This window comes from Platalea leucorodia (genome assembly GCF_965183815.1).
Source record: "Platalea leucorodia genome assembly, chromosome: 5".
NCBI classification, from domain to species: Eukaryota; Metazoa; Chordata; class Aves; order Pelecaniformes; family Threskiornithidae; genus Platalea; species Platalea leucorodia.
This window is the reverse complement of record NC_138827.1, coordinates 3,978,488-4,049,456: the sequence shown is the minus strand read 5'-3', so window position 1 is coordinate 4,049,456 and position 70,969 is coordinate 3,978,488. Positions and strand designations below refer to the sequence as shown.

The 70,969-nt window shown below is 43.6% G+C and overlaps 3 protein-coding genes across 3 annotated transcripts; 1 reads left to right on the top strand and 2 right to left on the bottom strand.

The window, feature by feature from the left end:
• Window positions 1-13,065: 13,065 nt before the first annotated feature.
• On the bottom strand, window positions 13,066-40,129 carry TEKT5 (tektin 5; the record flags this gene model as incomplete). Its single annotated transcript, XM_082313373.1, has 7 exons — window positions 13,066-13,279; window positions 15,202-15,356; window positions 30,360-30,582; window positions 33,834-33,977; window positions 35,673-35,743; window positions 38,226-38,309; window positions 39,569-40,129. The coding sequence occupies 7 exons, from the start codon at window positions 40,127-40,129 to the stop codon at window positions 13,066-13,068; spliced, it is 1,452 nt and encodes a 483-aa protein (XP_082169499.1).
• Window positions 40,130-45,225: 5,096 nt separating this feature from the next.
• NUBP1 (NUBP iron-sulfur cluster assembly factor 1, cytosolic) lies at window positions 45,226-51,829 on the top strand. Its single transcript, XM_082313374.1, has 11 exons — window positions 45,226-45,270; window positions 45,346-45,450; window positions 45,556-45,692; window positions 46,092-46,160; window positions 46,704-46,736; window positions 47,629-47,719; window positions 48,046-48,200; window positions 50,005-50,115; window positions 50,239-50,341; window positions 51,068-51,151; window positions 51,657-51,829. The coding sequence occupies exons 1-11, from the start codon at window positions 45,237-45,239 to the stop codon at window positions 51,707-51,709; spliced, it is 975 nt and encodes a 324-aa protein (XP_082169500.1). The 5' UTR covers window positions 45,226-45,236; the 3' UTR covers window positions 51,710-51,829.
• A 767-nt stretch (window positions 51,830-52,596) lies between these two features.
• TVP23A (trans-golgi network vesicle protein 23 homolog A) lies at window positions 52,597-65,448 on the bottom strand. The gene is made up of 7 exons (XM_082312110.1): window positions 65,420-65,448; window positions 65,266-65,345; window positions 60,600-60,636; window positions 59,534-59,623; window positions 55,850-55,975; window positions 53,562-53,691; window positions 52,597-52,974 (listed from the first exon to the last, which is right to left on the bottom strand). Exons 1-7 carry the CDS (start codon window positions 65,426-65,428, stop codon window positions 52,904-52,906), a joined length of 543 nt encoding a protein of 180 aa, XP_082168236.1. The 5' UTR covers window positions 65,429-65,448; the 3' UTR covers window positions 52,597-52,903.
• Window positions 65,449-70,969: the final 5,521 nt, after the last annotated feature.

Sequence of the window (70,969 nt, the reverse complement as noted above, 5' to 3'; positions counted from 1 at the left end):
TGAGTGTTGTGAAGTATTCCGAAACACGCCCCAAGAGGAATGGTGAGAATAGGTGCTCTTCCCGGTGCGCGATAGGATCGTGGCACGCTTGTTAGCTCATGCTAGAATTGCTCTAGAGAAGGCAAGAAGAGACTGTATCTGCAGCAGGGTCCGGGACCATGTTGTGCGATAAAGCCTTCTCCCTCCCAGTAACAGCTAGCAGAATCTTCCTCTGAGCACAAGTACCAAACCAAGAACCACCTGATGGAAAAGGAGAAACTCTGAGAAAGACCACAAGCTCCATTTCAGGCTTTTTAATGTCTACAATATAGGGCAGGAATGCAGAAAAGCAAGGAGAGCCTAACTCATCAAAACTGATAAAAGCAGATACAAAGGCAGGCTTGGAGCTCTCTTGGGCTGCTCCAGCCTTCATGCTGCTTAGTTGATGGAAAATTGCCAGGGAATGACTGTTCGCTGCAGTCCTTGCAGATTTTTTTTTTTTTCTGGAATTGTTCTAAATCAAACAATCTTAGCTCAGAAACAAAGAAACTGTAAGGATAAAATGTAGAGCGCTTCGAAGAAAGTTCCAGCGTGTACTGGGGAGGGTGCTGGTGGTATGGGGAAGAGGATACATAGCATGATTCTGATGAAGTGACTTCTAGGCAGGTACCCAAACCTCAAGGAAATCATTTGTTCCAGAGGATGCATTCAGGCAACTCGGCGCCGAGTTATTTGACCGGTTGTTACCAGTGTGCCATGGTCGGTTGATTGTACGCGTTTCTTCTGGGCCGGGGAGAAGCCAGCGGGTCCTTGCCCAGCAGCCCAACCAAGGAACTAGCGGGAGCGGGAAACCAGCAGAGGCGAGGGAGGGGGAGTGCGGCATCTGACTGTAAAACTCTTCATGTTAGCCAGCTCCTTACCTAATAATTCTTCTATTGTTCAGGATTTCCTTCAACAGAGTTAATTCCCCATGAGTTACAAAGTGTTATGCCAAAACCTCAGATAGGCTGGATCTACTACATTTGCCTAGTTTAAAAAAAAAAAAAAAGCGTTGCCCTCTCAGGGGAAGAGATCAGGTTACTGGATGCCTTCTGCCTGTGGTAAATCTTGTATCATTCTGTCCTCTTTTCAGTTGCACTCCTATCTGTAGCTGTTCTTTTTTTGGAACCTTGTTCTGAAGCCCTGCATGTCGCTCAGCTCAGAAAAACAAGTCCCTGCCTCATCAGTTGTTTCCCCTTCCCCTCATCTGTGCCTTGAATAAACTGGGGGGGCTCAGCCTGGAGAAGAGGAGGCTGAGGGGAGACCTTATTGCTCTCTACAGCTGCCTGAAAGGGGGCTGTAGCGAGGTGGGGGTCGGTCTCTTCTCCCCAGTAACAAGGGATAGGACGAGAGGGAACGGCCTCAAGCTGCGCCAGGGGAGGTTTAGGTTGGATATTAGGAAAAACTTCTTCCCCAAAAGGGTGGTCAAGCCTTGGCACAGGCTGCCCAGGGAAGTGGTTGAGTCTCCATCCCTGGAGGGATTTAAAGAACGGATAGATGTGGTGCTTAGGGACATGGTTTAGTGGTGGGCTTGGCAGTGCTGGGTTAACGGTTGGACTCGATGATCTTAAGGGGCTTTTCTAACCTTGACAATTCTATGATCCTATGAATGTTCCCCCGTCAGAGCGCCCTGCCTCTGCCTTGCTCAGGGTGTTGAACATCCTTGCCACCAGGCTCGGCGTTGCGTGCTAGGGGACTCTGCGAGACTATGACAGGTCTAAATACAAAGCGATGGCCTTAAGTAGGGAAATCTGGCTGCATACACTCTGTTGTAAATGCTGTCATACCCAGAATAGGTCTTCTGCTGCTCTTGCAATGTGCAAGATAAATGGACATTAACATGCTGGAGCTATCCACTAGTAATAAATCACAGTGCTTAAATGTTTACGTATAGAAATTGTGGAGCTCTCCAATGCATAGCTATAATTTAACTGTGCCTGGGGAGAACCAGGTAGCATTTCTTTTGCGTAAGTGCCTCCAGTTGAGGTACAAAAAATAATGTATCATTTAGGGTTGTCTGCTTGGCAAGTCTGTCAACTTGCCTGCACAAACTGCAGGTGAGGGAAAAACTGATATTTTTCCAGCCCCCCTTGGATGACCTGTTCAGCAGCAAAGCCTCGTGCATCACTTGCAGGTTAACAAAGCAGCCAAGCCTGCGCAGCAGCCTCCCCCGACACTTAGCTTCTCTGCTAGGCCGTGTTGTTCCTGAGCTTTTCTTTGTATAGAGTTGACTTCAGTAAAATGCCATTGTTTGCTTAGGCGCGTATTGTCTGTTCAGTGTTCAGGACACAGGAAACTTCAGCTATGCCAAAAATCTTTAATGAAGTACTCGGAGTACATTTTTAAAAGGCATTCCTCTATCGAGCTGTAAACCTGTACTCTCTCTGCTCAGACTAACAAACACGAGGAGAAATATATGAACTGATATTTTTATTGGGAAAATCAATCCATTCATTATCAATCCAACACACAAAACGAATTCTGTACTAAGTAACTTGTACAGACGAGCTCTTTCTTTTTTCCAGTAGACTTAAAGAATAAGCTCGGCTTTAAGGTTCTGGAAGAGGGAGAAATATTTTATGATTTGTGGTACAGGGCATCCATTAGTAGTTAGTCATAAAACTCTCTGTTTTGAACATGGGTTATACGTCACTTAATTTCCATAGCACCCCTGAGCCCAAGTAGCTTGGGGTGGCACTTCCTAGATACAAAATGGGGCTGGAAAGCTAACTGCTTTTTGCACCTTTTTTGCAACTTGCTCTCTTCGTAGGAGTACGCAGACGCTTAGGAGGCTGCGCTGTGCAAACAGCATTTGGGACACTGGCATCTAACAGCTTTTTCCGTGAGTCTTATTTGATAACCTATTTTCCCGCAAGAAACGGAGGCATGGTGGTGCTGTTTCTTGTGTGGATGGGATGGCAGGAGGGAGGGGCCTGCCAAGGGTTGTGCTCTCCCATATACGAGAAAGTTGAAGCGGGGACGGGGAGCCTGAGCAAGCAGAAAGCAGCGACAGCAGGAAGAGAAGTGCTTGGGAGTTGTAGCTGCCAAGGAGAGGGGGCAGCGTGGGGTGCGTGGGTAGGGAGCAGCAGGGGCACGGACTAGAGCTTGCTAGAGGCAGGTTAGAACAAGCCACCACAATTTCAGCAGCCGGTTCAGCCAAACTAGACTGAACCAGCAAGAGCACAACCCCAGTTCTGCAATGGCTGCATGCATAACTGAGGTTTCTCAGTGGCTCCTCGCTGTTCAGGCATGGCTGTGTGAAACTCTCACAAGACAGTATGAACAGCAGGAGCACGCTCCCCCACCACCAGGCCCTGCAGAGAAAGCAATTTCTTGTTCCTTCCTTCAAAGGACCAGAGGTAGGACGTATAGCAGTCATCACTAATTCCATCTTCGATTGGGACCTGGACAGGCTGGATCATTGGGCCGGGGCCAACTGCATGAGGTTCAACAAGGCTCAGTGCTGGGTCCTGCACTTGGGTCACACCAACCCCATGCAATGCTGCAGGCTGGGGGAGGAGTGGCTGCAGAGCTGCCTGGCAGAAAAGGACCTGGGGGTGTTGGTTGACAGCTGCCTGAACATGAGCCAGCAGTGTGCTCAGGTGGCCAAGAGGGCCAGTGGCATCCTGGCTTGTATCAGGAATAGTGTGGCCAGCAGGAGCAGGGAGGTGATGGTGCCCCTGTACTGGGCACTGGTGAGGCTGCACCTCGAGTGCTGTGTTGCAGTGTTGGGCCCCTCACTCCCAGAAGGACATGGAGGGGCTGGAGCGTGGCCAGAGAAGGGCAACAAAGCTGGGGAAGGGTCTGGAGCACAAGGCTGGGGAGGAGCGGCTGAGGGAGCTGGGGTTGTTTAGTCTGGAGAAGAGGAGGCTGAGGGGAGACCTTATTGCTCTGTACAACTGCCTGAAAGGAGGCTGTAGCGAGGTGGGGGTCGGTCTCTTCTCCCCAGGAACAAGTGATAGGATGAGAGGGAACGGCCTCAAGCTGCGCCAGGGGAGGTTTAGGTTGGATATTAGGAAAAACTTCTTCCCCAAAAGGGCAGTCAGGCACTGGCACAGGCTGCCCAGGGAAGTGGTTGAGTCTCCATCCCTGGAGGTATTTAAAAGATGGGTAGATGTGGTGCTCAAGGACATGGTTTAGTGGTGGACTTGGCAGTGCTGGGTTAACGGTTGGACTCGATGATCTTAAGGGTCTTTTCCAACCTTGATGATTCTATGATTCTATGAAAAGCCATTCCCCGCGAGGTGGGTGCTCGTTTCAGGTACATCACTGGTGCTGACAGTTTAGAAGTAAACAACATTCATAACAAGTCTCCACCAGGGCTCGAGCTGGTGGTCTGCTGCTACTAAAGCAGTTGTTATGAAGTAGCAAACCAAGATAGCTGGTTTCCTGACAACAAAAGTTGTCCCTTTCAGTACTGTCGTGGTTCACTCAAATACGTACTCTGCTACAGGAGGGTGAAGAGAGGCTTGTTATTGAAGCCCATGCAGATCTGATGCATTATGCTAAAGTTCATGAGCGCGTGTCTCCAGACACCGGTAACACCACTGTTCCTGCTTGGAGCCGTTAGCAGTAGTGAAGCACAAATTGCTGTGCTCTTCCAAATGAGGCTTTTCTGGTGTCTCTTCACCAGCCGCTTCTTGTACCTTTGTGTAATTCTGCAACAGTGCTTATGGTAGGCTTTGGTATAGCCGAATTGTAAAAACTTTGATAACCAGTGGGGGAAATGTCAGCCACCGCGGACCCCTGAAGTCCTCCGCCTAGTGCTGCGTGATGCTACGCAATGTCAATGTTGACAGGCTACTGAAAACTAGGGACCTTTAGCTCAGCTCGACAATAGGTATAGATGGCTCATAAGACAGGCAAGCTCCAAAAGCAGCAAAAAGCGCATGCCAAGAAAATGATTTGTGTATGCAAATATGGTTTTTAGCCAGTTAGCCAACATATCCTGCAATGTTGTAAAATGCGTGTAACACATCAAGGATGCTTGTGGGTAGTTCAGTTTGAATTCCACCTGCTGGGTTTGGCCAACCGGCTGTTGTTCAGCCAAGAAAGGACCACAGCCTTTGTGGGTGCTCCCTTAATAAAGGGCGTCTGGCTGAGCTCTGCAGCTGGCCCTTTCTGTTCCTCAAAGGAATGGGATTAAGAACGGACCCTGGAACAAGGAATCTGGGGCCAGTGGAAAACAGCAGCACTGCTAGTGCCCGTTACGGGTTAGGAGCTCTGAGGTCTAGAAAATGCTGATGCTGGAGTGGCCAACAGGACAGACTGCAACAAAAGCATCCAGCAATACTGCACCTGATGGAGGTAACGCAGTAAGCACAGTAGCATGGAGCTCAGTTTTGGCTGTAAAACATGTACAAAATCCTTGGTTAACATTTAATCAGCTCATCCATGGGCTGAAGTCACAGCAGCGTCTGCAGTGCAGAAGTATCACAAACTGCCTGGACACAGGGCTGGATTAGAGCTCCCTTGGGACCGAGCAGCAGCACAGTCCTGCCCTGAGAGATTCAGGAGTGTCAGTGCGTTTAAATCCTTGTGTGTCTCTGCAGTGTATGCAAATGAACACAAGAGATGCAAATAAAACTCCCGAGTCCATTTTCATGTTTTCCTTGTTTTCCTGTATGGTGTGTTTGTAAATGCTTGCTGGTTAAACACAGCCAGTACTGTGTATGAACATTAGGAGATCACGTACACATTTCTGGCATCATGTCAGGCACTGGGAGTGCCAGAGCCGAGGCAGTTATAGGTGGAGCTGTCTGAGATAGCTGCAAGTACAAGTTTCACAGACTTCTGTCAGAACATTGCCTGCAGGGCACAGATGTGATATGAGGGGATGAATACACTCCTCTCTTTGTTGCATGTTTGTAATAACATGACTGTTTTTGTTTCTGAAGCTGAGCTTTTAAAACAATCTTGCTCTTCCTCCTACAGTGCCTCAACTACACCGGAGCATACGAGGTGCCTAGGTGTTTAGCCTGAGCCCTACTATACCAGGTGCCCGTTCAATAAATACTTTTCCTTCTTGCATGCTAAAGCAAAGGACCAAACCAGAATGCACAGGCCACAAGGAGCATTTTGCAGGATGCCTGTGATCTAGGCAGTCGGCAGCGCGCGGGATGGCCCTCGTGACCGTAACGGTGAGGCGCAGTTCAGTGCCTCAGTCTGTGCTGCTCGGTACCCCGCAGCCTCACGTAGCTCCCCGCTCTCGCTGCGCTGGCTCCGCTGGGTTGTGAAGTGACTGCGATGAGCTTTTAGGCTCTGGAGAGGAGGGACCCACTGACACCCATTGTCCCGCCACCTTCCTGACCCCCCTTTGCTTGTTGCCCTCTGGCCTGGAGATTATTTTCACCACTGCCTTTTGTTTGTTTAAAGCCTCGTTTTCTTGTGCTGAATTTTCTTATGAATGTTTGTTTCACAACATTAAGAAATTTCCCACTGGAAGACAACCTCTGCCTTGTTTACTTAGACATATTTCCCTTCAATTTTTTCCACTTTAAAAGTTCCATTCAATATTGGAGGCTTTGGTGATAGTCATACAACAGTAAGTGCCTTAAAAAAACCAAAACCAAACAAAACAAACCCGACAAACAACTGATCAGGAGTCTCATTTGTATAGGATAGGTCTGCCTTATATTAAATACACCAGATCAGCACGGGTATTTTATATAAGCTTGAATTTCTTTGCGTTGGCAACCAATGAGGGACTGCTTTGGTGTTTATAAATACTGAGAGAAAATCCAAACAAACGTTCAAACCACTGTGTTGTCTCCTCTACTTATTTGTCTAATATGGATACAGGAATGTTATCTGTGTTTTTAAAAATAAAAATGTAAGAAAGAGATCAAAGGACATCATAGGAAGACTGGATAAACATTTATGGATTTCAGTTGAAAAATAACTAGAGCTATAAAGCCCAAATAGTTAGGAGGGTCTTTCCTTCACTAAATAATATTTAGACCAGTCTGACCCATATGTTATTCTCCTGACTAAGTTTTAATAGAAGGTTTGTTTTACAGTATGGTTTTCAGCAGGCCTGAGGCCAGATAACAGATCTGAACTGGTAACGCACATGATAAAGAGCCGGTGGTTATTTTATGACTTGAGGAGAGCAAGCATGTTCCTACGTGATGTGGGATCATAATTCAGTGATACTGAAATTTCTACCATTCTTTAGCACTTGAAAGCAATTTGCATTGGAAGAAAGATTTGCTGGTTTACATCCTCTGTAAATTTGAATTCCTTATTGCACAGTAAAGCATTATTTATTTATTTGTTATGGGTTATTTATTTTTCATTGTTGGAATGGGTTGTGCCTTTACTGTAAGAATTTAATCCCTTGGTTTAAAAAGAAGCCTATAGTCTACTTGGGATGGGTTTCCTTCTTTAAAAAAGAATTGGGGGGGGGGGGGAAGAAATGCAGAAAAAAGCTGAAAATTTCATGGTAGTTTGCAAACTACTGCTTTGGTGTTGGAATCTAGGTCCAGAGCCATCTGCTTTTTGCTTTTGTTTGTCACTGGTATATCTGCTTCTACTATGTTGTAATTCTCCTGTTCTTATGAACCCCTTCTATAGAATGCGTTGCCCCATATGCTTTCTCTCACAATGATGAAAGAAAATGAGCCAGAACCATTGTGTGTCGTGACAAGCATGTATCATAGCTGCTTATGGGTTAAAAACTCAATCATCTAACAGAAAATTCTCTTATCGGGCTTCAAGGAGACAGAAATTTGAAATCTCATCTCTGCTGAACATAGTTTAGATGCATGCACTTTGCCATTATTTCCAAAAGCTATCAGGAGTTGTGTTGTATTAGGGAAATGCATGGTCATAATGCTTTAAATTCATGCCTGTGATTTCTAGGGCAGGGGGGGAAATATCCCAGAAAATCCTTTTTGGCCTGTAGATCTGTTGTATTGACCAAAACAGGCTTGGAGGTCAGTTATGCTGAACTGCTGGATCTGTCTCAGAGAAGATACAGCATATACTCTGAAGAAGAACGTGGAGAAGCAAGCCGAAGAACAAGCTCCGGTCACACTGCTCCACCAATAAAAAAGAAAACTGATCTGAAAAGGAGACCGTGAAAGTGGAGGGTTCCCCAGGTTCTTCTACCTTAATGATACTCACCTCTGTTCTCCTGGGGAAAAGGAGAGGATTCGTATCTAAGGAACAGACTTAAATAATGTCTAGGTTTTTTTCTGTAGCACTACCATCAGGAGAGGGTTAACTTCTCCTTATGTTTAATTTCAGAGGTTTCACATGAGATATCCAGGTTGTGGATTTTTTTATTTCCTTCTTTCAAGGAGCATAATTGTGAAGATCAGGCTCTGAAAGAAAACAAGACAAATAATAGTCAGATCAGAACCCTGGGCTTCAGGAGAACAGACTTTGGCCCGTTCAAGGATCTCATGGGATGTGGTCCTGGAGAGAAGAGGGGTCACTGAGATCTTACTAATTTTTCAAAGAATGACCTCCTCTGAGCTGGCGAATGGTTTATTTTCTGCCCATTGTAATGGACCAAAGATGGTAGGAGGCCTTTACAGACAAACAAGGAGATGCTGACAAAGCTCAGGCATGAAAAAGATGCGTACAAGAGGTGGAAGCAGTGTGAGGTCACCCAGGAGGTGAACGGAGACACTATCCAAGCATGAGGGGATGGTCAGGAAAGCCAAAATCTCACAAGGGACATGAAGAGCTACAAGAAGGGCATCTACAAGTGTACCGGCAACAAAAGGAGGACTAGGGAAAATGTGGGCCCACTGGGTGAAAGGCGCAGGGGACTTGGTGACAGCAATATGGAAAATTGCTGTCTTTACTGGCAAGATATGTCCTCAGAAATCCCAGGTCCTTGAGACCAATGGGAGAGTCTGGAGCAAGGAAGACTTATGCTCGATAGAGGAGGATCAGGTGAAAATACAGGAAATTCTATTTAAATTTGAGAAAAAACTTTTTTACTGTGAGGGTTATCAAGCCCTGGAACAGCCTACTCGGAGGGGTTGTGGAGTCTCCATCCTTAGTGATACTCAAAACCTGACTGGACGTGGCACTGAGCAGTGTGCTCTGGTTGACTCTGCTCTGAGCAGGGGCATGGCTGGACGAGGTGATCTCCAGAGGTCCCTTCCAATGTCAACTCTTCTGCGCTTCTGTGGAAGCAGCTGCAGAGTGAAGACCTGAACGTTTGACTCCAACTTCGTATCTTTGAACATTGCAGAGGTCTAAGTCAGTGCATAACCTTACCCAAGACAGTAGTTACTTACCAAACTGTTGGCATGTATTCTTCCTTTGATTTGGGACTTCTTATTACATCAGTGGGCCTGCATGTGCGGTGAGTAGATACAGAACTGGATGTTCCTTGACTTTTGGTAAAAATGGAAATGCCAAAATGTACCACTGCGGGGGGGAAGCAGATATTGAGAGGTGCCTCCCATGCTGTCCCCCTGAATAAAATTAAAATACAGTAATGTTATGAAAAAGTGCAATTGTGTAACTGTATTACCAAACTGTAATGCTATTTAAATGCAAATTCCCAAACTCAGTACTCTTTTGTTTTCATAGTTAATATTCCTTGTCTCCTGTGACGCACACCTTAACATCCTGTGCTGAAAGCACATGCCAGGTCTTACCCAGGTGAGTAGCTATACTGAAAAGACTTGTCATATGAGCACCACCACATATATTGACTGGGGACACCATCGGTGATCTGTACATGACAAATTCTGCTTCCTTGCTGTGATTTAAAAGAAAAAAAGTAATAAACTTCCAGTAGATTTGGGTAAAATAAGCTACCTTCACTATAATGAGTAACCTTGTGGCACTGAACTGGGATTATCGTTAGTGAAGATACTTAGATCCATTGTTTTCTTACTCTGTTTGGAGGTTGAGTCCATAAACTTTTATGAGCTATAGTTTAGATAATGTTAGGAAATAGCTTATCTGGAACTAAAATTATCTCATTGTTTGAAACAGGCAGGGACAGGTTTTGGTCTTTTCTGCATTAGTCTATTTGCTATAAAACAGATCTTATCTTCCAAGTATTATGGAACTGCTCATTAAATTTCTGGTTTTATACATGGAAATGCAGTAGATCTGGCTTCTTGATGTCTGTCGCTCCTTGTGAGTACAATAATTAATGATCTAGCTCATAAGAAGAGAAATCTATGGAAAAAAGCTGAAAGAATGTTTATATTCTGTTTTTTTTTTTTTTTTTTTTAAGAGATTCTCAGGTTTATTTGGGCGAGTATCTTATGATTGTTAGAAATGTGTTTCCATTGACATATTCCCATCACAACTGCCATTAAATGCATTCTGGAGGCTGAGTGTAAATTCATTTATGCAGTAAATCAGTGCTGTAGAACAAGACTACAATCCAGGTTTTCTGCATTATCCACCTACCTTAACTTCTAAGAAGCAAACAGTGACTTATTTCTAGCCTCTTCGGATTTATATAGGTTTATAGCCTAAGTCCATGGAAGTCTCCTTCTCGATAGCCTGAAGAAAACTGTTTGCTTTTAAAAAGAGGATGTAAACTGAAATGTGCTGCATGCATGGATACGACTAATGAAAGACAAGAGCACTTTCTTCACTGAGGTTTTTTCCAACTAGGATAATATACTTAGTATCTTCTGGTCAGTTATAGTTCGGGAAGAAGATGATTTTTGTACTGTGTTGTTATTTTTGCAGTACTCAGTAAAAACTTATTCTTGCTGATGGTAGCTGAATCTCAGGGAATTATTGTAACCGTGCAAAATGGTGCTCTCAAAGAACAGTACAAAGTGTCATCGATGCATGGTTTTAGGCAGTCACTCGTAGTAGGAGTTCACACTGGGTTCAAACACGTTCCGTGGTGTTTGCACTGACGATGTACCGAGTACTGCACCCAAGAGCAGAGCCGAGGGCTCGGGGAGAACATCACTGAACAAAGGCACGGTCAGGGGGGAGCTGGAATTGGTGATGGTCACAACTATTCGGCCCCACCATCTCCATCCCAAAGCCCCCAGAGTTTCAGATTCAGGCTGACTTTTCACTGATGTTGATTGTTTTCAGACAAAGATTTTTTTTCCTTTTTTCCTCTTCTGTCAAGAACTGTTGCAAGAATTCAGCTCTCAAAGTGCCTCCCTTCTGCTATATATTTCTTAATTGAGTTCTTGGCATAAGGGAGGGGAGAAACTATTTCTAGCTCTTAGAGTAGCTGTGTGAACTGGGAAAGCCTCCAACTTCTAGAAATGTATTTAAAGGCTTGAAGAAGATCCAAATTTCCAAATAATTTTTACTCCTTTGCTTGGTCAGCTGTCAGTATTTGATAAATAGGGTGGGACTATCGTCAATATTTAACAGCTCAACGCAAATATTGTTCTTTATACGTTGTAAAAATAGTATATGAAATGCAAATCAGGTGCTTTATTCTGTGGTTTGGTAGTAACAGAAGCGAGTGATAAAATCTCCCTTGCCTCCATACAAAGGCGTAGAGCAGGAGGAAAATGTTACCAGTGGTAACAGTCTTCCCTGCTGGGAAACAAAACAGTGAGATTCCTCACTCCTCCCACCTAAAGTCATGTCCCAAGGGGGGTTCTGTGACAGAAGGTTGTTGTGAAGTGTTTCCGAGTAAGAAACGGCAAGGTATGACTATTAATTCAAACCAGATTACCAGTGAAGTCTTCGGTAACAGAGCTCCTCCTGTCTCTGGTGGCACATCACCAGGACCCCTTGCACTGCTCTGCAGTTGCGTATTACAATATAAACACAAAATATTTCTAGAACTTTCCCTATATTCAGAGAAATTCCTCTTAAAAAGCCACCATTTGGCATCAGCTCGCGGGATGGAGCAGCCTGCCCTGTCCATAGTCATGTGCAACGTGACTACGGCATCATCCTCATTTAGAAAATCAAGATGCAGAAGAGTCAATGTGAGATGGGTTTAATGAGTATCAGAAGAAGGCCTGGAGGTCACTTCCCAGTCGTGTGTTCCAAAATGGTTTCCCATGATTTTAAATCTCTAGAAACATATCATTATGTAAATGGTTTGACACAATAGCCAGGAGATACTACTTTTTTAACTGAAGGTGAGAAACTCGAGTGTCAAACGGCTCAGCCACAACCATGCTCAGTGAAAACTGAGGTTAACTCAGAAGGAAGCATCAGCACCGCTCGGCTCGGCGGGCCTCAGCAAGGTTACTTTTATTGGTAGCTAGATTAAGCCACCACCCACACAAAACAAAGGATAAGGAACAGAGCCAGTTTATTCAGGAGACTTTCAAATCTAGCATTGTTTTGGATTTGGCTTTGGTCCAGCGTAAAATGCGTTTTGTGTGTTCCTAGAACAGCCCTGTAGAGAGGACCCTGAGGTAGGAGGAAGCTGCTCCGTTGTTAGAATTGTAGTTTGTCGGTTACTTTGTAAAGGAGCGTGAGTAAATCCAGGAAAGAAACACAAATAACAGTAAAACATTATTACTCCATTTTGTCCAAAAGAGTCAGACTGCTTTACCATTAGTTAAAACTAGTTCTTCTTCAAATCCTTTACTAGGGTTACTGCGCTGTTCATGTGTTTCAACTGTCAGCCTTCGGCTTCTGTGAATCAAGTCTGTTCAACCTCCTCTAATTCCACACACTAAATCTAGCATTGCTAGACAAGAGGAGAGTATAAGGTTGGAGTAAGCATTTAAACTAGACTTTTCCAGACAAGGACTGAAACAGAGATGGCACATTATCTGAGCAGTTAAATCCTGTATTGTGCTAATTCTGTTGAGAAATACAGCGTTTCAGTCTAACGCTTTCTCTAGCTAGTAACTCACATATGCCTTGCGATATTTGTCTGGTTATTTTAGCGTGGTCTGATTCTGTTGGGATAAGCCTACTAATTCTATTTGAATTAGCAGCTACAGCTGAGAATATGAGGTTGTTCAAAGGAAAGAGGCATGCTATTAATTTTCATTAGTTTATTTCTATAGGACTTTGTTATTTGAGAAAACAGAATAATAATGATTTCCTTCGTGAAATATTTGCAACCTTTGTAATTTTTATATCATGGACTAAGATATCAAAGGTTACTCTTCAAGTGTAGCCAATGAGCCGTGGGGTGCTGGGGAAGACTTTGCGCATGTCCATACACTTCTTGTCAATGAAGAAGGAGTTTGCCTTCACAGAAATTTCATCTTCCAACTTTGATTTGTTGAGGATCAGCATCTGCAGAGTATCACGGGCTTCTTGCAGACGTTGCTTTAAGGTCTGTAAGGTGTCATCTATAGTGTAAACTTCAGTGACAAGCCTGAAAAAAGAGCAGGGGACAGGTTGCTCACATAACTTTAGCAGTCCCTCACCACATTCCTTTTTTGACAGCGGACAGGTCACGCTTTCCAGCAGGATTTGAACAGCTGTCTTGGACTGAATCAATATGAAACCTATTTGCCAAACTAGCTTGCATAGCACCTATAAGAAGTGGTGATTTCTTGCTCGTGTTGACATTCAACAGCAGATTAAGCTACTCTGCTTTGATTTATCTTTCTAATTGCTATCTATCTTCTGCACTTATAGCCTCTCTAGGACTCTCTTGGGCACTTATGTGTGGTCCCGTAGAACATGTTTGGGATGGATGTTACTGGAGAGTGTTGGTGTACTTCATGACAGCTTAAACTTGTGCAGCAGGACGTGCTAAACGGTCTAGATTTGGCGCAGAAGCCTGTTAATCGGTACAAGAATCACTTGCCAGAATAACCACTGAATGCGGAGCTCTGAAATCAAGATTTTCTGTGAGCTGATAATAGCCACGTTTCTTTCAGTGGCTTATTGATGGAGATGTGGCAAATCTTCTTGTATAGTCACCGAGCTGGTAAACTCTCTTTAATACTGCCAACTTTGTGTTTTGTCTAATGTGCTATTAATTGCTCAGTGCACTATAGACTATAAGAGAGATTGATTTTTCCAGATCCCACTTTAACTTGTTTTGGGTTAGTCCCAGTTGTTTCAGCACAGAAAAACTAGACTTTATTAATTTGTTTTCTGTCTAATGCCTTCAGCCACAAAGTTGGCAGCACACACAGAGAACAAGTGCCAACATCAGCACTTCCTTTTAAATAAACAGCAAACTCAGATAACATTTACATGTTACAAAGAAGTGGTTCATTTGATATTTTCTTTCCCTATTCCAGTTGAGCTATTGGGCTGAATTCCTTCTTGCTTTAAACCATGGGAGAGAAATACACCTAAATTAATTAAAAGAAAAAAAAATTCCTTAAAAAGTGAATTAGCAAATATTTTTACTTTCTCAGATAGGATTTTGTCTCTAAGAAAATACATTTTATTTATTTGAGATGTGAGCTCAGCCAAAAACTGCGATAGAAAAAAGTGTCCAAACTTCAAATACCCTGTCAGAATTTCTATTTCTAATTGCAGTTGTGATGAACGTAACATAGGATAAATAGGATATACTCAATAGGGTTCTTTTGTGTTCCAACTGGGTTAGAGGGAGATAAATGGGACTAAAATTCAGAAGACCCTTCTTCAGTCATTAGGGAAGGAAGGCTGGTATCTCCGATATCTTCTTGCACATCGAGAAAGACACAGTACACACTGTACAATGGATCATAGCACAGGGATCCCCAGGCTGATGCCAGCGTGTGCTGGGAAGCCCCCGCAGCTACGTAACGAAAAGGTATGCCAAATGAGCTAGCCTGTGCAAAGATGATACTGGAAGCACCATGTAGTTGAAAATGAGTTGAGGCAGTAAGAGATGCTGCCTCATTCTTATTTGCAATTAACTTTCTAAGGAGCTTGACCATTTGATAGTTTTTTGCATTAAAAGACAGAATTTTGTTGGGGATAACGTGTTTCTAAAATTAGGTATTTCCTAAAGTGAAATCTTGTTTCATACAGAATGGAATTAAAATCAATTCCTAAGTCCCAACTCAGACATGAGACTGAATCCCAAAAGATACTGGCCACCAACAAGCAATTGAAATCTCAACTGTCCTGGGAGAGGGACTCTAAAGGCAACTACACACATTGAACATTAGATGTTTTAGCCCATTATTTCAACATAGCTACTTAGATTTTACTACTTTCTTCCAGAATTTGTATCACCGTCTAATGAATGCAATTCTAATCTCATCAGACTGATTCACCCAGCCGTTAAATTTCCCATTCTTGGGTGGCTGATGAAGGAAGGGACGGCGTAGTCTGGCCTTTACTTACTGAAAGTGTGGTGCATCACGGCAAAGTTCTATATTGGGTCGTTTAGTTCTTCCCTCCAGGCGGGTCTGAGCCACTTTCAGTGGGTACTCCTTTGCCTTGATGGATCTCTCCAGTAACATGATTGTATCTTCTGTCTGGAAGATTTCTTGAAGTATCTGAACAAAGCAGAACATTTCTGTAAGCAAGCCTCACATGCGTACAAAATCAGAACTCACCCCTGCTTTTAAACCCTCCTATTGGAACTGCTTCCATTCTGGCATGTCATTTTGCTTAATTTAGGGGAGGAGATTACTATAAACTCACATCAATCGGATGTATTTGTATAATATGTTGGCTTGATTTTGCCATTCCTTTAAAAGGACGTATGGTAATGGAAGCTCATAGGAGAGCCAGCCGGAGGAGGCCCCTACAATCAGACATCAAATGAAAGCATTTAACGAAGTTGTTGCTGGAAAACAGGCGAACAACTTCCGCCAAGAAAGGCACCATCTCTTTCCTATTACAGAATTAAGAAATTTGTAGGCAAATTGGAATATAAATTTATTACAAGCAGAAGAGAAGCACTGAATTTTTGTGATGGGGGAAATTCCAACTGTCTTTTTGTGATGAAGCAATTTTCATAGAGGTGGTGTTCATAGCTCTGCAGGGACTAATTTCCATGTTGCTTCATTATCTAATTTTTCTCCTAAATAAAAAAAATCTGCCACTTGATCTATGAACACTTTGCAAAGGTAAAGTTCCAATAAACCGCCGTTTTCATTTAAACCTTCATTCAATTCTTATTGCCTCATAAAAATTCAAAAGTATTCAAATATGTCCCCTAAGAAATTGTTCCGTACTCCAAGTGTTTTGGGGACATCTCCTGCAAGAACATATGAACACAAGTCATATTTTCATACTGAAACTAAATTCTCAAAGTTTTGGAAACTCCACTGGGAGCTGTAGAGGGAAGACCAGCTTCCTTTAAAAGCTTATTTTCTGTACATGGAGAAGATATGGAGTGAAGAATCACCCAAAAAGGGAGGCCCATGGAATTAGTATAACAGTTTTTAGTTGCAGTGCATGTTACCGTATAATCATATTATCCCTGAGAATCCTGTAAATGCTTCTTATATGTTTTAATCTGTATGAAAAATAATTAGAGAAATTGCAAGGGAAAAGCTTTGCTCAGTCTTAAAAAAGAAAGAAGGGAGAAAATGTTTATATTCAGGTAACGTTTCCTAGCCAATTGATTATTATGTTCTTTAAAGCTTTTTCTTATAGGCAGCTTTAAAATGGAAGAGAACAAATTGAACTAATGTATTTTCTCAGCCAGTCTACTAAAATCAATACAACTTGAATTTCAACAACCACTAAAAATGGCATAATATGATTTAAATTATGCTGCTATTTAAATCTTGCCTACACACTAAGCTGTACTAGGTTTACTAATGATGTGTGTGTTTTGAAAATTCAATTAGTTCCTGCTGCTGAAAGATTATTTGTAGACAAAACCCAGAGAGTTAAGGATGCCAGGAACCTGCGCCCCAGTCTGAATCCTTAAGGGCTTGTTGACGTTGTGTAGTACAGCAATGATGTGAAAGATCTCCTGGCTAGCACTGTCCAAACCAGTTCAACCCTTACAGCAATGCAATCTTCCAACAGATGAATCATCTCGGACCCTGAAGCAGCAGCATCTGAACATGACTGTACTGATTGGAAGCCAGGTCTCCATACTCTACCGAGCCCTTTGGGTCCAAGGTTGGTTCTTGCAGAGCTAGCTTGAGAGCATCTTCACCCAAAAAGAAGCTTTAATTGCTTACAGACTGCAGGGGAAAAAAAATCTGGTTTGCTACAAAGGGAAAACAGTATGGAAGAAAGTGAAGCTAACGGTAGGAAATTTCTCCATATAATTTTATTCTGTAGTGGTTCCTTCTTAATTAGATAATCACTGTAAACTAATGCTGTGTTTTACAGGGAATATTAATGCAGGTAATCCAGTGTGCTTTGGTAGCTATTTGTTTTGCAGAGGAACTACTTATGATAAGAGTGCGTTGTTAAATACATCAGTTTACATCTTGTCTACAATTTTACCAGTTACACATACTTATTTCTATAGATAAGAACCAAGGGAAAGAGACTTAATGAAGTTAAATATCTTCATTATGCATCAAGCCCACATCCTTCCTTTTCCCTGAAAACACCAAGGGTTTGGGTCCTCTGCTGCTCAGAAGCAGAATTGGAGTAGGTTGTGCTGTTGTCAGAACTTGGCTGTTTATAACCTCCCTAAGAGAATCCAGCTTGTGTTCGTCTGTGGGTGACAAAGGCGAGGTCCAGCTCCTAGGCAGGCGGCTGGCGCTTAAGCAGCTGTATGTTAGGAAGAGTTTTACAAGCCTGGCAGTCCTATCCTTTGCTCCCACTGTTCGCCTTCATTGCTAACCAAAACCATCAACCTGTGGGGACGTACCGAGGCTGTGAGGCAAAGAATACGCAGTGCTTTTTGAGGTCACCCGCTGCTTAGCAGGGTCCTCCTTTCCTGTGTTTATGTTATAGCTCCTGTCCCTACAGCGGTGTTTCCCATGCTACGCCTTACTGCGTGCAAGCGAGCCAAGTTCACTGCGGCATGGTCCCGTTACCTGCGGTGGGGTATTGTGAGGATGGGGGCCTCTTACATGAATTCTACTTACAATCTGGAGCAAGTTGTAAGCAGATTTATTTCTTTTTAATGAAAAGTGTAATTCGAAGTAAAAACAGTGAAACAAAGCAGCACGTATCTCAGCCCAGTAAGAACTGGGCAAAGTTATGTCTCAGTTTCAGAAAGGATTGAGCGGGTTATTTGTCTTCTACTTATGGTGGAACAGAGGACTTGGGCTCTCAGTTCAGATTCTGGGTAGGACCTTTTGGTTCAGACTTTGAGCTTTATTGGTAATAAAACTTTTTCTCTTAGGTGATTTACCTTCGTGGAGCAAATCTATCAGTGAAACAGCACAATTAAAGCAGCCCAGAGCACTTGGTTAGAAAGGAACCATGGCTCTGAAACCAGCTCTCCAGAGCAATGCTGCGGTTCACAAATGCACCCGTGTTATGGTAAGCATGTCTTATAGTCACGGTGCTGATACTTTCTGTCCTGTGATAATATGAATCAAAACAATTTAATTTATCTAGTGAGTGGAGTTAGGTTACAAGCTCTCTTAGACTTAATTCGTTCTAATTGTTCTGATCAGGTTATAGAAGAGGATGAAATTAGTATTTTCTGTGAGAAATTTTTTTCCTGCCCTCTTTTTCTTGGAAAGCAGCGTAGGTATCTCATGTTTGTTCCACACGTGGTAGGAAGGCGGGAAGCCATCAGAGGGGATGCAGCACGTGTACAGAAACACACTGCAGCAGACTCTGGAAGCATTACACAAATTTATAAGAGGACCAGGGAAGAAATTTAGTCGTCTTCAGTATTTCAGATAACAGTGCCACTTCTCTGCCACAAATCTTTATTATATAAGGATTGCCTATAGCAAACCATGGCCATTTCAGTACTATGTGGCAATGGTTCTGTAAGGGTTGGGTGTAATGGTTCTGCTTGCATGAAAAAACAAATATCAGATTTTTTTTTTAAGATGCAGAACAAACAAGCCGATTCTAGTACAGACAACACTGAGCAGATTGCCCATGTATAAACTGTCCTCAGTCTCTTGGAAATGCCATTTTCATTAAGCTCAGCTAGCAGAGAGAACTTTAGAAGAGTGGTTTTCTCAACCCAAACTTCTCTTAAATCCTCTTCTGATTCATTCATATGTGGCCACAGTGCAAGTAGAACCACCAGACCACAAACCCGTGTATTTCAAATTCAGTAGTAATGTTTCAAGTGCATGAATGTTGGTAATCATCAAACCTGAGGTTTGTTTCCGTTCCTGTACAGCACGTATTGCCTGTTCCCTTAGTGACACAGAAGCAGGAGACTGTATGGTCCTCTCTTTTTAGAATAATAAGCCATGTATGCACTTCCCCCATAAATAATGGCATATAACTGACATAGGACAATAGCAGTCTTGTATCTAGAAGTGACTCAAAGTATTTAGAGCTTGCACAGCCTGTGCAATTTGCACAATGTTAATGTTTGAAAAGGGCAAGCTTTTCACACAATGTTAATGTTCAAAAAGGGCAAGCTCTGAAGCATAAATAGAAAATGTTTCTCTTTATTGAGAATCCAGTAGTTCCTTAGTCATGAAAAGAGAGCTTTCATCTAAAAGTCACTGAAAAATCAGTTTTATATCCAACCCTTATAAGACTTTGTGTCAGCACAATGTGCAGTAACTACACTCTCGTGCCACACGACTTCACTAGGTGCTCTGGTGTCCTGCCCATAAAGGGAGAAGTAAGTCTGCAACCACTTTGTGCACAACCAAGGCAACCGATTGTTCTACTGAGCACCCCCCTCATTCATTCGCTAAAGAAAAATAGTGTTTAAACCTGCCCGTGGACTCAAAATTCAAACACGAAACTGTGCATCGTTCTTTAAGCCCTGCTTGGGTGCATGTAAGTGGATGTGGTTTAAGTTCATTGTGTGTTCTCGAATTTTTTCTTACTTTTTTTTTTCTTTTAAAGCACTGTCATTTAAGGCACACAAAGAAAAATGGCCTCGGGGGAACCACCTCCAACACATGGCAGAAGCTTTGTACAAACAGTTTGCGATTACTCATCCTGGCCACACATTGGATAAAATGATTTAGATAATTTGCTATCCATGAACGGATTGGCGGGGAGGATCACCAGATAGCGTTGCACCAGCCGATGTCATTTCTGGATGACCTCCAAAGGCAGGAAGCAAAAACAACAAATGCGGAGCGGCGTGTTGCTAAGAGCGCGCGGTGAGGCGCTGGCTCGGGCAGCTGCCCCGCCGGAAACTTTCCCTTCCAGGACATGAGGAAAGTTTTGTGCTGCAGCATTCTTGAGAGCTTGTAGAAAACTGCGCTCCCACTGTTCTCTCGCTTCACAAAGCCACGGTTTTTATAGGCTGGACGTGGTGAGACCGAGAGAGAGCTGCTGAAGTCACACGTTTCATCATGTAATCAGGGTGGTCTTAGGTACAACATAAGCATTTTTAAAATGCTACGGTCTGACCGCTGTCCTTGTTTCTTTGTTGTTTCTGAGGTTTGCTCAGTGTTTAGCATCCAAATGCAAAAAGCAGCAGCCCGGTAATATGGTGGGAGGAACATTCTTGTGCCTCCACAGTTCGTAAATTTCTTTATATTTAGTATTTTGCCTCTCAGTCAGTTTTTTAAACTTTTTGTCATCCTTGTTTCCATATTTCACCCAAATTATTTTGTAAAAGTTACATTTCTTGAGGTTATCGTACTTAATTGAATAGATAGTATAATTGTGACTGATTTCACAATTAATTTTAGGGTATATAGCCACATTATTTCAAAGTAAAACTATGATATCTTGCAATCTTTGGATTACAAGTATAACCCAGATCTCGAATCTGAAATGAATTTGGACCTGACAGTTTTTACTGCCATGTCACAGACAAATGCTTGATAGAGATTACCGTGTCCCTTGCTCTTGTTTCTTGGGTTTGTTTGTTTCTTTGGAAGCTTAATTGCAGGTCACTGTTTTATGACTTATCAAGTTTTGGTTTGTTTTTAAGCAGATGGTGGTGGGGAATAGTCCAGGAGTCTTTTAAGCAAAAAAGAAAAGCACATTTAAAAGAAAAAAATGACACTCAACAAAATGTGACATCAGCAGGCAATGCCTTCTGATAGCGTAACTGTGCTGAAGCAGAGTTAGAATCATTCCCAGCAGTAACGTTTGTGCATTTGTTGTGTACTCATGTGGGACGGCGGAGTTTCACAGTTAAGAGACGCAGCGGTTTAGTTTGCGCCCAAGATAAATATCTTCCAACCGATGCATTGCACAATTCATCAAGCGTACCGGGAGTGGAGAGTTTGGTCCGGATTTGGGAATATTGCAAGCTTTTCTTTATACAGCTTTACAACAATGGGAATAGGGCTGGCCTAAATACAGTCAACAGACCCGAAAGCTAAAGTATACTGCAAGTTCTACACATACCAAAGGATACCTATAAAATCCCCAACATTTTCTTTATAACTCTTAAACATGACAGTTTCACAGAAAAGAAGAAACTATCAGAATGTAAATACTATACTTTTAAAACAACGAATGCTTTAAATATACATCGGGACACTTAATCTGTGTCCTTACGCAGATTGGTCTACTCAGCGGAGACTGAAACAGAGGACCCAGGGACCCTGGGCCTTTCGTTTCCTCGGTATAACAATTCACAGTCTTACCAAAATCTTCCTTCCACTGAGTTCCAGTATGCATTTTTTACTTTAATTTCTGAAAATAATCTAAACTATTTCACATTTTTATGCAGTCAGTTTCTATTTAACATTTCCACTGCTCCTACAAATATAAAAGATGTTTATTTTAAAACAGCTTTGTTAAAATTAAAGGGGGAGAAAAACATGGGATCATTTAACTTGGCCCGGATTTTCTAAAATATTTTCAAAATAACAGAGGAAGCAATAACTATACACAAGGAAATGCTTAACTCTTTGCATACCTCCTTGCTACACTTTTAAGTATCGAAGAACAAGAATAACCCTCAGAGTTCGGTTGTATTTGTCGTACATTTTACACTGTTACCATGCTTTCAGATGCTGCAGGGCCAGCAATTTTAGAGTGCACCATCGTTTAGCAGAACAAAATTAAGTCCTATGTTATTAATGTATTTTTGCTGAACCTGGTTAAAATAACAATAAAACAGGCAGTTTGGGCCTTGTGTGTGCTCTGTTCTGTCTCAAGTTACCTCATCCAAGAGCAGGGTGTAGATCCCCTTTAACAGAGAGATGTCTCTAGAAAGAGATGGGGCTGGAGAGAAACCGCTATGGCTTATGCAGCTGCTCTATTATATTAATTCTTATCAGGAATGAGATTCTTCCTAGTCATTAATGGAATTTCAGCCTAGTCATGGTAAGCTAAATTCGCCCTGACTATAGAGTCAATGCAATGCATTTGTCTTATGACCCTTTGGAGCCTCAAAGTGCTTCTTTTCTAGACAAGCTACTACATATGCCTCTGTTTCCTGCAAGACAGCCCTTTCTGAGAACAAGGAACAATTTTATAAATATATATATGAGCACTGCTGCCTTGAACTAAATGCTGTTTCCTTTGCCCAGTTTGTATGAGTTGCCTGGGTGCCCACGGGCTGCAGGGGAGGGAGCAGTAATAGTAGCAACCACCTCAGTTTCTCACACGTAAATGTTGTGGCAGAAAAGTTATCTTCTATATCAATGCCAGCAAAGTCTGCCGTCCATTCAATCCAGGCTGCCCTTGCTTAGCAGCTGTGTGGCCCTCAGTGCGAGAAGAGATTTCTGTTATTTTGCAAATAAAGGCATCTGGGTTCACGACAACCTGAATACATCCTGATGCGCAGTGGCTGTCACCTGCTGGTGATAACTCGCCTTCCTCCTTTCGTGGGCCCCCGGCTAACCCATGAAGCGGAGGAGAGAGAAATCTGATTTTGTTTTCGAGTGAGGGCCTCAGCTTTCATCTATAATTTTTCTTGGTTTGTAGGCAAAAGTCTGTTCCTAGCTTAAATAACTATTTCCTCCTTCAAACAGATTTTTCCAGGCAAGTTTGAGCTGCCTACACCAACCAGCACACACCTTCCCAGCCGCTTCTGAGTCACTGTTGATTAATCACCTGAAAACTTTATTCTCAAACACGTTCCAGTATTAAATGATAAGGTTAACTCTATACTCAGCCACCATGAACAGGCATGAAAAACTGTAAATAGCTGAGATTTTAAGGCATAAAAAAGGGAAGGGAAGAAAGCTACCAACAAAAATATGTTAAAATAGTTACGTGAGGATACGTTGGGGGCTGAGATGAAAGCCCTTGTGGGGCAGGTGCCACAGGGAGAGTGCTCCCTCTGCCACACGCGTGCTCCTTCCCGCGGCTCACAGCACCGCTGCACCTCTCCCGCATGCTTCTTGCATCCCGTCGCATTTTAGTATTTCTTTGTGTTCCTGTTCAGAGGAGCAGGCTGTGTCCTTTTCAACAGCCGTAGGAGGGCTGCTTTCAGGAGTTCTCAGATAAGAAGTTTGAAGACTATTTCAGAGGCTGGTAGGCAGTTTGTGGTGGTGTTGCCACACAGGTTTTCCTGGCTTTCTTTCTATATTTTATGCTACTTATAAAATTAAGTAGGTTCATCCCATGTGTTAGAAGAAAGTTGGTTAAATATAAAATGTATTCAATATTTCCTTCTAGCCACCATATAAACATACTCAATAGTGGCTAAAACAGGAAAGGTTTTCTTCTTAAATTTATAAATAAATTTAATAAAAAATATGTGTGAAGGATGGAGACTCTGAGGGGGTAACTTATTTAAGAGATGGAGTAACTTAGTAAAACAAAATTCTGTAGGCTTTTCAGGTATAGAGTAAAAATATACCAGGCAAAAAGGCAAGTGAGGGTTAATTTCCATCATATATTGATGTAATATACTGCCTTTTCACACCCCAGGGGTAAAAAAAAAAACCAACAAACCTGAGCTGTTCCTGAAAGCACACATTCTCAGTGAACTGAGTGGAAATACTCAGAATCATGGCTACTCGTTTATTGGGGTGGGTGGCTATTTTTTCATGGCTTTACTAAACATGTACCTGTTTTTCTAGCATCTGTCTGATCCCTGTGCTCCCAGGTTATGGAATAGCGAGGCTTGCAGGAAGGGTGACGCTGGGCACTCTGCTTCTGGGCATCGAAACACTTCTGAGCCCAGTACAGGTGTTGGAGCTGGCAGAGATAATCTGCTATTTATGTAAGGGGTAAATACTGGACTATGTAAATATGTCACTTGCTGTCTGGTCTGACTGATTCCCAGAGCTAATGTACGTAAACATCCTGCCCTGTTGGCTATTTCCAGGAGACTGAAGCCAAGGTAACTATTTATGTTGATATTAACTGTATGGAAAAGAGATGCAAACATATTAATGAGGGGCTGGCACCATGATTAAAGGTTTTCCTTCTTTTCCTAAAGATTTGTGTACTTTTACACCAGATGTAAAATATATTTAACATAACATCTCTTGGCATCAATTGAGTGTTTCTTGAGGCATGCTGAAGACAACATACCACCCTCTTCTATGTTGAATTGTGTATGCTATATTTTCTGTTCACCAGCCTAAAAATCTGGTCCAAGAGCAGCTCTGAGCCTGACCGGAGTCATACAGTGTGATTAGGCTCTTGCAGAATATTTGCATCCCCAGACAACCACGTGCGCTGTGATCCCAGTGACGATGAAACACAGCGGAGCTCTAATACCGCCTTTGGTTTCTGACCTAACCCTTGCCAGATACCCAGCTGTGGCTTCTGGGCTTCTGCCTCCAGCACCTCATATTTCCAGGGTTCTGCTATCCAAATGCTGGATGAACTTCACATTGTTACGACCAAGATTGATCCCAGAATCAAGCAAGATAAATTAATCATAGACTTGTGCAGTTGGGACAGAAATGGAAATGGGACATTTTCAGTCTTAGGGTCAGAACGAAGCCTTAGGCACTCAGTCGGCCCTGCCTGCAGGTCACTATCTATCCTGTAGAAATTCCTCTTTGTAAGGCAGTGCCTGTAGAGAGAGCAGAGCTTTCAGGGAGAACAGTGACCTTGATTTTGAGTTCCTGCTGCTAAGGAAGCCATCTATCTGTGGTAAGCTGTTGCAGTGATGAATTCCTTTGCTCTGAAAAAGAAGTGCTCATGTTTTCTGTCTACATTTGTCTGGCTTTTGTCTGGCCACTGATTCTTCTTTTGGTTTTTTGTCTGCTCAAGCAAAAAGTCTTCTATTATGATTCTTTTTTCTTCTGTAGAGATACTTGTGGATTCAGCAAGTTCCCTGCCCCTCTCCCAACTGTTATTTGGATAAGCTAAGTAAAGCAGCGTCATCTAGTGCTACCAACATCACCCTTTTCAGCCTGCTAAAGAGAAAGTTGAGGAACTTATTCTATCAATTGCTTGCTTTCCAGCCCTTTAATCATTCTTGCAGCTGCGATGGTTTCAGGCTTTGGAGTTGCAGTAGGAAATGCTTTCTACCACAGCCTTGCTCCCACATACTCCGTTTGATTGCCACTGTAAAGATGGCAAGTTTTCTTAGTCCTCTAGAAGAAAACCAAGCAAAAAGTGGGCAGGGAATAATTTTACATAGAAGCTCTAGAGTGAACTGGACAGGGAAATACATAAAACAGGTTTTTAAGGACAGTATTTCCTTTCTGTATTCAATAGTTTCCTGTTCAAAATTCTACAAAAGCAATTTAATCCTTTTTTACTGTTCCCCTATGCGAATCACTTCCCAGACTTCTGATAGCCTTGGGGTTTGTGAGCCTCGCCAGCCAGCTTCCCCAAAAGAAGGGGCAGGCAGGAAAAGCCAGAGCGCAGACAGTGAAAATCTGAGGTGAACTGGGACCATCTCCTGCCTGCATCAGCGAAGCACCAGTGGGAGCAGCCGGCAGCTGGACTGGGAACGCAGAACAACAGTGCTCGTTGGAGACTTCCCCCGTGCTGACTTGGTTACTTGATCTGAATTTGGAGCCTGTTCAGTTTTGGGATTCAGACCAAACGCCAAGTAGAATCAAGGGTAAAAACACATCTGATCTCCCCCAAGACAAGACATCTGTAAGTGGCTAAACCACCCCTCTAACTAAATGCAAATTGTTGTAGGTTTATAGTAAAAAATGCGACGGGACAGGCAAATATATATTATAAAACGATAGCGTATGAATGTTTTCATCGTGTGTTGTCTGATGACTAGAAATTGAAGACATTTGGTCTTGTTTGGACTGTTTTAGACATGAAAAAGAGGCAACAGCTGTGTGCCAAGCAGCTTGAATGTTAGAATTTGAGAAAGTTATTTAAGGAGCAAAAATCTTTTTTTCAAATGCTTACGAGGAAAAGTTCTTGGGTGCATCTCTTGGCTTCCTTGGATTGGAAGGTGTGTATAGTTAAGGCAAACTAGCTGAAGTCTTTTTCTGAAGACTGCCTTTTGTTCATGTGCTTCTAAATATGATGTGCGAACACTCTATAGTGTGAACCTAGGTTAAATTCTATGACAGAACCTCAATCAGTTACAACAGGAAAATTCCTGGAATCTGTTATTCGACTGTAATTCAGTAACTCAAGGTAAATGGTGCAGGAACATGTTAGAAACTGAGGTACAAGTCCACCAGCAGTACTAGAAGCAGACAAAATGCTTATAAAAACAGATGGACTGCTGTGCAGTTATTGCTCTGAGACTTGTACAGTTTGTAACCTGAAAAGGAGACATTATGTCATTGGTGGAGAAGGTCTTGGCAAAACTCCTGGCATAATGCTTGACAGAAGTAAAAACAGGATACCTTCATCACATAAATACATTCTGGGTATCTTTTGTTCTGTAGAACACATTTGTCTAGACATCAAGGAAGACAATATCCTAGAATAAAACTAAACAGAATAATAACAGACCACTGTTTTTCTGCACGTTTTGTTTATATGAGAAATACAAATTTGGTGGTACTTAGGGGGAGAAGGAAGCACTGGAAGGACTGGTGTAGATCATTCATACAGAGCCGTCGATAACGTAACTGTTATCGGCTACTGTTGAACTAAAATATCAACCCAGCAACCTTCTCCTGAACAGCAGTCCTGTGAAGGGCTGCTGCAGACAACAGCCCAGGAAAGGAGGTATGTGATGCAATACATATACCGCAAATACCTACTAAGGAGAAAATCCTAGCTCTTCTGAAGTAACCGGTATAGCAAACTGCCCGTGGAATTCCCTAGCTTGCCTGGGTGAATTCAGAACTAACTCAGTCTTGGTCATTCCTGTATTTTTATTCCCGTTTATTGTTTTCCAAGCCATAAATGAATAGCACTCTGCTCACGTAATCTCACATGTGATATAATACTGTCATCAAGCAAGGGAAAGAAAGGCAGGAAGAGAAAGGCCCTTTACCACTTGCTGACAGCAATGCAAGAATGTTCCAATAGACCGTTACCAGAGCAATGCCCGTCTTCCTTTTGGCAGCGGATTTCCCTAAACAAGTTCGAAGCAATGACATTCTTGCACAGAAAGTCAGGACTGTAAACGCGTGGCCATAAAGCCATTATACATATAGGCAATATAAACTAAATGTGAAAAAAATCCAGGCCAGGAGAAACATTTTAAGTACACCTATGACAAATGCCAACAATAGCACACAGCGTAATCACCGCCACAATATCAATGACAGGCGCTAGTACGGCGCAGCGATTCCAGAGTTTCAGTCTAATTAGATGATTTACAAAAATCTTATTTCCAGAGGAAAACTAATTTTTTCCAGGGCCAAGAGATGAAATCCACAATGCAAGACAAACTGTTCCACCTGGTGCTCTGGGTTTATAAAGAGCACGCAGTGGACCACAACCGAGGCATTAGGCGATCGTTTATGTACAAGTGATATAAACAGAAGAAAATGTGCCATTTCAACATAGGATCACTTTTAGATCATCGCAATATTCACGCTATTTACTCTTTTATGTATTTTTTGATTCTTTCCTTTTTCAGGGTACTGATTTTAGAAATAAATTGTTGCAGGAGGTTCCCTGGAGGCTTTATTTTGTCTGAAAGAGATTTTGCTCTTTCACAAATCAGAAAAGCATTTTTCATTCCGAAATATGCTCCAGACCTCATTTAAATTAATAGCTTTTCCTGGTTCCAAGATAGCAAATCTATTCTATGCTCATTTTCCTCTCATTTTATGGAGCTCCCCTGCTTAGCTAGGGAAATAATTTGGCAGAGAGAAGGATGTCTCCAAGAGTGGCATTCATTGCTTGAGAAGTCAGTGCAAAAGCAGCCTTTGAAAGGTTGATTGCTTTTTTTTTTTTAAACACAAAAAATGCAGTTGTGGCACCCATTGTCTAATCGCTATTAGATGCAAAGGGAACAGGAACTGTAGTAGCTGCGTTTGCCTATAATCACATCCCAATGGAAGAACACAAGCGTGGTAGAATTTGAGACAGCCATTAGCCGTCTTTAATTAAAGCATACCCTAGCAATATTTTTTTTCTCTGATTATTATAGACCATACTGCAAGCCTGGAGAAAGAAGAAAGGGTACTCTGTTATGCTTACCTATAGATAACTGTTAAATGAGCACTCATTCCTTCCTCACTTCTGCGCTCACTTGCCTTCTCCTTCCTCTTGCCCTTTTGAGGTATGGTCATGAGCAAGAGAATTACCAGGACTTCTGCCATGTAACTTCGCCTGCATCTTAACCAGCAATGGTTTTGCTCAATAAACCTATTGTATTTTCCTTTCCTTCGACAACACAGACTACCCTGAAGTAATTCCTCACCAGCACATGTGGTTTTCTTCTCCTCTAGCATTTTGTTATTCTGATGTAACTACGTTACGATGGAGTTTGTGATGAGTAAAGTATCTCTGCTATGTATGTGCGAACTAGTACCTCAGCAGTAACAGCAGCATTAGTTCATAGACTGCAATCTTCTTTGATACTTTTTTTATCCATGTGTACCATACAAACTAATTATTCTTTATATAAATATGATTAGTCACATTTTTCCAGATATCTCTTATTATTGCTATTTAATGGCATAACAGTATAGGGACATACATTTTTTTCCCATTATATACCAGTTGTCAGCAGTTATGTCATAGTATCAGCTGGACTCCATGACAAAATCCCTGCTCCTACGTTGATACCTCACAACGCACTTTGTGATTCCATATGTGCACCCTGTGCTACCTTATGCTATCAGTTCATTTATAAAAGGGGCACTTAAAAGCATTAGAAAAGGTCAATGGAAAACATGAAGCAAACGTTCATAGATTTAAATTCATGAGAAATGTAAATGGATGGCCAATTCAGGGATAAAGTGCTGCAGTTGGCTAGATCCTATACACAATCTAAAACACACAAAAACCTATATTCAACATCTTTCATGCTTTATAAGCAGGGGAAAAAAAAGAAAATGTAAATTGATGTGCTGTGACTTCACGCATATTTAGCTGGTTAGTTTGCGCTTTCCTGAGTCCCTAAAAATAAACTGAAAATGTCTTAAACTACTTATGGCAAATAGAATGGCAGGAAAAGTCTATTGTTTCCAAATGTGCATTGAAACAAATGAGCGAACATGAGGCTCCTCTAGAAGAGAAGGAGTCTAACGGAGGAACTTGCCGAACTCTGGAGTCGTAGGAAAGTAACACAGCGAGTCTTGCTGGCTTAACAAGGTTTTAGTACAAAGGCAGCGCCTCTTGTTAACTTCAGAATACATGTTTCAAAATTCAACTAATACACTTCCAACACGTCACTTATTTCAGTGAAAACTTACTGAAAAGGCGATACGGATAGAGGTTAATGCAGGTCTGGCTCCTCCTGTGCCATTTCTGCTTTGGATCACATGAAGACAAAGGCAGAACAAGTGTTTGAAAAGTTCACTGTCTGACTCACTCCGAAATATCAGGCTGTGTCTGACCGCAACCAGGCCAAAATTCAGGTTAAAGATGTGGAAATGTATTTATCAAAAGGGAGAGGAAAACTTGGAACTTAGGTGTCAAAGGCAGACTAATGGCATTCTGTACGTAGATACTTTTAAATTTTAGTTAATTTAGGGCTCTTCCCTTGCTGCTGCGAAATGAAAGTGCAAAAACTTAAAGTCTTCTCCTTCCTCTAAAACAGATAAATGTGCTGCTGTTTGTTGGCCTTTTTATTTGCACATTTTTCAAAGTTAGTTCACTGTTTGGGGGGGGGGAAAAAGTAATTCATGTACTATTTCTGTTTCAGGAAATGGCCAGGGAATATCATCTGTAAATGTAAAATAGAAAAAAATACCATCTAAGATACGTTTCCCCGCTTTAAACATGTAAGTTGCAAATGAAAATAATCGGTGTGCGATTATGGACAGATATTGTGTGGTTCCTTGTAAAACCTTGTCATCTTGTCAGTCTGCCTTTGGGCGAGCTCGTCTCCGGCCGCGCGCGAGTCAGACGCGCCAGCTGAGGACAGGCAGTACAGGTCTGTCTTTGGAGGAGGTGCTCATTCAGGAGGGACGTAAACACTGGAGAAGATTTCCATGCCTTTCAGGTACAACAAAGATAATACGCAGCTGCCAGCTTGTAGTGAATCTTACCTTGGCCAGTTGTGCTTGGAGTTTGTTCTTTGCGTCGGCCACTTCAGCGATGCGGTTGTTAAAGGCCAGGTTGGTACTGATGAAATGATTCCACATCTCCTCAGACGTGCCCTCCAGGCCAACCTCCGCATCCTCGCGGAGCTTGACAGAGTTGGCCCTTGCATGTTGAGAGCACCTGATATTGTCTTCACTGAATTTAGCCCATGTTGCAGGAACTGAAACACTAGAAAGAAATTTAAAATAAGGGGAGAATAAAAAAATAAAAGCTTAGGCGAGCTATTTTCGGTTCAGTGATAATTATACCAAATTACACTAAGTGTTTATCCATAGAACTGTGCAAACTGTGTAATCACACATATCAGGCGATTCTGTGGGTTTCATACCAACTTTTTTTTTTTCTTTTTTTCCTCTACAAACCAAAGATTTGGCAACAGGTGAAGATTTTGGGAGAGCTGTTGCTTCGACAGAGTTTCTATGGCTTACTTGAATATTGTAGCTGCTGACTAAAGGTCTTAGTGGCCCTGGCATCAACTCCAAAGTAAGTAGGTTTATGTTTTGCGGTATAAAGAATGACCTTTTCTTGCATACTTTTTGTTTATTGATGCTTAAAAATAGTTTTTCAGGATCAGGTGTGAATGTCAGCAACGCAGTTTCTTCCCATCTTTAACAGATTAGGTGATGGTCTGAGTTGATACCTGCTGTACCTCAGCTGAAATTTGACATGTTTCTCTGTGCCAAGGCTCAGAGTGCTTATGGCCTTAGTGGATTATTAGATTACTTAGCATGATCTCCTGTACATTGCACACCATCAAATTAGATTCAAATACCATCTACTTTTGTGAATCCAAACATTTATCCTGGGGAAACCGAGTTGCGTGTCACCAACCACCGGAGAACAGGAGAGCCCAACGTAGTTTAGGGAAAATGAGCAAGACACCAAAGGAGAAAGGATTATTACACAGCTCTTCAGCCAGCTCTGGTCTGCTGTCAGAGGAGCCCTACCTCATGAGATATGTACGAGCTATACAGTAAAGCGTGTGGCTCTGACATCCTAGTAGCCTTCGTCATCAGAAGGAACGATGGCGGGAAAATGGCTAGGGCACTGACCTAGGAGTAAGGAGAACTGGAATTTTCTCCCAGCCCCAACACTGTCCTTCTGTGTCCTTTGGATAAATATCTCCATCCTCTTACTTCTCCATGTATTACAATGAACACCTCTGCTTTAACTTACACAGCTGTTACAGTTAAATTAGTAATATCTATGAGACAAGCAGAAACGGCTCTGCTATGGAAAAGCCCATGAATGTACGGAGAAAGACTGAATATAGGGCTCCTGCACTGAAAAACGCCACCCGTGACTGTTCCTGCTGCAATGTCCTGTATGTAGACAAACGTGGGGATGCTTGGGTTTGTGTCCAAGCTTCACAGCTGGCCTTCATTTCATAATGAGCGTAATTATGAACATAAATCCCAGACTCGGGTCTTTCCAAACTGGGAGTCTGTGGGGCTCTAAACTTGCAGCCTGAGCCCCTGGCTTGAAAACTGGTGCAGCATAAGCTACTCCCTGGAGTTAAATTCACCACCGTCTTTAATGCATCGCTTAGCCTACGAGGTCACTTCTCCCTTCACCCACAAATATTTAGTGTATTTTATGAAAAGGTACAGATATTTTACTTGCCAAACTGAAACACTGAGGCAAACTTCTGCCTGCATTTAGTCTTCTTTCTCCACAAAAAAAAATTCCTCCTAAGAATTATGCCTGTATGTTAAACTCTGCAGGGACAGGTCACTATTTATTGAGTTTCACCTTTACTTTAGATTTTAATTGAACACTGAGAATAAATATTAAGGGATGCAAAAAGAAAAAGTTAATTTTGTCAGTGCTTGTTTTCACAGAGGCCCTTTTTTCAGTTTTTCATAGGGTGTTCCTCTCTCTCCAAACTCAACTACTGATCTTCCTAAACAATTCGGAATTCTTTAGTGCCACACATTTATTTAGGCAGTTTCAGGTGAACAACATAATACCATAGCAAAGTGCATAAATCAGTGTACTAAACCTGAGCAGACATTACTTACAGCTACTGATCCAGCCAATCTCAGCGTACTTTCTGCAGGGTATTTGGTATTTTTTTTTTTTTTCTCTTTATGGTCCGATGATAGCATTCATATTCTCATCAGAAAATTAAATTTCCAAGTAGGTTTCCATCTTGACTATCTGAAATACCTAGTACTTAAGCTGTTCCTTAACATTGCTTTTTCAGACTGTAATTTATCCGGCTGGCTCTGCTGAGGCAGAAGACACCTGCTCTGCTCCCGAGTGCTGCAGGTATGGCTCAGTCTGCCAAATGGTTTCAGGGACATATTAATGAAAAATGGCATTTCTTTGGATAATGGTTGGTGAGAAACGAAAAGGGCTGTAAAACTTATCCACATGAATCTGCTTTTTACCAGAGCTGACAAGAATAATTTTATTCATTGCTAATCCTAAAAGTAGGTAGTGTTACTAGAGTCAGCAGAATGCCTGCCAAGTTTCCTTCGGATATGCCCTCGTTTCAATAGTGAATGAGGTGATCTTTTAATGAAAAGCAGAACATAAGTAAACAAATAATACTGATTTTTTTTTTTTTTTCTGCTTCCAACAAGACAGAGTCGTTATCATTTGAGATTGTGGAGTACATTCACCAGTCAAATATTGCTATGGTTGAAGACCGATAAGGGAACTAACAAGTCATTAGCACAAAAACACTGCCCTCTATTGCAAGCTGCTTTTCTTCTGCTCTTGCATTTGGATTGGGTGCAGGTCGTGATGAGGCCACTACTAATAAACAGTTTTAAAACTATATACAATTGGGACATTTTAGTTCAGTAATTCTAGTTCAGTTTGTAACACTAAAGCTGAGCCAAATCTTTTTGATCATCCTGTTTAATACATAATCTCTGTATGGGTTGATGGCCCCATTTCCAAATAACCCAAGCTATTTTTACAGAAAATACATATAGTCCTTGGTGTACACTTGCATGCTGTTTACCACGCTGCACTTAACTGCACACCTTTGCTGAATTTTAACTTGAGTGGATGTGGTTTTGAAACCTGAAGGCCACAGAACAGTATAAATCAAAACCAAAGGGAGACAGACCTCTGCAGAAAGGAGTTTGAGAGCAAGGAGTCGGCTGCAACACAGCTGTAAACGATGGTCCCGGCTGAAACACCCAGCTCACGGCACATCAGCGCTGTAGGCGCTGCAGGCTGCCAGCTTCTGCCTGGCCCCCAACAGTGGCAGCTATTGGGAGGCAGGGAATAATTGAGGATGATGGAGGCCCTCACACCAAGGAAAGACAGGGCTATACGGAGAGAGAAGCCACTCCTTTCTACATCACTTCTCAAATATCAGGCTAGGACTTGTGCTATAATCGGGCTCGTAGTTACTGCAGGGAGCAGGGAAAGAGAAGGCTACAACAGCCACTCATACTCACGTCCCATCTGCTTTCTCCACTCCGTGGTAAAAGCTGATGCTGTCTGATGTGTTCCTCAGGTTAAAGCATTTCTCATCAATAAAATGGGCTGAGTTTTTGTCAGAAAGATCCTTCTCCAGGGCATGCTGTGCATCTCTGTTGATGCTGTGAAGGGGAAAGAATTACCCAAATCTGAACCACCTGTAATGCTGTTGTGCTAAATAGCTAATTGCTTTCATTAGCTTCCTACATTGCTTCATGTTATAGTTTGTGGGCATTTACAGTGGCTTGAAAATGCTTGGCGCTGTAATTTAGCTAGAGGGAGCTGCTGCACCGTTCATCCCTTTCAGCACCTGCTGAGTATTCCTCAAAGAACTAAATTTAACTCACTGCATTTAATAACGTTTGTCATTTCGATGACAGACAACCACAAGGGTGAAAAACAGCAGGCAGATGTTACGTGGCATGAAGGAAGGCCTCAGAGCAAAAGGGAGGAGGTTTTCAGTGAAAACTTCCATGCTAGCAAAGCTGTGAGAAAGCAAAGGGCAGACCGGAGTTGTGGTTTCCCATCTCTCCTGATCTGGGGGACAAATTCACTTAGCATAATTCAAATTTTGCGTCACTGGAAAATCTGTTTAAATATTTCTGTGCATCTTGATCATGAGGAGGGAAATACGTTGCTCCATCTCTGCTTTCTTACCCACGAGGAATTTTTGGAGTAACTTAATCTCCTTTGGCTCTTCCAAAGAGCTCTTGGGGGGAAGGCCTGGCAGGCCTTGGGCTAGAATGGGAGTAATATGGATGAAGAAGGAGTCAAAGTCTTGCTTTCCAGTGCTGATGCATGGGAGACAGCAGACATACGGACATTTTTTTTCAAATATTGCTGTTTCCGTGATGTACTTGGCATTACTATCGGTCTGCCTGATGTGGTGACAGAACTGAGCCAAAGGCAACCAGAAATGCCAGCCTAAAGAGCTAGACAGAGTTCATGCCACCAAATATGAACTCAGCTTTTATCTGATCATATAGCCAGTATATTACAGGAGCGGGATGAACTGCAGAAATGCATCTAACCTGACTCATGCGAGTTCTGAGTGCCATTAATAAGAGCAATCGTTTATAAAATCTATTTATGTCTTTTTCTCCTATGATGTATTAATCAAGAACTGTACACTTTTATCTTCCTTGTGAGTACTTGAACTGTTTCTTTTGAAAATCATGTCATGTCATATAAACATGACTTTTAAAATTTGTATCAGTTCTGTGTAGTTAACAGAACACTGTATTCAGAATAGTTCTACCTAATTAAATGATAAGACTTAAATATAATTTGCATTTGCTAGGATATTTGTGTACTCTCAAAGAAATACAATAAATTCCAAAGCCTCCCATAACAAAAACATATATAAATATACATAAAAATAATTTAAGTCCATTCCGTAACTCATACCTTATGATGTGCTTAGATTCCTCTTTCTTTTGTCAACAATAATTTTCCTTTGAATTTCATTTTGTAATTAAAAAAAAAAAAAATTCCCTTTGAATTTCACTCCAATTTGCCACATAGCAACATTGGTACAACTAAGCCATAATTTTGGCTTCCCTAATTTTAATGAAGGCTTTCAGATTAAACATGACTTTAAAAATTGAGTCACAGTCATCTTTAAATGGTAAGTATTGCTCTTCTGCAGTTTAACGTACAAGGTCTATCATTGGTAAGAATTAGAAGTGGTGGGCAATGAGCATCTACCAGGCTAAGTCTCTGTTTTGCCTTTGCTATTTTCAATCTGTCATAGATACTAGCCAACACTGATTTCAGCTTTCCTATCTTTCAAACAGGAATTAAATGTAAAGTCTTACCCCAGCTGCTGACTGATCTTCTGTGCAAGTTTTGTCAATATTTCTTGACAGTCCTTGAATACATCAACTTCCTACAGTGGAAAATATACAGTGTCAGTGCTTTCATCAAACTTCATTTGTTTTAGTGAATTTACCCTTCTTATTCTGCATTCTAGATGTTGCAACCACCTCCCGTATCTCAAACGCAATGTAGGTCAAGAAGGGATGTGTTTTGGTCCCTCTCTTCCTCAGTGCTACAGAGTTGTATCTTTTGACTTGGTTTGGTATGGCTTTTTATTTATATCGAACATGTTAGTAGATTATATTGGATGGAGTTATTCTAATAAACACAGAGTCAAATTTTGCTTGGCTTAAGTATAATGCAGATACTTGAAACATGAACCTTAATCCGTTAAATTACCCTCTCTAACTACTACATTTTTCTAGAACAATAGAAATATTTTGCTAATAGTGGAGTAGGTTGAAAATACATCTGATTTCAGAAACAGGCTCCCTGAGGAAGTATATTGTCATGTACTTCAAAACTGTAAATATTAGTCAAAGAAATTCAAAGCCAGGTTCCACTCAGCTTAAAATAAATAAAAAGTACTCAAACCAACCACAGTGAAAACTATGCAAACACGGTAATTACGGTCCCTCAAACAATGTTGTCGTGTTCCAGCCTCTTTACTTTTTAAGAACTCTGGTTTAGCCCAACATACCCTCTTCCCTAAGTGTGTACAGTTTTGTGAGTTTTGAAACAGGGAATAAAGTGTTTTAAATTATTTGGAAGTCATTAAGAGACCCGAAATTTAAAAATACAGGCTCTGTCTCTGTACTTGTACAGTATGCGTAGGGATGACAGCAACTTTAGAAGTGGCTTTCCTGTTACTACAAAATGAGCCTTTGTTGTCCTTTATTGTCACTATCTGGCTTGCTCCATAGTCAGAGCAGTGCTTGGGACATCAGGCAAATAGCCTTTATTTTTCATTTTGAAAAAATAATTTTTTCATCTGTTCATGTGGAACATTTAGCAGTATGCACCTGGGTAAACCTCAGGTCCAACGAGGCCAAGTGCAAGGTCCTGCACATGGGTCGGGGCAATCTGAGGCACAAACACAGGCTGGGTGGAGAACGGATTGAGAGCAGCCCTGAGGAGAAGGACTTGGGGGTGTTGGTTGATGAGAAGCTCAACATGACCTGGCAAGCCAGTCAACATGACCCAGAAAGCCAACCGTATCCTGGGCCGCATCAAAGGCAGCGTGGGCAGCAGGGCGAGGGAGGGGATTCTCCCCCTCTGCTCCGCTCTGGGGAGACCCCACCTGGAGCCCTGCCTCCAGCTCTGGGGCCCCCAACGTAAGAAGGACATGGGTCTCTTGGAGCAGGTCTAGAGGAGGGCCACGAAGATGATCAGAGGGCTGGAGCACCCCTACCTCATATGGAGGCAGGCTGAGAGAGCTGGAGTTGTTGAGCCTGGAGAAGAGAAGGCTCTGGGGAGGCCTTATAGCAGCCTTCCAGTACCTGAAAGAACCCTACAAGAAAGCTGGAGAGGAACTTTATACAAGGGCACGTAGTGACGGGACAAGGGGAAATGGCTTTAAACTGAAAGAGGGTACATTTAGGTTAGCGATAAGGAGGAAACTCTTCACTCTGAGGGTGGTGAGGCCCTGGCCCAGCTTGCCCAGTGAAGCTGTGGATGCCCCATCCCTGGCAGTGTTCAGGGCCAGGCTGGATGGGGCTTGGAGCAACCTGGTCTGGTGGAAGGTGTCCCTGCCCATGGTAGGGGGTTGGAACCAGATGATCTTTAAGGTCCCTTCCCACCCAAACCATTCTGTGATTCTGTGATTTCATCCTACCCTGAATTCTCCTGCTAGATTAGTTGCTGAAATACTTAAGCTAATATATATTAGCTCCTTGATTCTTTGTTAAAACACTAAAACTCCAAGTTGCAGGCTGCAGGCTCTGAACAAGCATCTTGGTTATCCAAGTGGTCTGCACATCCTTCTGTAATCGGTTAATCCAGAAAAGTGCTTGAAGCCATGCCATTGCCCCATATTGTTCCTTCCTAGTATTTTTGTTCTCATACACGTCCAATACACCTTCTTTCAAATACGTTAGTAAAATGTTACTTGGTTATTTTTTTTTTTATTTACAAGATTTAGCAATCACTACTCTCCTCCTAATTTTTTTGTTCAGTAACGCCATATACATAGCAAGGCAGTAAACCAGCATTTTATATTGTAAGCCCTAAGAACTTCTGAGGTTTTATAGACCATGGCCCAGAAAACAATCTTGAGAAATGTTTCTATCTTGTTTTATAGGATCAGGGAAGATAGAACTGGACAAGACCTCACAAGGATGCTAGGCTATTCCTTTTGTTCCAGGAAGGATGAATAGAACATTAACCATGCCCAATATATACGGTTTTACCAAATTTCTTCCTCTTCCCCACCCCCCAGTCTTCCAAATGAATGAAAGGAAGAAATTATTTCAATGTTTTTACCCTCATAAATATTTAGTTGGATTTCGGTTATTTCCACAGTTTGAAAAATAAACTAGTAAGTCTGATCTTACCTTTATCAGGTTCTTTTCCACATTGTCATGAACTAAGTCTATGCCCTTCCGCTTCTCACGGTGGTACAAGCATTCTAGGGCTATCTGCAAGCAAACCAAGGAACATTTGCAATCGGCTCAGTGCTGCATTGTGGAGTGAAACCTTGAACCTTGCTGAAGGGGCCACTGCGCTGACGTGTCAAGCAATGACCACCTACTGAGGGTGGAACAGAACAGGAGGGGGCTTCATTGCGCTCAACTTATCTGTCTTATCTACTTACCCAGTAATATATACTTTTAAGGATTAGCTGCCACCATAGCTGCCATTTGATCAGCTACTTATTAATGTGCAGCAAGGCCTTCATCTCAACATGCCCGAGCTTTGTTGTAAATTGTGCGGATTAAAACACCTGTGGTGTTCTACACTCCTCCGTAGCAAAATCCTTTGATCTCACCTCCCCTCACCCTCCCCTACCCAATGCCAAAGTTTGGAAGCTTCATACCTATGCAAGAGAATGACTACTTAACTACAGTCATTGAATAAGGAATTCAGTTAGCCTCCCCAGCAGGTTAACGTCACTCTTAACATCTCACCCACTTGTTTAGAACCATACTAACAAATGCAACAGCATTCGCTGGCACAAAGCCTTTCAGCAGAAAATGTTCCCTAAACAGCAAGCATCCTCAGCCTGCCCCTCTGAATCAGTACAGATACAGACAACTAAAAAAGTCATTACCAAATACTGAATTTTGATTTTTTATTTGTACTTGCCTAGAAACATTTCTGAGAGACATAGCTTCCATCAGTAATACTCCAGATGTTTATGAGAGAACTTGGACTCTAGTTTTTGCATGTTTTGAGTTTTTCCTAGCATCATTCATTGACTCTTATGTGACTGTGGCTTTTTCTGTTGCATTTAATTTGCCTTTAAGATTCTGGAGAACTTCAAAATGTAACACAAATGGTATGCCATCCTAAGTGAAAACATTATTTCCACCAAGCAATAGCAGAAAATTCAGAGCTAGAGAAGAATATCGGGATATTGCAGCTTAGAGGGCCATCTTCTGCCCTCTTGTACTGTACTGAGGTGACCGGCCACTGTCTGAGGAGCCTCAGCCTCCTGGAGCCTCAAGCAGAAAGGAAGGAAAAGAGGGCATAGAAGTGTCTTGATAGGTTCCTTTGTGGACTTTTATATATAAAGCCCACGGTGGCCAGGTTTCCTTCTTACTGAAGGTAACGTTTCACCGAAATCTGTCTTGATGATAACAGTAGAAGTACTAGCATAGTACTCAACAGTGATAAAGCCATTTTCTTTACCCATTCCACAGTACAGTCATGAAAAAACTAGCTATGTCAAACCTACCTTCAGTGGTTCTTGCATTTCATCTGCAGCACATTCGAGCCGCTTCTTTGCTGTTTCCAAGGCTTGGGTCTCTTTCAGCAGGCACTCTAGCTCATAGATGAGCTCCGATCTCCAGAAATCAATGTTAGAGATCCTCTCTCCCAGGTTTCTTCTACTGTCTTCTTGCATCTGATAAGTCAGTTGATCCTTATCTTGCATCAGTCTCATCGCATCGGCGTTCAGTCTACCAGCACAGTGTCTGGAGGCTTCAGAGCCTTTCAATTGAACGACGTTTGCATGGTGCCAGTCACGAGTGCTGTAGCGGGCATGCAGGCTAGAGCGTGATACAGGCAGAATAGTGGGCGGCCGCCCAGTGGGATTAAATTGCTTGTCGGAGCTGGGAGGGACCGAAACCACTCTGTGAAGCAGACTGGGCCTCCAGGAGCTGAGGTGGCGGTAGCCTGGTAGGTAGTAGGACTGGTAGGTGTCCTTGGTGGTGCTGGTGGGAGCTAGATCCGGGAACAGGCAGCTCTTCTTTGTGCCGCAGTAGCTGGCTAGCTGCGTGGTTCCCAGAAACTCCATCCTGCGCTGGGCTCAGGCAGCCGCCCCCGGGCCGTCCAGCCGCCCCCGGGCCGTCCAGCCGCCGCAGCCGCTCTGAGCAGCCCCAGGGCCTCTGCCACCCTTCCCGGGCTGCGCAGTCCCTTGTGACACAGCGGAGGTGTCACAGAGCTCCCAGGGCCGTTCCACCGCCGGCGTTCCGGGGCCTCCGTTCGTACCTCCTGTACGAACGTGCCTCCCAGGCCACGTTGTTTTTCCCACAAAGAAGCAGCGCTTTCCCCCACGGAGCCGCGCCGTGCGTGTTGGGACCCGGAGGTCTAGACACGATGCGAGACACTTTGGTTATGGTGCAGAGGGGTTTGCCGAAGGGTCGCTCTGGATGGGTCTGTAGGTTTCCCTTCAGTGAGCTTACCTTGAGCGAAATGAAATAAAAGCTTTACTTCAGAGCGGCTCATGCGTATCAGTGGCTGCAGGGAAGGGCAGCAGTGGAGACAAGCCTTCTGAGCCGAAACACAGGCTCTGGGAGTCACCTCTAACGATCGTCTAGTGATCTCTGCAGATGGTTTGGTCCAAATGGACAAAAAAAAAAAAAAGTATAACTATCTTGGGCTTTGCTCTTCCCCTCAACTGTATTCATCTTCCATAAAAAGTATAAAAGAAGGGAGAGACCTTCCTCTGATGATGATTTTTCTCCAGTTTAAAATGTTGAGCAACTTCTCAGATAACTTACTTTTCTAATTTTTTCCTTTCAGCCTTCTGGCCTCTGGCAAAAAACTGTTTCTGAAATCCAGTGCTCTAAAATTGCATCGTGACCCATCTTCTGTGCCAAGAATTTTGAACCTAAATAATTATTTGTAATTAGGCACTGTATTTCACTATCCTAAGAGTCCTTAAACCAGCACAGATTTCTTTTAGGTCGAATGCAAGACAATTGCCATCATTTCTTCTCCAGGTATATAACTATGAAACAGCTTGTTAACCTTTTTTTCAACCTGGGGAAATAAAATATATAGGTATATACTTGCATTACATTACAGCATACCTTGTCTCAGAAAGCTGGCATGACATTACACCCCAGCTAAAAAAAGTAGAGGTAATTTTAGATAAATGGTGATTGTAAGTTAAATTTTCTTCTCACAGTGTTTAAAATATCTACAAACGTAGGTGCTAACTGTGGGGAGGTGAGGTACGGGCAGTGGAGCCACACACAGCGGACAGGCACCAGACTGGGGTGTATAAACAGGGTAAGATCGATACTGCAAACGCTCACGCACACAAAAACCTTCCCTCCTGCAGTAACTGATGGAACTAATTCTCAGCAGCTGCCCAGGAGGGTAAAGTTATTCCTGAGCATGAGAGATGGCCAGAGCGCTGGCAGAGTTCACCACTGAGTTCAGCGCGACTCAAGCACCCTATAAAGCCTGGTTTTTGCCCAGATACCCCTGCACGAAGAGCCCTCGCTGGCTCGGAGGAAGGGGGGTGCTGAGGAAGAGATTTAGGCGTTGTTTTGGTGCTTTTTGTGGGGAACGCTCTGTATCACCTCGGGGACAGGAGATGATCTGTTGGCCCCTAAAGAAAAATATTGGAACACATACCTCAGTTTAAAATGTGGAAAGTCCTGCTGACATCAGTGAATCTAATCCATATGTTGGAAAGGAAGCACAGACCTAACGTGCTGTACTGAGCTGTGGTCTAGAACAGAGCCAAGTTTTTCATAGGGAAGGTACAGTATATGTTTCTCAGATACATCTTACTGGCCAGTTCCTCCCACCCCAGACATTTGCATTTGCTTAAACATTTGGATCCACTTCCACATAACATTTGTTTCATTAGTTTCCCATAGAAGGTAGTTACAGAGCAGTAAGTAAAAAAGCCAACCGTGTCCTGGGCTGCATCAAAGGCAGTGTGGCCAGCGGGGTGAGGGAGGGGATTCTCCCCCTCTGCTCCGCTCTGGGGAGACCCCACCTGGAGCCCTGCCTCCAGCTCTGGGGCCCCCAACGTAAGGAAGACATGGACCTGTTGGAGCAGATTCAGAGGAGGGCCACGAAGATGATGAGAGGGCTGGAGCACCCCTCCTGTGAGGACAGGCTGAGAGAGCTGGGGTTGTTCAGCCTGGAGAAGAGAAGGCTCTGGGGAGACCTTATAGCAGCCTTCCAGTACCTGAAAGAACCCTACAAGAAAGCTGGAGAGGGACTTTATACAAGGGCACGTAGTGACAGGACAAGGGGAAATGGCTTTAAACTGAAAGAGGGTACATTTAGGTTAGCGATAAGGAGGAAACTCTTCACTCTGGGGGTGGTGAGGCCCTGGCACAGGTTGCCCAGCGAAGCTGTGGATGCCCCATCCCTGGCAGTGTTCAAGGCCAGGCTGGATGGGGCTTGGAGTAACCTGGTCTGCTGGAAGGTGTCCCTGCCCATGGCAGGGGGTTGGAACCAGGTGATCTTTAAGGTTCCTTCCCACCCAAACCATTCTACGATTCTAAAACATTCTTTTTAAAATACTGAATTGGAACTATTCAGCATTGCTTTCAACGCAGATCTTTCCTGAACAGGATTCTGTGTTGCGATTAGCTATGGGAAGATGTGTTTGTTACAAGATGTTCTCACTAGAAAATAAAATAGAACTGCCAGAAACAGTTCATCCAGATGGGGCTTGGGGCAACCTGGTCTGGTGGAAGGTGTCCCTGCCCATGGCAGGGGGTTGGAACCAGACAAGGTCCCTTCCAACCCAAACCGTTCTACGATTCTGCCAAGTACAGAAGTTGTACAAGTATCAAGTGCTGATGAGCATTTAGCTGAGGTAAATATACTTCAAATGGAAAATGGGCAATAGCCTGTTTATTAATGACTGAAAAACACTCCTCAAATACCTTAACTAAATGTATTTTAAGATTTTTTTTCTAGCTTATTTTTGTAGGTGGACAATTACTCAAGAGTTTTTGTGGGTATTTTTTTTCCCCAGAGTGTTCTTTCTAAACAGCTTGTGGTTGTTGAAGTGGGGAGTGTTCATAAAAAGATAGCTTTGCGGTATTTTTCTCTCAAAAAGGCACATTTAACACTAGGATGTGCTGGTACTTTTCCAAATATTACCAGATACTCCTTTCTATATGTTGCGTTTCCAAGGTGAGACCGCCTTAAATATTAATTTAAACACTTGTATGTTAAAACAATCAAGTTTTGGGACTAATCAGTTAGAAATGGCAATACCTGGGACCCCTGACTGTGCTCAAATCAGAAAAATACTCTTTTTACAGCACTCTCAACCAAGGCAATAGGAGTCTGCAAGCAGGACAAGTGCTGGTTCCTTCACAGCTCCTTCAAAACCACCGCCCCAACCTGCCTTTCCCTCAAGCTCGAGTTACCATCAGTGGTTTTTAAACTAGAATAGATGGGCCCTGTCCCTGGAGACGGTCAGTCTGGCTCACGGGAGGTAACCACGACAAGAGGGACTGTTGTTTCGAGGCTCTGATATGCATCTCCAGGAGAAAAACTGTGAACTTTAAAGGCCGTGACTGTATTGTGTGCGTTTTTCCAAAGCAGAGTGGTTACACGATGTAATGCCTTTCTCTGAGCACCTAAGTTTTACTCCTGTAGCAGCCGTTCGGGTGGCTGTTGCTGCATCTGCAGTGGTTGGGAGTCTGCACCGTTTTAATCATCGAATCACAGAATCGTTTGGGTTGTAACCTAACATCAATAACAGTATTGCGAGAACTTTATACGCAGGTAACGGGAAAATGAAGGGAAGGTGAAAAGATTGTCAAAGCTCTTGGAAAAACACTTTCCTCTTCATAAGACCAAATACGGCTCTGTGATTGAGTGCTCATTTCTATGTAGGCTGGAGGCATTTTGAGGCAGGAATTGCCTGTTGCTGAACGTTGGTAAGGTGTCCCCTGCTGGGGATTCTCAGTTGGGCTCTTTAGGCGATCCAGGATTACAATCGCGGTTTACACAGGCAGCTTTAGACAGGCGTACTCTCAGTTCGTGCTGGGGTGACGAGCAGTGCAAGGAATAATCACCAACATTTACAATCTGTAATTCAGTTCTCCGGCTGTGACGTTACGTGTGGAAGAGAGGACACGGCCATGCTCGGGAACAGCCGTGGGAGAGGCAGAAAGGGGGCAGAGACTGGGGTGAGGTGGCCGTAATGAGCTCCAGATGACATCGCAGGCTGGCGCGCGCTTCCTCGGTTTGGAAAATTAATTTACTATTAATTTATTTCATTAATTTTTACGTACCAAATAGAGTGGCTATCTGATTGCTTAGAAGTTGGTTGGCCAAGAATAATCTTTCAAATGACTGTACCCATTAATAAAAATTGTCTACCAGCAAGGTACAGAAATCAATACATTCAAAATTGCTATGAAATATAGCAATGGCAGGATTTTACTGAAATGACACCTAGTCTCCTAGGTGTAAAACTTCTGAAACACAAAAGCAAAGTGTGTTAATCTGTAGTAGCCTCCCCGCCAGCGGTACCACACCGTGCTATGGAGTAAGCCGACGCAACCACGGGAGTATGTCTCCTTCTCGCGGCTGACCCGGGCGGGCGGCGCGGGACCCGCTCGGGTCGGCTCCCGGGATGCGCAGCATCTTGATGAACATCAAGATTTTGGTGTTGAAGTGGTTTTGTGGCACCATCGTCAGCGGCTTCCATCGGATGCAGCTCCAGTGGAGAAATTCCAGTGTAGTTTTAAAACCGTGCTGCTGCCAACGAGGAATCTCGCCCAGCTCCTCCACCAGCAACCTGTGCGGGCGGCCGGCCGTGGGCGCGCTCGCTGGCTGGGGAAGGCGGCGCGGGAGAGCCCCGCACGCCGAAGGGGCCCAGCTGCCCCCGCGCTCCCCGCTCCCTCCAGGGAAGGACGCATCCCGCGGCTGTCAGCAGGCAGCGAGCGGAGCGGCTCCCCCGCGGCCCCGCTCCCGCGCCGGGGCCGAGCAGCGGCCGCGCACCGCGCCCCGGCCCCGCACCGCCCCGCACCGCACCGCGCCCCGGCCCCGCACCGCACCGCACCGCGCCCCGGCCCCGCCGCGGAGCGGAGCACAGCGCCCCCTGGCGGCAGCGGGCGGCGGCGGCGGCGCATGCGCGCCCCGCAGGAGCCCGCCCTCCCGCGCCCCGCCCCTCCGGCGGCGCGGCCATGGCGGAGGCGGCGGAGGGGCCGCGGCCCGAGGGTGAGGGGAGCGGCGGGGCGGGCGGGCCGCGGCCGCCGCCCGCAGTCGCGCTCCAGCTCTCGTTGTCTGTTGCAGATTGCCCGGGGACCGGCAGCGCCCAAGCGGGCAGGGCCGCCGCCTGCCAGGGATGCCCCAACCAGAGGCTCTGCGCCGCCGGCGCCGCCGCCGCTCCGGACCCGGGTGAGGGAGGCCCTGAGGGGGCGAGCGCTGAGGCGCGGGGGGACGGGACGGGACGGGACGAGACGAGGCCGGGGCGGGGCTGACGGCGGCCGTGTCGCCCCGCAGCTGAGGCGGCGGAGCTGCGGGAGCGGCTGCGCTCGGTGAAGCACACGGTCCTGGTGCTCTCCGGGAAGGGCGGCGTGGGGAAGAGCACCTTCAGCGCCATCCTGGCCCACGGGCTGGCGGCGGACGAGGCCAAGCAGGTGGGGTCCGCTGCGCTGTGCGGGCCGGCCGCGGCTGGGGGTCCCCGGGAGGCGGCTGGGGGTCCCCGGGAGGCGGCTGGGGGTCCCCGGGAGGCGGCTGGGGGTCCCCGGGAGGCGGCTGGGGGGCCCCGGGAGGCGGCTGGGGGGCCCGGGAGGCGGCTGGGGCGCCCGGAGCCGCGGGCGGGAGGAGCCGGCAGGGGCGATCGCTGCGGGCCGGTTCCCCGGGCCCCTGCCCTGCCGCACACCCCCCAGGCAGGGGTCTGACCGCGTTCCCCTTCTCGTTAAGGGTTTGAACTCGTTCCCTGTATTAAGCGTGTTCTCATTGCGTGATTTAGACTTTGGAAACAGCCCTCTGCGAGCTTGTCTCCAGTGGGCTGGGCTGGGCGGTTTGTATTCCAGGTTGCCCTGCTGGACATCGATATCTGTGGGCCATCGATCCCTAAAATGATGGGTCTAGAAGGAGAACAGGTAAGTGAATGCTCAAACACGTTGTTTAAAGGGTTTCTGCTCAACTTTCCGTTAACATTTTAGGGTTTTGTAGACTTCAGGCTTCTAAAAGGACTGCTCATTGGGAAACGTGTGGCAGTGGGTAGGGAAATAAAGGTGGAGAAGTTCAGCATAATTTAGTTTGTAAAAGAGTTGTCTGCTTTCAGGATGACCAGTTCTGCAAAACATTTGCTGTGTATCAGCCGCCTATTCGTGGCTACTTAAGATTTAAGTAACATTAGCACGATGCTCTTTATCAGCCCTAGAATATTTTATATAAAATATTTATATTTTATATAAATGTATAAAGTCACGGGTAAATTTCTTGCAAAAGTATTGAATAGTTATCATTCACTTACTAATGGAGACCTGGCCCTTCTGCAGTTTTTAACTCACTGCTCCAATAACGCAGCGCGGTACCTCTAGGCAGGGTATCTGTTTACCCGGGTTTGACTTAATGTTCGTGTTTCATGTAACGTCGGTATTTATTTCTAACGTAACTTTGCGCATGGCTTCGATTGGCAGGTTCATCAGAGTGGATCTGGATGGTCTCCAGTGGTCAGTTGGCGCAGCTGTTTCAGAAACTTTGTTGGGTTTGTTTGGGTTGGGCACCGTCTTGTGAAATAGGGAGGGAGGAGCAGGGGGTACTTCTGTTAATTCTTTTTCTAACGATGTAAATATCCGGATTCTATAGAATCTATAGATAACCTATAATATATAACCCTATAACCCTAACCCTAGATTAGATTCTATATCTATAACTAACCCTATATATCTATATTTAACCCTAATCCTATTCGGATTCTATAGAATCTGGATATTTATATATTCTATAGAATCTGCACATAGACTATATAGATCAGAGTGTTAAGTTTCTTTTGTTAATCAGAATAATACTACATTTCTAAAATAGCGTCATTATTTTAAGTCTCTCTTGTTTACTGACTTTCCTACTGTACTATGGGCAATAATGCAAGTTACTTGATTTCATTATTTTTGGTTATGGTGCAGCTGTACAGTATGTCACCTTTTCAATGACAGACAAACAGTATCTCACACCCAAGAAAAACCTCATTAATATTTAAAAAATGCAGGGAGAGTTTTGCAGGAGTGTTGGTTGTCTGTAGTGTGTACGCTGTTAAAAAGAGAGCTTGATGCTGAGGGGGAAAGCTGCTCTTATCCTTACGCTGTCTCCAGTGATTCCACAAACCACTGTAAATCTTACTACAACTGGATTTTTTTCGGTCTGTGAATGTAGTTGGGGAGCGTTGCACAAAAATTGTAGTTTTCAAATGCCTTTTGATAAAAAGAGAAGCATAAGGTTCCCTGCCTTTATTTTCTTAATGTCTTCCTCCTGCCCCAAACTGCTTTTTCTGGTTTTAGAGTTGGTTTCTCTACTCCTTCTGTACTCTTCTATATTCTCTACTGAGTTTCTCTACTTCTCTTTTAGTATGTTGAAGAAAACTTAGGTGTCATGTCCGTGGGGTTCTTGCTTAGTAGTCCCGATGATGCTGTCATCTGGAGAGGACCCAAAAAAAATGGTACGTATCAGGTGTTTTCAACAACCATTTATGTGCTTGAAAGATTTCGTATGTTTAATTAATAATGTAAATACAATGTAGTAAGCTATAGGGAAAAATGCGTGAATGGTTACTTATTTTCTTTAGTCATTTGATGAAGTTAGGTCAAATGCTGTGTTGGGGCTTTTTTTTTTTTTAAGCCTTGGCAACATAAGCATTTCTGCACTGAAGTTGGCAAGTCAGAAGAACCTGCATACCTAGGCTATAAAATTTGAAGTAGACCCTAAACGCTGAAATACAGGGAGATATTTTTTTTCTCTCTTCCACGTACTTATCCTTTCTTTTAGGGCTGATCAAACAATTTCTTCGTGACGTGGACTGGGGTGAAATCGACTACCTGATTGTAGATACACCGCCAGGAACATCAGATGAACACTTATCTATTGTGCAGTATCTCAGTGCAACGCACATAGATGGGGCCGTTATCATCACTACCCCTCAGGTACGGGAGCTTCGTTTCTGTGGATGGAAGCATCGTGGCAGTTCACACCAATCCTTGGTTTAGAGTCTCTGTTTGACTTCAGAGAAATGATGGGACAGAATCTAAGGGCGCTGACTTTCTTGGCTTATGAGTTAGCTGGGTGTCTCAGTGGAGTAGGAATCACAGAATGCTTTGGGATGGAAGGGACCTTTAAAGGCCATCTAGTCCATGCCCCTGCAAAGATCAGGGTGCTCAGAGCCCCGGCCAGCCTGGCCTTGAAGGTTGCCAGGGATGGGGCATCTCCCACCGCTCTGGGCAACCCCTGCCAGTGCCTCACCACCCTCAGCGTAAACAATTTCTTCCTTCTATCCAGTCTGAATCTCCCCTCTTTCACTTTCAAACCCTCCCCCCTTGTCCTGTCGCTGCAGGCCCTGCTAAAAAGCCCATCCCCCCCTTTCTTGTCGGCCCCCTTTAAGCACGGCAAGGCCGCAGTGAGGTCTCCCCGCAGCCTCCTCCTCCCCAGGCTGAACCCCCCCAGCTCTCAGCCTGCCCTCACAGCAGAGCTGGGCCACCCTCGGAGCATTTCGGTGGCCTCCCCTGGCCCCGCTCCCACAGCTCCATGTCCTTCCCGTGCTGAGGACCCCCGAGCTGGACGCGGGGCTCCAGGGGGGTCTCCCCAGAGCGGGGCAGAGGGGCAGAATCCCCTCCCTCGCCCCGCTGCCCACGCTGCGGGGGATGCAGCCCAGGAGATGCTTGGCTTTCTGGGCTGCCAGCGCACATTGCCGGCTCATGGCCAGCTTTCCATCCCCCAGCACCCCCAAGTCCTTCTCCTCAGGGCTGCTCTCCATCCCTTCATCCCCCAGCCTGCGCTGAGACCGGGGATTGCCTCAACCCAGGTGCAGGACCCTGCACTTGTCTGATCTGAGTGGGTCACTAAACCACTGAGCAGTTCACCATCAAAAGCTGTGTGGCGAAGGGAAATGCAGTCTTTCACTTCCTTCTTCGAGATTAGAGTTCACATCGTTACGAATTTGCAATTTACTCACCAACGGCTTAACGTTCACAAGTTTAGTTTTTAAGTGCTAAGACGTGCGCTGTGTGACACCAGGTAGAGTAGCCTGTGGCCTCCAGTAGGCAACTTCGTGATGTGCATTCTCAAAAGAAAAACCAGCGCCTGGAGAGCTGAAACTCACCGTTCATCAAATTCAAATGTAGGTTTTAAAGCCTGGTTTGGAAAGGAACGGGAGATCAAACTAGCAAAAGACACCTGGTATTTCCACAACAGCTGAAAGAATAAAATAGAAAGAAGTGAAATGTTGAGGGCGAGATCAGATGGGTGGTGAGGGAAGGAGAAGGGAACAGGAGCACTGAGTGGGGTCAGGCACATATCTGAAAAGTCTGAGAGGATGCTAAGGTATTTGAGATTTCATTTGAAAAGGGATAACAAGCGTAAGCCTGGTGGCTCTTCTCCTTGCCTGCTCTGTTGAGAACGCCAGGGGTCTTTCTGTAAACTGAAAATGTGAAAAAGTTACATTTCAAGAACTAAAGAGATGAGATTGCTACAGGAGATAAAACATAAATATGGCTGGATCTTTCCTAGAGTCAAGTCAGATTTCAACACAGAACCGCATTCAGCGGGCTGGAACTGTTGTACCTGTTCCGTGGTCGCTAGAGCACATAACACAGGCTTTACGTTCTTCAGAATACAGAGAGGGCGGTAATAATTCATTATGGACTTTCTTTAAAATAGCTCGGAGGGTGTAACTTAATGGGTTCAGCATCAAACCATTACAGCTGCAATAGCGGCGTTTCCTGGTGTCGGTAGGAAGTGTCGCTTCAGGACGTTCGGAAGGAGATCAACTTCTGCCACAAAGTGAAACTGCCGATCATAGGTGTTGTGGAAAACATGAGCGGCTTTATATGTCCAAAGTGCAAGGTAAGGCTGGCTTTATCTTGGAGCTTTTTTAATCTTGATGTCGTTTGTATATAAAACATTGCTCCAGAAATGCCTTGTTCTCAGAATTGCACTATTTGAACTGGGATTTTTGTGTTGTCCCAGAATGAATCTCAGATCTTTCCCCCGACTACTGGAGGTGCAGAGAAGATGTGCCAGAACTTAAATGTTTCCCTCCTGGGTAAAGTGCCTCTAGATCCTCAAATAGGTAACGTTACTCTATTGCGCTACATTTAAAACAAGTTTTTCCTCCTGTACTGATGTTATTACTGGAAAACCCTGACTTGGACACTGATAAATTAGATTAGTAAATGTTTTGTCTCTTAGTTCTATCTAAAAGTGGATATTTGCCTTTTTTTATCAAGTTACTGGAACTGCAGCGTAGCATGGTGGGAAAAGAGGAAGGTGCTGGGATAATTTCCTTAGGCTGAAGCTTAATCTTGATTAAGGTTACATTGTGCATCTTCTCAGCTGTATAATCACATTCGAAGTGCAAGGTGTCTTTCTCTTTGGTGTAATCGCCTGGAGGTGCAGGCTGGATGAAAGCATAACCACGCTGAGGAATAACCCCTTGTGCACGTTAAGCGTTAAAGCCGGTGCTTTGGCTTCCCTGTTAGTGGCACCACCCAAATTCTGTTGTGGATGGTGAGCTGCCTTGGTTCCTTGCCCGCTGTTAGCAATTCACGCTTGATTTGATGACATCAAGGAAGGGGTCGGTACTTCCAAAAGAATGACTGAAGGTTTCTGCTCGTAGCATTCCTTTGGAAAACCGTAAGCTGTAGTTCCAGTTGCGTTGTTGACATAAGGATTCCTGAAAGGAATAGACGCAAGTGGCCCTTTGGAAGGGTATAACTGGTAGCGGGATAAAGGGTAAAATAAAGAAAAGCTCATCTTTTCTCATTTCTTTGCTTTCTTGTTTTCCCCCTCCTTCAAGGCAAAAGCTGTGACAAAGGCCAGTCTTTCTTGTCTGAAGCACCCGAGTCTCCAGCTACATTGTCTTACAGGAATATCATTCAAAGTAAGTCTGAAAATCAGTGTGCAAATGGATCCTCTCAGGTCTGCACTATATAAAGGTGCTAAACAGAATTATGTTGTTCTGCCACAAATAGTAAAACCAGCTGTGTGTAGCAATTACGAAAGGAGCAGATGCAAATACTGTGTTTGCTTCTGGGCGTCAGTTACGGCAGGCTCTCAAAGCGATCACAAAGTTGTGTTCAGTAGCCGGTTTCAGTGCTTGGCTTCAGTCATCGGCGCTCAGCAGAGACGCGTGTCCGAGATTCTGGAGCAGGCCTGTCGGGTGCTCGCCGCCGCTCAGCACGGTTCAGCCGGCCGGTTGTTGCCTCCACTTCTAATCGTGGTTGCACAAAAACCCCGTCTCAAAGCTCCCGAAGGAGCCGGTGATCCCAGCCGCTGGGAAATGGCTTGCACTGCGATGAAGGCCCAGCTTGCGATATCTGTGCAGGAACTGACTCCTGATGTGCAACTGAAATATCGTTTATATCGCTTTTGCCCTGTCTTTGCAGGGATTCAGGAGTACTGTGATCAACGCCACTTTCAAGAAGAAAAGATTATCTAACCTACGAATGGAATAAAGATGTAGTTCATGTTTAGTTATAGCAAAGTAACTTATGCCTTGATTTAATAGAAGGAATGTATTCTTTTTATATATTGCAAATAAATTCTTAATATAAACGTTCTTGCCTTAGTGTTTTTCCATAGTTCAAGATTCTTGCAGTTCGCAGGTGGTCTCCAGGCTTGCTAGAAAGGCAGAAAACTGCGTCTTCCTCTGTGCTGATGGGCGCAGTCTGCAGCCGGTGTCGGCGCACCGGTAACCCCAGTACGAAGGTGGTGTTTGGAGACGTGGGAATACAAGATTTTATTTAGCAAGTTGAATATAAAATGCGCTTTGCTGGCACTGGGGCGTTGCGTCCAACGCGTCCGCTACGCGCACGGCGCAGGCTTTGTCCTGCCGTCTGCGCTGGGATGAATTGTAACGCCCCCTCTCTTACGGAGCAACATCACTTACGTATCTTTCCTTTCAGTGGAGAAGATGGATATTTAGAGTGAAATTCAGTGGAGCATTGGCTCCTTTTTTTTTATAATTGGCATCAGTTTTAAAATAAAAACCTACTAGAGTTTAGGCAAGTTAATTATAGTACAGGTACAATATTTTATTTATTGCAAGTATCAGAAGAAGGTAACATTTTAACTATTTATACATAACTGGCTGCTTCACACATGCTGTGTGAACGTGCTACGTGACTTTTGTTCTTCTACTCGACCCTAAGCCTGAACACTAAAAAATAAACATTTGTTATCTTTAATAGCGAAGAGGCCCTTTGTGATTGTAACTCCTCTTTTCACTGAGGAACCAAAGCTTTGAGAAATCAATATTATGTACAAGAGGGAAAGGCAATTTGATTTTGTTTATTGTAGTTCCAAAACTAAACAAATGAGCATCGTCTTCTGATTACATTCTAATTCTTGCTCAAGATAATCCAACAGCTTCAGGTTAGTTGACAGATTTATTTGTTAAAGCAGTGTGCTCTGTGTAAACCGTAAGCGTTGGTTTTGTGGCTTTACAAACTGCTTTTTGATGAAACTTTTAAGTGAGTAACCAAGGCTCTAAACCGTTCAGAACCGAAAGCCTCAAACACAAATGACATACCTGCGTGAAATAATACGGATTTATAACTCTAGAAGAACATTACTCCAACACCTTCATATGAAGAACGGCTTTCATAAATGAGTATTTGTCCTGCTCGTCCTTTTAGTTCTTCCTTATTTGATTATCCACTGCCTGGCTTCCCACGCGCTCCTCCGCAATTCTCCTTGTCTCTCCTGTAGAGTGAAGACAGGGAGCGCGGGTGTTAGCACAACCCCCTACGCAGGAATCTTCTCTCAGAAGCAGGGCGGAGGCTGGTGGAAGCCGGAGGGCTGAAGGTAGCGCCCAGCTGTGCCTGGGCAGAGGGGCTGTAACACCTCGGGAGGCGTCCCGCCGAGGATTTAACTTGGGGGACGTTCTGCGCGGGGCTTGAAAGCAGCTCCGTTGGGAAGCTCCAGAGGCTTCTGAACACAGAGCAAAGTCATGGAATCACAGAATCGTTAAGGTTGGAAAGGACCTCTGAGATCATCGAGTCCAACCGTTAACCTAACGGCCTGGTCCACCTCTAAACCCTGTCCCTGAGCGCCACATCCACGCGGTTTTTGAACGCTTCCAGGGACTGTGATTGCACCCCTGCCCTGGGTGACGTGGGGCACGGCCCCTCCGAGCGGGTTCCACCAGAGAGGCTTACGGGAGAACCACGACGGCCCTGCCGGGAGTTATCTTAGGAGCTAAGACCTGGGCAGAGCCAACACGAGAGCGCGAGGCAGGTCGGAGCGCGCCGCCGCGCGGGCTGCAGCTGCCGCACCACCTCGCTACTTACTCTTGGGAACATCCGCCGTGACAAAAAACCTTGACGTTACTCTGCCGCTGCTTTTTTGTCCCCCTAATTTGCAGTGGATGTAGCCATATAAATTAGCGGTCTGAAGGGAGATCCCAGCTATCACAAGAGCCTGTGGACAAACAGAAGTTCAGCTGGGACAAACAGACTGCTATATATAGACTGTCCGTGTGTGCATGTATCTATACATACTATTTAGATACACATCCACGACAGAAGAGCGGGATATTCCTTCCAATAATAAATGACCTTCAAAGAGATCCAATCATGTCAAACTTACACACAATAGTTCCTTTCGACAAAACGCCTCTCTTTTTATCAAAACACTGATGCAAATTTTTTTTCATCATTCTGTATCTTGAAAGACTTCATTGCTTTCCTAAAGGCACTTATTCAAAAAAGGACCTATTCAATGGATCCCGTAAACATTTCACTTTTTTTTAAAGCTGATTTGTATCTAAAAGTTTCACATCCAGATACCTGCAGGCTTGTTTAGCTGACAAATGCCTTGTTATATGTAACTAGGATCCCGTAACTTAGAGATTTACAAAGAGCATCGAGAGACAGGAATCGCTATCTAGCATTAACAGGCAGTGAGAATGATGAGATCCTGTCGTGGTACTCCAGGCTCAGCAGCGGGCAGAACCCACCTGACTCACTAATGAAATAACTTAAAAAAATGTTTTTCATAGAATCACAGAATCGTTAAGGTTGGAAAAGACCCTTAAGATCATCGAGTCCAACCGTTAACCCAGCACTGCCAAGCCCACCACTAAACCATGTCCTCGAGCACCACATCTATCCGTCCTTTAAATACCTCCAGGGATGGAGACTCAACCACTGCCCTGGGCAGCCTGTTCCAATGCTTGACCACCCTTTCGGTGAAGAAGTTTTTCCTAATATCCAACCTAAACCTCCCCTGGCGCAGCTTGAGGCCGTTCCCTCTCTTCCTATCACTTGTTACGAGGGAGAACAGACCGACCCCCACCTCGCTACAGCCTCCTTTCAGGGAGTTGTAGAGAGCAATAAGGGCTCCCCTCAGCCTCCTCTTCTCCAGACTAAACAACCCCAGCTCCCTCAGCTGCTCCTCCCCAGCCTTGTGCTCCAGACCCTTCCCCAGCTTCGTTGCCCTCCTCTGGCCACGCTCCAGCCCCTCCACGTCCTTCTTGTAGTGAGTTTCTTAGCCTCGGAAAGAGTTTCCTGGAAGCTGTCCTATGTTCGTTTGTGTAACTTGCCCTTTACGAGCACCTGAGCAACCCGCTTCCAGCACTAGGTGGGGTTCCTTCTCCAACCAGCTCTTAGTTTAGCAAACAATCTCTGGTCTTCAAAAACAAAGGTGGAGCCGTAGAGAAAGCCTGCTTTGATTTTAACTATTGCTTGTTTAGCTGCGCCGTTCGGGGTGCTAGAGAGCAGTTTATGATTTGCAATTGATTCACACCCATAGCTGAATTTCCCGTTTCATTTAGTAATGAAATGTAATCTTGGCTGTTACTGGTTGCATAGCTGCAGATGGCCAAGACACTTTTTGTCTTTTCAAACTGAATTAAGAAATTGTACTTAGCACAGCTTGGAGCTTGACAAAATGAATTCTGTGGTGATTATCCAAGCACTTAAAGTTTACAGGGGAAAATATGAAGATTTCATGGGCAAAAATATCTTAAGATAATGCAACATATGGGGTAAATTTCCTCTTGCATTTAGAAAAATGTGTCATGGTTTTCTTTTTTTTTTTTTTTTTTGTAGAGTAGATGGCTTATTAATACAGAAATTAGAAAATACATACTTAGAGCTCAATTTATAAGGTTTTAAGCACTATGATACCGATTCTTTCAAAAGGGAATGGCACCAGAGATCTAAAATCCTTACTTTTAAGAGCAAGTAACATTCAAGTCCCAAGGAGATGTGAAAACCTGAAAACCAGCATCACTGGTTCATTTTTTGGCCTCTCCTATTATTTTCCTTTGACTGAAATAACTTGGGGGAAAGTAAGTTGCTACAGTTCAAAAGAAGTCCGTAATTTTGCCAACCACTGAAGGTTCTCAAGGGAGATGAAGGAGCTGACGTCCGATAACCTAGTAGAAGCGAGGCTAAAAATTACGAATCCGTTGCGGAGCGCAGGGCTTGACTGCAGAAAACTCCTCTGATTTGTTGAAGCTCTTAGTGGGATTTTTGTACTGTTGGAAGATTTGGTTCAAAATCTAACAGATCTGGGGTTTCCCTCCACTAACGCTGTCTGCCAGCCGTAGGTCTTTCAGCACCCCCAGACTTACCAGCCATTTCAGCTTCAAGGAGAACAAGGTGCTAAAGAAAAACACTGTCCAAATAACTGGACAGATGATGAGACCGAGCCAAAAGATCCGAGCTTCAGCTTCCGTTGAGGCAGCTATTGTAGGCACCTAGGAGGAAAATTATTGAAACTGCTAGTCGCAGAGATAAAATCCACAATAAATAACAAATCAGCAGAGGAGGAGGAATGGTCAAAAGTACTTCTTTACCTAGATTTCACTTATTATACACACAGAAGGAAGACTGAATAAGCAGCGTAGTTGTTTTCTGCCTGCTGCCCTACCATACATGACAGCATTTTCTTTTCAATATGTTCTGGTCTCTGTTCATGTTTACATGAGAGAATTATTCCTTTTGTCAGCGGTAGCTCCCACTAACACCACAGATTAGTAGTACTTTAAAGTCAAAGGTCTGTTACACTGACAATTGCTTTTAAACTTCAGAAATACTAAGTTAACTTTGAAATGAGATTCAGACTTTCCCAAGGCCTTAGAGAAGTGTGAAACAGAAGACAGCGTTACAAGCAGTACTTCAGTGCGAGCGCTTCACTGTCTGTGGTGGAGATTCGCGACATGTGCCCTGTTCACAAATCAAAAGGATAGGGGGGAAAAAAATCAGTCCAGTATCGGAAAAGCTATAGTATCTAACGTGGAAATTGCAATGAGCTGTTGCAAGTGCGAACAAGCAAACTTTACAGATCCCCCCCCGGGATTTATCAGGTGGTTCCAGTTCAGACAATGGAATTCTCATAACAGTGCCCATTTCCATACATTTTCCTAAAAACATGCGGTATCTTAGCTTAATTTAAATCTTGCGTGAAGCTTAGTTTTCTATTATGTAAACTAATACTTCAGTTTTGCTTATGAAGTCCACTGATATTCCATAAATTAAGAACTGTGGCTTCGAAAATGCCTCTTCTGTAGTACCAGTGTTGGACACTACAGCAACTGCTGGCATCTCTGAAAGAGGCATCGTTATCCAGGGTGCTCTGTTTGTGTTCTTCAGGGAGAGCAAAAAAACCTCAAAGCAAGCTGCAGAAAGCCCTGGCTGAAGATTTCTTCAGGCCAGCACAACTCTTGTGTCTATCTGCGCTGAAAGGCTCATTGTTAGCTCCCAACACCTACAAGAAACTAGAGAAAGAGAATTGTTCAGAAGGTTCTGATCTCTCCTAGGAGACCAGAGTTGAAGATCTCGCTCCAAACCTCAGACCCCTCAACCGCCGCTAGCGCTAGCTTCTGAAATACAAGTTTCACAAGTGGGAAAGAAAACCCTGTGGACTCTTCCACTCTGAAAACTGAAAAGCCTTTTAGTTCATTTTCAGTATCTTGAAATCTCCATGTAAAAATAAGACCCATCCATCCATCCATCCATCCATCATGAGGCGGAAAATGGCATCCAACTTGCAAATACAGTTAAGTTACTCAATCTTGCCTAAGAAAACCCTGCAAGATGCAATAACTACAAGGTATCTTTAATTTTTTCATGTACCCTCTAAACCAGTGATGTTGCAGAGGTCCAGAGAATAACGTTCTATGCCTTCATAGTTACAGAAAAAGACGTGTTCTGAGTCAATAAAAGGATTTAATCACCTGTATCCCAAATTACTGACAAATTACCCAACAGTGACATTGTATTAGCACTATTTAAGAGAAAATAAAGTCAATACACCTGAGAACACTGCACCTAAAAGACCTAGTTAACTTGATGAGCAAGATTACAAAAGGCTGCAGTCATCCCAAAGGAAGGAGAGGGGAGTTGTGGTGTTTGCAATGTAGGTGTAAGAATTACTTTTCTTCCAGCAGAAGATGGGATTTTGCGGGCGAACTGCTGCTGCATCAGCAGCGCACCAGGAATTAGCTGCTTGTTGTCGGTGAGTGACTTGGAATATTTCTAAGCAAATTCACCCATAAAGGAAGAGATCTTAAAAAGTTGGCAGAGGAGGGGGGGAATGCCCGACTCTGGAAAGTAAGAAAATCGCATGTATTCCAGGACCTTGCCATGACAAGGTATTTCTCACAGATAAGCCATGACAAAAATACAATTTACTCTAATTACGTGTTCCTTCTTGTCATACTATCATTTTCACATTAATCAAGCTACTGTGTGTCAGAATTTTTGGAAGATTTTAGCCCGGACGGATGAGTCAACTTTGTACTTCTAGGCTAGAATTAACAAACTGTGATAGGTGAACTAGGCTTGCTCATTTTATGGTGATTTTGAGGTCAGGAGGTTATCTTGTGGATGCCACTGCTTTTAAGTGCTAAGAAAGCTCTTACTGTCTTGACTTGATGGAACTAAGAAACTCTGAAGGTCTTCTAGTTTCTTTGCTTTCATGCTTGCTTATGTTCTCTCTTAGGCTTCGCTTAGATTACGGGAAGAACGTTAACATCTGTTCTCTTCTTACTGGTGTGCAGCCCCACTGTGGCGGCTGCGCTCCTGCTCGGCCACGTTCTCGCTGCGAACGGGCGCAGGGCTGCTAGAGGGCAGTCCAGACCCACGCACCGAGCATTTTACGCTTCCTCAGTACCCAGGCTGTGTGCACAGCTGGATTTGCTTGAAAGGAATGGCCTGGTGAATAGCACTTGATGCGTTGTTCTGCCGGGCTCTTGTCTGAATGGGGCAGCGGAGAGAATTTTAGAAAGTGAAAGTGAAAACCTGCAGTCTTGACCCTGACAGCGGTGCCAAGTGCCATTTTATAGCTTTTTTGCTCAGGGTGTTGGGGGGGCACTAGCAGTGTCAGGATGCTCTGTGGTCTGGGTTCCATTCCCCACCATATTCCATGAGCGTGGTGCCAGAGGAGGGCCACGAAGATGATCAGAGGGCTGGAGCACCTCTCCTGTGAGGACAGGCTGAGAGAGTTGGGGTTGTTGAGCCTGGAGAAGAGAAGGCTCTGGGGAGGCCTTATAGCAGCCTTCCAGTACCTGAAGGGGCCTACAAGAAAGCTGGAGAGGGACTTTATACAAGGGCACGTAGTGACAGGACAAGGGGAAATGGCTTTAAACTGAAAGAGGGTACATTTAGGTTAGCGATAAGGAGGAAACTCTTCACTCTGGGGGTGGTGAGGCCCTGGCACAGGTTGCCCAGCAAAGCTGTGGATGCCCCATCCCTGGCAGTGTTCAAGGCCAGGCTGGATGGGGCTTGGAGTAACCTGGTCTGCTGGAAGGTGTCCCTGCCCATGGCAGGGGGTTGCAACCAGGTGATCTTTAAGGTCCCTTCCCACCCAAACCATTCTACGATTCTAAAACATTCTTTTTAAAATACTGAATTGGAACTATTCAGCATTGCTTTCAACGCAGATCTTTCCTGAACAGGATTCTGTGTTGGGATTAGCTATGGGAAGATGTGTTTGTTACAAGATGTTCTCACTAGAAAATAAAATAGAACTGCCAGAAACAGTTCATCCAGATGGTAGTACCATTCTATGAATATTTATTCTGCTGATGTATATGACGATGATGTTGCAAGACCAGTTTTGTTCTGAATGCTTCCAGGATGTGACAATCCAGTGTGCTTGCAACTGAATACTTACCTTGTCTTCTACAGAAGCTGGATAGAAAGTAGCTGTTACAAAGGTGCTCTATTTGTTACTTTATTTGACTTAGTATCAGCTTTACAATCTTTCCTATGGATTCTGTTTGTCCTGTGCCTACTTTTATTAACATACTTACCCTTTTTGCTTCAAACACCCAGTGGCTTTTTCCATCTTCATCAATCTGGTTCCACCAACGCAAACCAACCAAGAGTCTTCCTGTCACATTCTAGTGACAGAAACAATTATTTGCATTAATCGGTTGTACAATTCACTTGTCAGACTAACATTAAAAAGAAAAGACAAGCATGTCTGAAAATCGTATTCTTTTATCAAATCCCAAAATTAGTTCTAAAAGCTGTGCCAGCTTGAGCAGAACAGCCATTAAGGATGGATGAGTTACCACAAATTTAGAGGCCTGTTCTCCTCTTCTATTATAATTAGCACAATAACATTGATTTAGGTAAGAAATTATAGGATGTATCTTTTCTATCAGTTAGTTGGAGAAGCCCCTGATAAACAAATTTTCTCAGTAAGAGAGGAGAACGGCGAACAAAAACACACTGAAGAAATGGAAGGTTAATTGTAAGCAAGTAAGCTGCATGGGGTCGAGCAAACAAATTAAGAAAATATTTCTGCACCTGGATGAATATAGAAGTTTTCAGTGTACTGGAGGTGCTTCACTTTTACAGAACAAACGCCTTGTTCCATATGTGGAGCCCCTGGGGTCCTGGGCTGGGCTGACCCACCTGCCTGCACGTGATGAGGGCACTGGTGCTTGGATGTCCTTTGGCATCCATTACTGAAAGCCAGTATTACTTTATTGCTTTTTCTGAAGGGGGAAAGCACACAAACAAACCTACCTATGGCAAGGCAATTTTCTCACTGTATTAGTAGCTCCCATCAGCCACGGAGAACATGGTGATAAACAGTAACTAAGATATGTAAATGTCCTAATTACAATGGGCTTGACATTTAATAAATCAATAGATCACAATGGTTTTTTTACTTTTGTCAGTATACATATTTCCTTTTTTGTTGTATTTAATGGCACACAAAATACTTTCAAAGGTAATGACTATTCAGGGTCATCTTACCTTAACTGACCAAAAGTCAAAGGATAGAAGGAGGAGAATAGTGACAAAACAGGCAACAAAGCTGTTGCTGAACCAGTCACAGAACAAGTAGGTAATAATAGCACTCACTCGGAAAAACAGGTGGAAAAAGGTGGCCAGTGGGTGCCTAGAAAAAAAAAAAGAGAACAGAGACCACTTAGGAAGCTTTGGGACAAGAAGGAATGTTATAGTATTTGCTAACAACATAGTATAACACAACTATTTCTAGTCCATAATGGTGTTTTGGTTTGTAGCTGCTATTATTTCATATGTTGATCTATATCTTCATTATCAAAGCAATAGTATTTCCAATAGCCAACCTTCAATCTAAAGCTAAAAGATGGAATGTGTTGTTCATGTCAAAACTTTCTCAAAGATAGAACAAAACCCAGAGTCTTTCACCGGTTTCTTTGGTACTGCAGGAAGGAATTTAGTGGCTGTGTTCAACCCTAAAATCCTCATGGTTTTATGAAATAAATCAGCATTGCAAGGCACAAAAGAATTGAGACAGATCTTATGCCTTTCAAAACTGTTTTGAAAACAAGAACAGGAACTCAAATGTTAAAAAAAAAATTAAAAAATATAGCTGTTGGGTATAAGAAAAAATGAGCAGTCATATGTAATGTCTGAAACCAAACACTTCCTTTTACAGAGGGAATATGATTCGGGAATCTTACAGTTCTTATGAATAAATCTCACTAGACATCTGTGCTTTGCTCATCAAACAAAACTTTACCTATAACAAAATAAAGGGGAATTTCAGTGGAAGAAGTAACTACGTGGCACGGGATATCGGCCTGTACAGTAAGACAGGGGATTTGGAGAATGCTATAATGAGCACAGTACAATTTTCAGGGTAATACGCCAACTACAAAAGCTTATTCTGTACAGTTGTGTTTGTGTTTATTAGTTTAAAGTGATGATTAACTGGAGGCTATTGCATTTAAGCAACTTCTTCCTTTGAAGCTGAGTGAATAAAATTGTTTTCTGAATAGGATATTTTTTTCAGTCAGCAATTGTCTTGTTAAGCTCCTCTACCTCTGTAAGCAATTAACAGTAGTATAGCCTAGGTCATAATTAACTGTTCAACTATTAAAGTTGTTATTCTATTGTTGTGTATAATACAATGATACACATTATATACACCATTATAATGGTTTATTATAAACTTAAATTATAATTTGATTTGAATTATAATAGTTATATCTTTATTGTAATATTATTATGCTATAGCTGTTCAACTGTTCCAGTAATTATGTATTCTATAATGGCAATATTGTGCTTGTAGTACTACACACACATGACTGGACAAGCAAGCATGACGCACAGCTGTAGCTTATATTAACTCGTGATCATGCCCATGCTAACCTCAAACTTTCCAAAAACTTCTTCTGACTTAAAACTAAACATGTGACATTTTAAGCTAAAGGTGCTTTTTCTGCCGTAAGCAGACAGGTGGGTGGGTGGGTAGAGCGGAGGGCATATCGTGAACGGTCGAAAACAGATCATGTCTTGCTACTTCAAGTCTTGATCTTCTTCAAGAAGACGTAAGAGTTCATTACGTAAGTGTCAATACAAGCTATTCATAGATCACAACCCTAAAGCGCATCGGGGTGGACCGAGCTTTTGTAACTATATCACTGCTTCAAATGTGAAAGTAACTTTGGAGAAGCAGTGTTTCATGTTGGAGGTCAGATGATGAATTACTGTTTAGATGCTGAATTTGTTCCAATATCAAACTTTGAAGGGTGTTTACTAAACAAAACAGCATATGAGCAAGAGGCTCACATTTATTACAGTGCTAAATGCTTTACTGAGGCTATGGAATATCAGTCCTCTCGCAAGGATATGGCTAGCCAAGCCAAAGACACAGACTTGCAGGTTCTTGTCCTAGGGGAGGAATAGGGAGATATATCAAAACTTGCACCTCATTCTTTGGACAACTCTCTCAATCTCAGAAAATGTCCACCTATTTATGCTTTTAAAAAAAAAAAAATCCTTAAACTAACAGAATCAAGTAAATAAACTGTTCACTTCCTCACTTAACAGAACGTCATCTTAATTCACAGTCGTCAGATGAAACCTATAGCTCCTATTGTATACGAACAGAATTTTTAATGAGATAATCCTAATAGATAAAATTGTCCTTTAAAACCTGAAGCCAAATCATCCTTTTTGAAACAAAAAACTTTACAGCTTTTCTTAAGTGAATGCATTTATACTGAACTCAATTGTACTTTATAAATTTTTTAAAAGCTAATTTCCAGAAATATGATGGCATTAAGAAACCATTGCATAAGCTAACATGATTTATTGCACTAATGGAAGACAGTACAGGCTTTAAAAGAACCTTTTTTTTTTATGCATTCAAATCCAATAAAGGTAACTTAAAACTCTGCGCTGGCTCTGCTTGGCCTGCATTTGCTCCTGAAAGCATAGCAACCCACTTGCTTGGACTTCTAGTTATCCTATTGCATCTAAACATCCCTGTAGTGTAGAACTGGAGCCTTGAGGCTAAATGATTACCATTTATCTTGCTACAATACCCTCCATTCAGTTTGCAAGCACGATGCCTATTAAGGTAGGAATGAGCTCTTACGAATTTAGTTGCATCCCATATTAAGGAACCAAACTGGGTCAACCCTAAGGTTTACCACTGAACCACAGGAGAGTCATTCCCAGTACCTGCTCAGAAGTGCCACGGCAGCACTTTCTATGCTGCTTTGTATACCTCTGTCTGGTACTTCAAATATACCTAGGCAAATTTTGAACAAACGGGCTCAGTGGCTTGATCATCTTGCGTTACCTGGCTGATTTGAAAAAGAAGCGATCGTATGCTCCTAACTGTTCCAGATCAAATGCTCCGATACTGCAATGAACTGCAAAGACGGTGTAAGTTATCTTTTTCCTAACCTTCTTATTAAATGAGCCACTAACTAAATCACTATCCACATACCTTTTGTTTTTAAAGGAGCACCCACATAAACCTTGCAGAATCACAAAAAGCACAACCTGTCATAGCTTATGCAAATTCTGACCAAGTTCAAGATATAGGAAATAGGGATAAAGTTAAAGACAAATGAGTGGAAGGTGTTGTTATGCCCTCTAATAAGACAACAAAATTTTGCAGCATATGGGTGTGTTCCAGGCTTGTTTGCACAAGATTCTTTGGAAATACAAAAACAAACTTCTGTGTGAACTATGTAAGGAGTTTCATTTCTGTATTCTATAGCAGAAGATTTTTCAGTATGAGATTATCCTTTAGTATTGGCACAATGAGGGCAAGAAAGAAGAGCAGTCTCTAACGAAATAAGTATCTACACAAAGCAGATCAATTTAGAGTATGGTTTACTGATACTTTGCCTGTCTATATTATTGGGTAGCATGAACCACTAGGAACAGATCTCTAAAGTAACTGGTGCTGTGGACCTCCTACAAACATTGCAGGGTGGTTTCACTTCATGCTAACTCCATCTGGTCCCACAGACCGAATCTGTGGCTCATGTGCTCAAGACACACTCCCAAGTTGTATTTCTCAGCTTAGTTTAATCCTAGGCTATGTTCTCCAAGACTGCACCAAAATATAAACCTTCATTTAAAATGTGTGCTGCTGCTAAAGCACAGAAACAAAGCAACTCTGGGAACGTTAATCTTGTGTCAACTCATCATGTAGTTGCAAAGTCCAATGCACTGAAGGGCAGAAATGCTTCACCAGACAGTAGTAAAACAGAGTAAATGTATTGTAAAGCTATGTGATTGCTTGTTTGCACATCTCAAATAACATTTGTTAGGCTTAACAGCTCTTATTTTTCTTTGTTTATACCTACAAGAAATACTAACACTGTAAAAGACCAGAGTAAACTGGAGCACGGTGGAAGGGAAGAAAGCAATATAAATCAAAGCTGATTATAGACATTACTGACAAGTGCATGCATATGTATAATTCCTTTGACATAAAACTTTTCCCCTGACAGTCTTTGACTGGAGATTCTTCAAAAGCCACTGAACAGCTCTGTCACCTGGGACCTCGGTGAGAGCAGAGCTGAGAGTGACACCTCTGGTAACGTAATGGTAGGCTGCTTCACCGGACAGATGAGACGGATCAATGGGTTGGGTTTTCTTGGGTAACAGCTACAAGGATAAGATACAGTATATTTCACACATCACATCCCCTGGTAGGAAAACATGACAGTTTTATTGCGAACAACTTGTTGTTTCCCTTCAGCTGGGTGTGCAATGCAATGCCAGAGCACTCTGCTGCACAACTTGTTTTGCTGAAAAGGAGAGCGCTCTCCACTTCTCCAGCACTAAAAAAAAAATACTGTTTGGTTGGGTTTGGGTTTTGGTGGTGTTTTTTTGGTGTGGTTTTTGGGTTTTGGTTGTTTGTTTTTTTTTTTTGGCGATATGTTGGCTCTGGGTATGTAAAATTTCTGTTTCCAACGGCAGGACGAGGGTGAGCCTGCCGAGCAGCGGCGCGGCTGGCAGGGCCATGGGACTCCGCTGCTCCAGCCCGGGCAGCCGGAGCGGGCTGCCAGCACCGACCGGAGGCTCCGCAGCCTCCCCGGGCAGCCTGTACCAGCGCTTGACCACCCTCCCTGTGAAAAAAAACAATGCGAATTAAGCGTTTAAACGGCGTTTCTTGTAGGTCGGTGCGTCAGTCAGCAAGGGCTGCCCAGGCCCGGTTACCTCAGGCGGGCGCCGCGACGCTGAGGCCTCCGCGCCGGGGCCGGGCCCGCTCCGCTCCCCGCGCCGTTACCTGATCTTTGCTTTCCGCAGCGCCAGCTCCTCCTCGCTCCCGAAGTCGAGGGACACATCCTCGGTGTCGTCCACCAGCGCCTGCGGCGGGGAGCCCGTCAGCGGGGAGGGACCGGGGCAGCCGCGCCGCCGCCCCCGCCCCGCACCGCCTCTACCTGCTTCATCCTCCGGCCGCGCAGCCCGCTCGCAGGCGCGGCGGCCGCCGGGGCGCGGCCGGTGTTTCAGGGAAAAGGGTCCGGGCTGCCGCCTGCCCGGGCTGGGAGCGCGGCGGGCCCGGCCCCGGCCGGGGGTCGCCCCCCCCTCGCCCGGGGCCGTGCCCGGGGCTCGGCAGCGCCTGGGAGCGGGACGACCCCCGTTAAACCGGTGCTAGCGGTGGGCCCGGCGGGGAGGCCTGCCTCCTCCCTGGCGTCCGTCTGGCTGAGGTGGCTTTAGCTGCCGGCCTCCTCCCCGTCAGGGTTAGGCTGCCGGGGCCGGGTCGGGGGCGGGCCGGCGGGCCCCGTCGGTGGGCGATGCTGCGGGCGTGAGGGGCCGCGGTCCTCGGTGTAGCCGGGGCCCTTTGTTCTAACATGTCCGCCGCGCTGAGGCCCCAACCTGGACAGGGCTTCTTCAGTCTTGTGCTGAAGATAAACCCCAAAAGGAAAAAGTAGCGGAGAGAAAGGTGAACGTCCGTGGGCAAATGCAATATGCACCTGCACGCCTCGTTTGAGGACAGCAGCCTGCTGTCCTGTCGGTGCTGGGCCAAACCCCTGCCCCTGCTGTGATGCAGCTTTTGGGGGGCAGTCCAGTACGGCCGCAACGCTGCGGAGGTACTACGAGTGCCACGTAGGTAACTCAGCCCTTTCGTTAAAGATTTCTCCTGCTTTTATTTAAATTGCAGGTGGATCATGCAGCGGAGTTAAGGAAGTAGGAAAGTGAAATGAGACAACTGACACAGTAATGGAGGGAAGTAGTCCAGTTGATACACGGATGCTTCTCCTCACAGTCCAAATCTCCCCAAGGGAGAAACGGAGTATTCAGAGAGTCCCTGAAATGAAACTCAATAGCAATGAAGAATAGTATGGGAGACCTTATTGCTCTCTACAACTACCTGAAAGGAGGCTGTAGCGAGGTGGGGGTCGGTCTCTTCTCCCCAGTAACAAGGGATAGGACGAGAGGAAACGGCCTCAAGCTGCGCCAGGGGAGGTTTAGGTTGGATATTAGGAAAAACTTCTTCACTGAGAGGGTGGTCAAGCATTGGAACAGGCTGCCCAGGGAAGTGGTTTAGTGTCCATCCCTGGAGGGATTTAAAGAACGGATAGATGTGGTGCTCGAGGACATGGTTTAGTGGTGGGCTTGGCAGCGCTAGGTTAACGGTTGGACTCGATGATCTTAAGGGTCTTTTCCAACCTTAACGATTCTATGAAGTTACTATTAAGCAGGTATCCTTTATTGCAGTGCTGGGCAGCACTGGGGATTCTCCACCATAAGTGCTCCAACGAGTTAATGAATTTTTAGAGAATATATACTATACAATCATACATATTCATAGGTTTTCTGGGAATTTGTTTACGCAAACATGAGATTTCCAGGAACTTATTAGCATATGTAAATATCCAGTTTGCTTGCGTAGTCATCGCTCGTGGTGGTCTTCAAGTGGTCTTTGGGGGTCTTCTCGTAGTCTTCACTGTGGTCGCTGATTGACCCTTGCTTCTGCGCAAACTCAGTCCTAGGATCACGTAGACGTTGTCCTTCAAGACTATTGTTGCCATTCTTCTGTTTCTTCCTATCTTCATGGTTCCATGCATCTGTTCTCCCAAGGCCAAGTTGTCTGTAACGAGATTGTCCCGGAGCCCCCCCTTATCTTGTAACTGTTCTTCTAGCTACTCCCTAAATCACATCAAACTGTAAAGTATTCACAACATCCTTAAATCACACCAGGGTGTCTTCTGATCTAATTAAGTGACTAAGGTATTTACAACATCTTTCTTGCTCTTGTGGTTTTTAACCCTTTCACAGTCAGCTAAGTATGAAGTGGAGGATCAAGGAAGATCTGGTAAATCACAGCCATTTGTAGATCTGACTAGCAACTAGCATTAAATAAGCCTGCAAAACAGCTTCCTAGTCTTTTCTAAAATATCTAACTAAACCAGAATGTATCTGTTGAGTAACTGCAGAAGTTGCTACGGTGAACACTTCAAAAACATTAATTGGAAAGTAGCTTTGTGCAAGACCTGTTAGTAGAGCAAGACAATATATGCATCAGAAAAACTGGTAGAGCTGTTCTTGGTAGGATTTGTAATTGTAGGGGGGGAAAGGTGTATTTTATGACTGGTAGTGTTAGTATTGCGCTAGTCATATTTTGGCCTTGGTAGTGTTAAAACATCACTTTATAGCGTGTCAGTAAGTACAGCAGACTTGCACTAAAAAACTGAATAGACCGTCTGTAATTTGATGGGATGGCTCACGATAGCCTACCATATTAAAATACTTAAGTAGGCTTTCACTCGCAAAGAAGATATGAACTCTTTGAGAGCTATCATGAGATAGAATTATTCAATAACAATGTGTATACCTGTAACTGACCTCTCTTTCATTTACTGTATCAACATGCCCTTCTGCTTATGAGCAATATATTAACAATAAGTCAAATAGAACCGGCTTCTGACTCAGAAGCAGCTCCCGGAATGGCACTGACAGAAGCATTAAGCAGCGGAGGGAGGTCTCACATCTTTTTGACTGCCAGATTATTCATCTCAGCTGCTGTAACAGCTTTTCTTTCACCTCTCAGCACAGTTCTGCCAGCAAGCCTGATGGTTTTAATGTAGTAATCCTGCCATGTTGCTGTATTGTCTGAGCCGTTGCATTTTTGTTCTAAGTCACCAGAAAATAACTGTGTGCTACGCTCCTTATCAGACAAAACTGTGCTTGCTTCTGTGGGAGAGGTGACAATTAGCCTGTCACAACATTAGGTGTCTGATATACTCTGGTGCTGCTAACTGATTTCATTAGAGATGAAATGATGTAACTGAAAAAGAACCAGAACCTGGGTTTTGTTTTGTAATTTTAAAACAGGTAAATGTTTCTTTAATTTTCCCTCCTTCCAGTGCTTGTCTCCACTGATTCACTGTAGAGATTATCTGTTTTCCTAATAAACTCTATTAAATAATCCCACGGAAGACTATCGCTATACTATGCAAATGGTTTTAGTAATATTCTCTAAAAAGCTATGTCAAATTATGTTGTGTGATTATTCTAAGTATTGTGTGGGTTATCATTTTCTTTTAGAGCAAATTAAGAGCTAGAAAGAATCTTGAGTCACTAGAGGAATCATTGGTCAAACCAAGAATCTCTTTATTTTGGGATTGTTAGAAAAGCATTCTTCCTTGTTTTAAAATGAATACATCCAAGCAAAACCTCATTAGAAGTTTCCAGTGTTTTCTAGGATTTCGTAGAACAAACTCTCCTATTTTCAACATTTTTTCAGCGTTCCAATTTAACTACAAATTATTTAAACACTGGAAAGATTAGCAACACCCTAAAGGTGATATAAGTCCTCAAATACTGCTTCAACAGCACAAAATTTAAAGATAGTTACGCTGAATTTATGAATTGTGGTTTGGTTTTCAGGTTTGTACACAGGAAAACCTTGACCATTTATGAAATATATTGAGATTTCATTTAATTGCTGCCTGAAACATGTAGCATAAAATAGTTCAAAACTGTATCATTTGCTGCTGTGCACTTGCCATTACCTTACAGTCAATCCTGTCCCCAGAATAAATAATGGCCTTTCTGTCGTGGAGCACTACCAATGCCAAAGGCTTGGTATGAATAACTGAGAAATCTCTCCCGGTCTCTGTTGAAACAATAAATAGAACCTCCTCTAAGATGAATACAGTGTTGTATTCACGGGATTAACATGAAGTCAGCTGATTTCTCTTTTTCTTTGGAGCGGTGCCCAGAATCTTGCTCTGGTGTGGTATCAGAGGCCTGCCCTGTGAACTGCACAAGGATATTTTGAGTAACTCCACAGTTCTTGCTCTGGTTTAAGTATCTCAGTGGTGTTGACGTATTCTGTTCCTCTGACTATTGGAAAACATTGTTAATCCAAGAATAACTCTTCCCTCACTCACATTAAATACAGCTACAGGGTTTGTTGGAGGTTCAATAAAATATTTAAATTTTGAGGAGATAGGCCAAATTAGAGAGGTCGTTAAATAGATAACTTTCTAATAGCATTGCCTTCTAATTAATTTGTAAAAGATGATTTCCTGCTTTGGCCCAGAACCAATTTCTGTGGAATTTTTTGGCTGTACATACCTGAATTGTTGTCGTCGGCAGCCCTGTATTAACAGGGGAGAAGCTGCAGCACTTACTTGTCAGATCAGGGTAGTGTCTTTAGGTTGGGTGATGTGTAGCAAGACACTCTCAGTAGAGATCAAGTTCTGCCATCAGTAGGAAATGGGTAACCAAAAGATATGTCAAAGCTGAAGAGGTTTGGGCCCTAAATATACATGGAGATTAAAAAAAATAAAACAAACAAACAAACAAAAAAAACCAACAAAAAAAAAGCTAAAAGGCTGTATTGATCCTTCATTCAGTTATGTCTAAAGAGATGAAAAATAATTTTTGAGTATCTCAAGAGGGGAGTGTAAATACCCATTATTGCACAGTAAGTGGCTTTGATTCTAAGAAGTGCAGTAGTATCTGTATTCCTTTCAGTTAGGAAAAAATCAAGAAAACATTACATATTTTTGCTAAATAGCTTATTTTGTCCTCTGTATTCACCGTGTGGCTTTAGGCCCTATTTAACTCATGCTGTAGGACTCTCTAGTGCGGTTACCTGGGAGACAAAATGCTTTGCAATTATTAATGAGTTTACTTCAGTATCTTTTTCTGTTGAGACTGTGCAGTCTTAGAAACAGCCAAAACGAAGGCAGACCAAAGCAAAGTCATCAGCTTTCTTCCAGCTTGGGGTGCATTGCTCCCCAACATTTGGATGCAGGCTTCTTAGTGTGTTTAGCTTTATACATCTCTTGATATGTTCAAAGCTTCAGTCATTCTCAGCTGCAGTTCTTGGTAGTTGTTACTTCTGCAAATCATCTCTCATGTTGCAATTTGGGAATTCCAAAAATAAGAAAGTTGGGCTGTTTGGATGCCTGTCAAAAGTTTGATTTCAGTGACTTCATAGATCCACTGTGGGAAGCAGGGATAGGATCCGTCTCCCAGAGTGACAGTCTTCTGATTTCTTGGCGTGCTTGGGGTCCCTTCCCTCCTTTGCTATATGAATTTCAAAGGCCTGTACACACTCAGACAAGTATCCAATACCTTTCCTGACTTAAGCCAGTCCTCTATAGGCTTGCTGAGGAAAAAAAAAAAAAGTAATCTAAACCTATTAAATAAAAGACCCTAAGGGTTATCAAACAGTTGAGAAACAGTAAAACAGGAGGTTAACATGAAAAATCCAGTACTGTTGCTTCTACTGTTTTCTCTGCAAAAACAGAAGTTGAAGTTGCTTACCAAAGCTGTAACCTGCTTATTCATTAGCTTCCGCCCACCCCCCTTGCTGCCAGTTATACCTACGTAGTCTTGTTCAGATCCCTGAGGTGCTTGCTGGACAATTCTTCAACCACTGCTTTCACTGGCAAGGTCTACTTCATCTTTTGTTGTGGAGGCTGTGGTTGAGCAGCCTCTGCTATATTTGCTTGCATTTGTTTTTCTTATTT

Bases quoted from the DNA above. Each gene is read 5' to 3' on its own strand.
- TVP23A (XM_082312110.1), bottom strand. The intron at 59,624-60,599 runs GTGAGTGCTATT...TTCTGTCACTAG, and splicing joins TTTTCCACCTGTTTTTCCGA to AATGTGACAGGAAGACTCTT. The intron at 52,975-53,561 runs GTAAGTAGCGAG...TTCACTCTACAG, and splicing joins CACGGCGGATGTTCCCAAGA to GAGAGACAAGGAGAATTGCG.
- NUBP1 (XM_082313374.1), top strand. From the start codon at position 45,237: ATGGCGGAGGCGGCGGAGGGGCCGCGGCCCGAGG. The intron at 45,451-45,555 runs GTGAGGGAGGCC...GTCGCCCCGCAG, and splicing joins CGCCGCCGCTCCGGACCCGG to CTGAGGCGGCGGAGCTGCGG. The intron at 48,201-50,004 runs GTACGGGAGCTT...TGGTGTCGGTAG, and splicing joins TTATCATCACTACCCCTCAG to GAAGTGTCGCTTCAGGACGT.